General features: G+C 39.2%; 1 protein-coding gene across 1 annotated transcript; it reads left to right on the top strand.

Annotated features, from left to right (window-relative positions):
• The first annotated feature begins 13892 nt into the window (after positions 1-13892).
• On the top strand, positions 13893-44259 carry CD28 (CD28 molecule). Its single transcript, XM_081142713.1, has 4 exons — positions 13893-14087; positions 37153-37509; positions 37762-37886; positions 43434-44259. Exons 1-4 carry the CDS (start codon positions 14033-14035, stop codon positions 43560-43562), a joined length of 666 nt encoding a protein of 221 aa, XP_080998839.1. The 5' UTR covers positions 13893-14032; the 3' UTR covers positions 43563-44259.
• The last annotated feature ends 27830 nt before the right edge of the window (positions 44260-72089 follow it).

Below are 72089 nucleotides of genomic sequence, written 5' to 3'. Positions count from 1 at the left end.
AGGCATTGCATTGGTGCTGAGGTACAGAGGTGAATGAGCCAGATATGGGGATCCCTTCCCTTAGGAACTTCAGCCTCTAGCAGAAGAGATGGAAGAAAGTAGAAACATATTGTGATCATTTAAGAAAAATTACCTGGATATTGAGGTAGGGAATAAAAGAAATACCTAATTTACATAGGGTTACCAGAAATGACTGTCAGGTGGAGGAGTATGCTTTGGGAAGAGTGAAGGGAAGGGGCATTCCAGACAGAAGAAAGAGCTCATGTGAAGGACCTCACACCTAAAAGAAATTGTTGTTTTAAAGAGTAAAAAAACAGTGCTCATTTGTCTGCAGTAGAGTAAGTGATGGGGAGAGTGTTCCCTAAGTGGCAGAAGTCCTCCAAGGATATTTGGATCTACTGTCAAGGACGGAATATCAAATGGAGAGTGTGGGGTGCTTGCAGAGTCACCAGGGGGCTTGACATCATTATTCAGAGCAAGGGGTCTGAGCTTGAGTGTGGTCTTTCCACTGTATATTGTGTTTCATCTCAGCACCATATGTCCCACCCAGTTGAGTACAGTGAATGGAATGGAAAGTTGGAATTCATCTGAAATGTGGGAGCAAAACAAGTGTAGGTGGAATTGTAGAGCTTATGATTCTGGCCTACATTTCAGGCCCAGATGAGAAAACCATGGTTGGGAGTGGCCATCCACACCCAGTTGGTACTTGGAAATGAGGCTAAAGAGATGCTGATATTGAGGTGTGCAATGTTATTTGCACTTTCTGCTCCTGATCTTTCAGAATAGAAGACATCTGGGAAGTGTCCTTTATGAGTTTCATTAAGAAGCTATCAGGTTCTAGTTGAGGCTATAGGGCACTCAGTGCTTGTGTGTGTGTGTGTGTGTGTGTGTGTGTGAGATCCAGATGTAGGTAGATGGATGCTGATGACCGCCAGATGTATTGGCTTATTCAGGGATTTATAACCAGGGGTCTGACATAATCTTGGGCAGGAAAAAAATTATATCTTTATATTCCCTAACTTCTCTAACTGAAAGTAAGCATTTCAACAATATATTTAGGCAGCAAATCACAGTAATTTTAGCATCAGTAGAAATCACAGGTATTTTCATATCATATTATAGTTGTTGCAGGTATCTCAAAGTATCATTTATGCTTATCACTACTTCAAAATTATAGTAGTTATCACACCATAGCTAGATCTTGTTATTTAATGTGCTAATAAAGCACATTTATTACTGCATCATGTTTCAGAAAAGATTTGAAAACTGCATTTCAATAGTCTGGTTTGTTTGCAATCCTATGCATTTTGTCCCTTGCATTTCAAAACATGCTTGTGAGAAGGGGTTGGCAGGCTCCCAGACCACCAAACAGTTCCTTGACATAAAAAAGTTAAGAACTGCCAGACGTAATGGATGGTCTTGCCAGTTCTATGTAATAGGGGTGTTGGGGACAGACTATCCACACGTCCACTTTCATGAGGCATTTTGCATTCTGACTGAGTAGAAAAAGAGAAGAGGCAATAAGTACTTGTCAACCCCATGTTTGTGCAGAAACATACATATTTTTATCCAGTTTGTAAAGCAGTTCAGAGCCTGAATTTCTGAGAAATAAAAAGAGAGTGATAACTCAAGAGAGACAAGAGAAAAAGATCTCAGAGAATGTGCCCACAATCTTGGGTACAAAGAATGCATTTCCACAAACCTTTGCTAAGTAGAGATCTGGGAAAAGAACAAACGTAATTTATTTCTCCGAAACTCTAACCTCCAGGGTCTAGAGAAAGTCTACTCAGTCAGCCCGAGCCTTCCCCATTCCCTAGGGCTATAATCTCAGGGTCCTCAGAGAGAACATCTGTAAGCATGAGGCAAATCATTAGCCAGTCTGCCACCTCCCACAGTTTAGCCACCTGATGGATGCTATTTTTAGGAAGCCTAATTTCTGGCAGAGACATAGGAGCATAGCAAGCCCTGAGAGGTCAGCCTGGTTTCCCAAAGATCTGAGGTGGCACCCAGGGATAAGAAATGCCTTCACACCCCTCTGCTGAAAGAGATGTTTGTTAACTTTTTCAGAGATTTTAGAAATAGGATTTAAAGCTCAAGAGGCCATTCACTCCCCACCATCCTCCACTCTCCATCACACAGACTGAATAATAGCTTCTGAAGATGCCTCTCCCATCGATTCACATCGCCTAGTGGAAGCTCATTCTGAAGCAATGGTTTAATGAAACGATGGTTTAATGGCAAAGAACAAGGAGTTGGAGAAATCATCAACTTTCCCAAGATCACAGTCTCAGATCTGGAGGAAGTATGTTTTGGTCCTTTCCTGCTGCCTCATAGCTCTTCTCATCTATAAAATGGACCAATCAGAACAGCTTTTACACAGGGATTTTTAGGAGATTATGCGTAAGAATGGAGAAGTGCCTGGTCAATGCTCGTTAATCTCTAATTGCTATAACTTCTGTTTTTCTAGACAGGTGTGAAAGTCTCAAAGAGGTTACTTCCTTATTACCATTTTATAATCCTCACCCGAGGATATGCTTTTATTGATTTTAGAGGGAGAGGAAGGGGGTGAGAGAGAGAGAGAAACACTGACGTGAGAGAGAAACATCGATCAGTTGCCTCCTGTATGCACTCTGACTGGGGATTAAGCCCACAACCTAGGTATGTGCCCTGACTGGGAATCAAATCCGCAAACTTTTGGTGCACAGGATGATGCTCCAACCAACGGAGCCACCTGTCCAGGGCTGTCTCATACTTTTAAATTAATACTGAGGTATTAGCTTATGTCTAGGCCTATTTCCTGTCATCTCCTTTCTTTCCCCTAGATATTTTCTCTCTTTTATCCCTTCAGTCTTTCTCTCTATCATGCTTTCCTTGCTGGAGCATGAAAACATGCTCACTTGTCTCTCCCACTTTAAACAAACCCTCCTTTGACCTTACATGTCCCTCTGGTTCCAACTGCCTTCATCCCCACCTTTGGGATTTGTCTTCCTGCAGAGAGCCCATGTTCTGCTCTGGGCCCAGTGGTAGCTTAGTGGTGAAGACTCTACCCTTGTAGGTGGATCCTGTGTTTCTAACAATGTCTGTGATTGATGGGTAAATATGCCTAATTCTGGGATGCTTGCTGTGGCCACAAATCTTAGCCACATTCCTTGGTAGCACTCTATCAGTAATATTTGCATCTCCCTCAGCATGACTCCTTTTTCTTTCTTAGTCTCCCTTATTAGATTTAGAACTGAATTAGCAAGTAGAAGGAAGTAATCACTTGGCCTCCTCAAACCCCAACTATGGAAAAGTGCCAACATTGAAGAGACAGATGGAGGAAAAGCAGCCTGCAATCTGATCTGTGTTCATGGCTTTTTTATAATCTTGATCAGGGAGCCACAGAGAGCCATGCCTGGCCTCCCCGTTGCCCTTCCCATGCCCCCGTTGAACCAGTACGAGGCCTCAGAAATCCCATTCAGCACTGTGATTCAAGCAGCTGATATCAATCAATTGGAGTTGACGTCAGAAATTAAACCTTTTTGAAACCCTGGGTCTAACATGCTGATGCCTCCTAAATCTATAACAGCAACCCAGACCTATGCGCTGACCCATATTGTGAGGGTTCGTCATTGTTCTCAGTACAAAGAGCAAACTTCTTACCATGGCCTGATTGACCCCTGACTCCTGTCACTTCCCTTGTCTTTGCTCAGTTCCTTCTGATTCAGTCACACTGAGCTCCTCATAGTTCATTCAGTAAGTTATGCATTTTTAGGCTTTTGCAAAAGTATACACTTTGCCTGGAAGGAAAGCCCCACTCTTCCTCACTTTTGGTTGGCCAGTTTTGCTTATCCTTCAAAAAACAGCCTCCCTACCCTGAAAGCAAGTTAGGGGCAAGTTAGGGGCTTCTTTCTCAGTGTTTCTTCCAGATTTGAATTCTCTGGGGACAAGGGGGCTGCCTTAATTTCCCTAGATCCTCGGGGTGTAAAAGAGGCCTTCTCTATCGTGGGCGCTGAATGCATATTTGTTGAGTGAATTATATGCATTTTCGAGGTCACTCTATATAGACTTTTCTACTCTTGTTTGTTCCACTTTGAAGTCTGCTAAATGATTCCGGTTTTTCTAGAAGAGTCCTATGACAATTTGGCACAGCAAAGCTGGGCAAATTTCATACAATGAACAGTATGAGAAATCAGCATAGACTAGATTCCTGATGTGGATGAGGTTTCCTTGCATTTCAATGTCGATTTTGGCCCCTCAGTGAAGAGAATGATGACTTAGGTTTCAATCATCCCAAAACTGAGCAGCCTGTAATATACAGGGAGCTAAATGTGTGAGAACAAGTTTAGTCTGGAGTTTTTCTCAAGACCATGCATAAACGACATCAAGTGCACTGTGGTGTTAATGGCTATTTCTGGATGGATTCTTAGATGAATACTAGATTTGTCTGGACCTTGCCTCAGGACATAGCCTCTTTAATCTTGCTCCTTACTCTTACTATTGGGCTTCTGTAATATCTGTTACAGCTCCCTCCCTCCCCCAATATTTTGTGTGTGTGTGTGTATTAAGATGAGAAAGCATAGTGACTTAGAGAGAAAGAAAAGTACTGCATTTCCCAGAACTTAAAGAAAAACTTAAGGCTTAAAAACTTGCCATGTTTTAGGTTTGTACAATATCTGGCACATAGCAAATGCTTAATGAATTTTAGCTACAATTATTATAATAATTATTAACATTATTATTATTAGCTGTAATAGGATTCAGCACTTGAAAGCAGGCTGTTCAATCTATACCAAAGCAAGTTTGGGGAATATACTCTCCTGACTCTACATTCTCCATAGGAAATAGAGATTGTATATATTAGCTGGAGTTCACCCAAGCTACTTTTGGGACAAACAGGATCATGTGTTTGGAACAGAGGTCAACAGCTGTTACTCCTTTGTGGCATTCTGGAGATGTGGACAGATGTATTCAGATTGACCTTCCTTATTCAGTGAGTGTGGGAACTGGTGGAAAACGGTGGGGGGAGGGAGATACAGCAGTGGGAAGGGTGAGAAGGCTCCCGTGGGTCCTCAGTAACATGAGAGACCATTGAAAGCAATGTTGAAGCTAACAGTTTTATTTGCTGGAGTTTCTGTACTAAAAAACACGTTAGGGGATGAGGGCCCTTAAAATTTTTATGAAAGGATGAAAACCAGGCATGACAGTTTTCCCAAGGCTGGGACAAGATTGCCCTTCCTGAAGAGGTCAGAGGTTGCCCCGTCACCATCCAACTGATTGCACAGTAGGGAATAGAAGAGTAAAATCAGGCTCAGTACAAGATGTGGAGTGAAATACATTCTTTACCTTGCCCTTCCAACCCCAGTCGTATTTAATTAACAGCCCTATTTCTAGAAAATATCCAAATGTCTCAGTGGCTTCAAAAAATAACAAATCCAGCCTGGCACAGGGCCCTCAGTGCATTTGTACAATGCCAGCAGTAAGGCGGCAGCTGGTCTCCCACGAGCCAACAGAACATGGCTCCATGAGACCATTAGTTTTTCAGAGTCATAGGGTTTGAGAACAGCACAGTAGACTTTCCTGATAACAATGGCTTTGGGTCCTAAGACCTCTAAGTTTATATTGTCATAGTGGTTTAGCCAGAGCTTGCTTTGTAATATCTCTCTCAGTCTTTAACGATGGTGACTGATGTCTTCTGTATCTGCCACTCTCCTTCTGCTTTTTTTCAGATTACCAAGTGAATAAACCGATTGTCAAGGAACTGTCCTAAAGCTCAGATCAGCATTGCCTGGGCACATGATGGATCCTTGCTGACAGTACACACATTCCTACAGGATCTCGTCAGAGTTAATTCCTCTAGGACGATGTCGAAACTTCACCATCTTGCTTCTTTCTCTTGACACGGTTTGCATGGGTGCAGGGTCAGCCGGGAGCATTAACTGCATCCTCCCACCTGAAGGGAGATGTTGCAAGTCACCTATAGAATTGTTACTGAATTTTTATGAAGGTGGCGCTAAAGGTCAGATGTGCCTATCAAGAACATACATTCTGCCCAGTGGTTAGAGCAACCGCCCACACGCCGAAGGGTTGCGGGTTCGATGCCCATTAAGGGCACGTACCTGGGTTGTGGGTTTGATCCCTAGGCCCAGTCAGGGTGCGTGCAGGAGGCAACCAACTGATGTGTCTCTCACACATCAATGTCTCTCTGTCTCTCTCTCTTCCCCCTTCTCTACGCCTCCCTTCTACTCTCTCTAAAAATCAATGGAAAAAAATCCTCCTCTGAGGATTAACAGCAACAACAAAAAAAGAAGATACATTCCCTTTAAAAACCTTGTTCTTCAAGATGATGGCGCAGGTAACAGCTGTATCTGCCGCCTCCCGCAACCACATAAAAATTACAACTAAAATACAAACCACTATCACTCAGAACCTCCTGAAATCTGGCTGAACAGAAGCCCTACAACCAGGGAGATGAAGAAGCACCGAGACCGGTAGGAGGGGCGGAGATGTGGGCAGATCAGGGCTGCATCGGGTAGACTGGGCCACAGGCCCACACCCGGTGCCATGGTTGAAACCCAGGAGGGAATCTCAGAGGCAGAGGTTTCCTAGAGGAGTGAGGGCTCCTAGCCCAGGGTTCCAGGGGAGAGAAGTCCCCATAGCTTCGGGCTATGAAAACCAGGGGGGACTGTCTCTGAGGGACTCGGAGGCTGCGGGAGCCCCAGCAGCTCCTCTTAAAGGGCCCGCGCATGGACTCACTCGGACACGCTCCCTCTGAGCCCAATGCCGGGCAGCAGCTTGAAAGGAAACTGGAACATTCGGGGAGGAACTAACCTGCCTGAAATCCGGGCGAGAGGTGGAGGGGCAGCTTCCTCCCAGACAGAACAGCTCGCAGAGGCCATGGCTCCTTTGGCGAGCCCTCCCCGCACACAGCCAGCAGGCAGGCACCATATTTGAATTGCCAGCACCTGACTCACACCCTTGGCCCCGCCCCTCCCCACCTGCTGCTCATCCAAGCCTTTTCCAGGGGCTTTTTCCAGGGGCTTTTTTGTGCAAGTGGCCTCTCGAGCCTCATGCTTAGGACTTTCCTAAAATCTCTCAAACAAGCAGCAGCAGGCCCCATACAGCTTGATAAGTGGCCCCAGGCCTGGCACTAGTGGCAGCCTGCACTGGGTCATATCTTGGCCTCTCCTGGACAATGCCAAGCCCAGCACAAGTAGCAACCATCTACAGGTTGCTGTGTAGCTCATGCTGGGTGGCCCTGGGCAAGGCACTGGCACAGGCTGACTTTGCACCTTCTGGGAGGCCCCAGAGACAGTGCACATGGTGGTCAGACTCGACCACGCTGGATTACAACCCTTCCACATCCACGAGTGACACACTCAAGGGGCACACTTGGTGAACACCAAAGCTCCACTGAAGTAAATCCTGCTCCATAGAGGTGTCTCCAGCACAGCAGCTCTTTGGCTGTAGTTGTAGCTGGTCCTCACAGCCGATTGGCTGGGGGGTCAATTCCTCCCACTGATGCCAACAGCAACCAAGGCTCAGCTACAACAGGAGAGTGCACACAGCCCACACAGGGGAGCACCTAGAAGGCCCAGCTCAGGTGACTTGGGAGGCTGAGCCACTGGACCCTACAAGACACCTACTACACAAAGCCACTCTACAAATTCCAGGAGACATCGCAGCTCTACCTAAGACATAGAAACAAACACATGGAAGCAGCCAAAATGTGGAGGCAAAGAAACATGTCATAAAGGAAAGAACAGAAGAAATCTCTAGAAGAGGAACTAAATGAAATAGACCCAAACAAGCTAACAGATACAGAGTTCAGAATTTTGGTTATAAGGATGCTCAAGCATATTAGTAAGAGTACTACAAAAACAACTGAGATCATCGATGACATAATAAAGTACCAATTTGAAATGAAGGTTACATGAACTGAAATGAAGAATAATTTACAGGGAATCAATAGCAGAGTAGAGGACGCTGAGAATCAAACCAGCAACTTGGAACATGAGGAAACAAAAAACACCCAACCAGAAGAGCAAAAAGAAAAAAGAATCCAGAAATATGATGATAGTATAAGGAGCCTCTGGGACAACTTCAAGAGGCACAACATTTGTATTATTGGAGTTACAGGAGGGGAAGAAAGAGAGCAAGAAATTGAAAACCTATTTGAAAAAATAATGACAGAAAACTTCCCCTACCTGGGGAAAGAAATAGACTTACAAGTCCAGGAAACACAGAGGGCTCCAAACAAGAGGAACCCAAAGAGGCCCACAGCAAGACACATCATAATTAAAATGCCAAAGGTTAAAGACAGAGAGAGAATCTTAAAAGCAGCAAGGGAAAAGCAGTTAGTTACCTAAAAGGGAGCACCCATATGACTGTCAGCTGATTTCTCAAAAGAAACCTTGCAGGCCAGAAAGGAGTGGCAAAAAATATTCAAAGTGATGCAAAACAAGGAACTACAACCAAGATTGCTCTACCCAGCAAAGCTATTATTTAGAATTGAAGGTCAGATAAAGAGCTTCTCAGACAAGGAAAATCGAAAGGAGTTCATCACCACCAGACCAGCACTACAGGAAATGTTGAAGGGTCTTCTTTAGAAGAAGCTAATGAACAAAAGAATCTGACAAACTAAATAGATCCAGAGACATTGATGCATGTAACAGACGATCATATTTCAGAGGGAAGAAGGAAGGGGGGTGGAGGGTGGAAAGAGATTAACCAAAAAAGTTATATGCATATATGCATAACCCATGAACACAGACAAGGATGGGGTGAAGGCCTGGGGAGGGGTTGGAGGGGGTGAATTGGGGGGGAAAGTGGGACACCTGTAATACTTTCAACAATAAAGATAAATTTAAAAAATAAACAAATAACTTAAAATAAATAATCACCTCCCCCCCAAAACAACCCCTTGTTCTTAAGTACTGCACTATCAATCACATGTTCCAGCTGTTGATTGATCAAGATTGTATCTACTTCTGTCATGATGCTCTAATCTAGAGTTCACTTTTTGAGTCAGACCAAATCAAGTTTAAATCCCTGCCTTACTACTTACTGTGTGGTTGTGGGTCAATTACTTAACCTGTCTAAGCTTCTGTTTTCTTATCTATAAAATGGAGATATTAAAAGTACCAACCTCCTAAGGTTGTTGTGGAGGTTAAATGAGATGATGCATGCATCATGCTGAGCACAATACCTGCTAGCAGGAAGCGTCCAGGAAATATTAGCTACTGCTTTTACCACTTGGAGCTGTAGGCCTGCCTTTCTCTGTAAGCGGTCAAAAGGTTTTCAGGTAATTTTTTTAAGCTATTTTTTCATGTAATCCTTGATAAAGCCTCCTAGGCTGTTCCTGCAGGTATTTTTCTGTAATATTTATTTACTCAGTGGGATTCATTGATCAATATGGCAGTTATTTCTTGCTCTTTCATTTCTTTTAGGAGTAATATAATTTTTTTCAGGCTTTGGTCTTGTTGGTTTGTGATAATATGCATGACTTTCTTAACCATCTTTGTCTGCTTTTTGAATAAGTTTTTCATACGAACAGCTGGGGTAATACTGCAGAGCTTAAAGAGAGAAACTCAGGTCAGGCTTCATTATTTTCCTACAATCACCAGATGAGCATTTGAACCTCTGTATGACAGAGCTTTATGGAAAATTAGGAACTAAAATGAAGGCAAGTTTCTAGCTGAAATTTAGATAAAAGAAAATATCCTAGTAGGCTTGCTTAATATTAATTAGAGATAGCCAAAAGGCTTTCTGTCATTGACCAGCTTGACAAATATAATTCTTGAAGACTTTCCAATGATACTTCGTAGTTTATACTGACTGGTATGGGTTATAATGAAAGCACTGTGCACCAGAGAGAAATACTATGATAACTTCTAAAACAGAGTTCTAGTGGCACACATGCTATGAAGTAAAATTGATCCACATAAACATATCAAACATATATTCATTGATCCATTTTGGTTGATCCAACAAACATTTACTCAGCCGCTTATAGTTGTGAAATGGAGAGTCATTAAATCTTATTTCTATCTTAAAGGTGTGGAAATTCACACATTGTGTGAGATATGAACAACTTATTGCCTGAGTTATTTTCATCCCCTCTTTACACATGAGGAATTGAGGGTATGACTTTCTAAGGTTGTATGGCTATGAAATGGCCCAACTGGGATTTCACCCCTATGCCTGTGAGACTTCAAGTCCTGTGATTTTAGCCACTAGAATTCCCAAAAGTGTTTTTCCCCCCACACTGACTAATTCCCTGACACCAGTTGACTGTCCTACAGTATAATTCAGTTCTGACACTATTTAACTAGCTTTAGTGTCAGACCCACAAGTTAAGGGCTCAGTTCCACAAGATTGCCACTCCTACAAATGCCAGTTGCGAGTCCTGGGTTGTCATTTGTACTTCTGACAGACTGGCTATAAATTGTGTTCCCATGACCCCCCTTCCTCAGGTTTAATACTTTGCTAGAGTGGCTCATGGAACTCAGAAAATTACTAATTGATGCTTACTGGTTTATTATATAATAAAGGATATGCTAAAACATACAAATGAACAGCCAGATGAAGTGATATATAGGGCGAGATCGGGAGGGGTCCCAAGTGCAGGAGCTTCTGTCCCTGCGGAGTTGAGGTGCACCACCCTTGCATCCTGTGATGTGTTTACCAACCCAGAAGCTCTGGGAACCCTGTAGTTCAGGGGTTTTTATGAAGGCTTCATCATGTAGGTATGATCAATTTTAAAATCAATCTGCAGCCCCCCTTCTCTCCAAAGGATGGGGAGTGGGGCTGAAAATTCTAAGCTTCTAATCATGGCTTGGTCTTTCTGGTGACCAGCCCCATCCTGAAGCTATCCAAGAGCTCACCAAGAATCACTTTATTAGAACAAAAGATGCTTTAGAACAAAATCCAAATATGAAAAAAAAATGCTCCTAGAACCTTTATGGATTAGGAAATTACAGAGGTTTTATGACCTCTTGCCAGGAGCCAAGGGTGAAAACCACAATATTGCAATATTATATCACAATATTATATGCCCTGAGATTCTTCTTTTTCAGGGTCTTAACCCCAGGCTTAGTTCCTGTTATATTTCAAACAGCCTATAGAATTTGATCATTTGTAATATTTTTCTCTGACAAGCCACATAGTCAGAACTTCAGTATCTTTGTTGATTGATTAAGGTCATTTGTTTCATCACAATGCGCATGTCCTTGAGTTTTAAAATCATGTGTGAATTTTAAAAATCTGGAATTTCTCCAGAAGTATCCAGGTGTATTTTTATGAAACACAGTTTGATTATGTCTTCCCAGCATCTTGGGCCCCACCCCCTTTCCTCTCCACACTTGAGTCACACAGGCTGGATGTTAGATTGCAAGGGGAAGATAATGCACAGTTCTTATTCTTTTGTCCTGAAGGAATTCACAATACTGGAGAGGCTTGACAGTAAGGAGGCAGTATAGTGCTATGATTAGGGCATAGCAGTTCAAGTTAGAAAGTTCTAGATTTTAATGCTGGCTCCACTGCTTCCCAAGACTTCTCAGCTCTCTCAGAGTCATTCTTCTCATCTGTAAAATAGAGATAATAATAGCACGTTCCTTACAGGTTGTGTGAGTATTAAATGAGATCAGGCATATAAAATGCTTGGTACATAAATGCTAGCTATTTTTACCATGGGGAATGTAGTAGAGTCTTGGTATTCTGTGCATTGATGACTTAAATATCCTTTATTTCATCTCTATCATTTCCACTTCTCAGTATATGTGAATGCCACTGAATTTCAAGAGCAAATGTGAAAGGACCCTAATGAAATGATTTGCTTCTTTAGTGTGACACTTGTTTATAAAAAAGGGAGGCAAATGTCAAAGTTTATGTTTCCTTTTACTCTAAAGAATAAAAACCAAGTAAGGTTAGTCAAGTTATAAAAATCAAGTACACTTAATTATTGCTTTGTGAGTTTCTATAAATTAGCTAACCTCTCTGGGCTTCAACTTCCTCCTCTGAAAAATAGTTAGACCAGATAATTGCACTATTTCTTTCTAGTTAAGTTTGATTCAACCAAGCACTAACATATATGCAATATTAACGAGATGCTGTATAGTCATCTTTCACATGCTCGAAGACAATTGTTCATTTTCTTCTTAGTCTTTTGTTATTAATCAGAGGGAAGTCTTTGTCTCTACTGTACATATTCTTAATCTCTATGATGAACTTCAGAGCCTCTTTTTCTAGATCTGGGTGGCCTGGTCACTCCAGAATAGGGGTAACCTTTTAGAGAAGGGCACTAAGACTTCTTTAAATTGTCCCTGGAAAGACATCAGGCCTTAAGTAAGATATAGGTCCCCCTAACAGGATAGAGAATCTTCTCCAGGACTGGGGGCATAACTTCATTATTTCCCTTTAGTTCAGAAGTGTAAGTGAATCATTTTCAAGGACAAATTGCTCCAAAGGGCAGAAAAATGTGTCAGTATTGGAGGGTCACAAAGACTGTGTTGGTGAGAAAACTGAAATGTGGACAAACGGGGCCCTATCAGGAGAGGAAATACTTTTTATCTGTCATTCAGCAGATGAGGAGGGAGGAACATACAGCTAGGGCATCAAAGATGTTCACTGCAGCATTTTAAAATAGCAAAAAATTGGTAACGATACTAGGGAATGCTTAAACAATTTATGATATGATTATAGAACAAAATATTATGCATCAATTACAACTGATGTTTATAAAGAAAACTTATATGTCATGGGAAAATGTTTAAGATATAACAGATAAGAGTATATATCTTTTGAAAACTATAAATAAAACATGACATTAAGTATGTAAAAATCTTAATAGAAAAACACATGGAAGGCAATGGACTGGAAAATTAAGTGTTTATATCAGAGTGGTAGGATTATGGGTGAGTTTGACTTTAATGATTATTTTTAACATTTAAAAAGGTAAATGTATCTTCTTCTAAATTTTTTATATGAAGTATGTCTTACTTTTATAGTCAGAATAGAAAGCAATACAAATTATCTTAAAAAAAACCCTCACATATACAAACCAAAAACTAGGGTAATCATATAAAACTTAGATTTTCAGGAAAGCAGAAAAAACTACTGGAAAAGTTTTGAGAAAGCCAGCAAGGACAGGACCCTGAACCAGGTGGCAGAAGATGGAAGCAGAGTTGGCCCTATCAGTGGAATGACTCTACATGCAGAAGGCCTGGCCCTCCAGAGAGGGCTGCAGAGGTCTGGCCTTGGGGAGACTGCTCTGGAGCCTCTCTTCCTGCCTACCACTTAACATTGAATTGATTCCTTGAGGGACATAGAGAGCATGCAATACCAAAGGGCTTTTGGTCACCTACTGTCCCCCTCAGGACATACCATGTTATTTGACTCTCCTTTTGCTTAGGGTGCTTTGCTGGGCTGGGTGCTTGCAAGGAGGGTGTGTTTCTCAAAGTTCCTAGAAGTGAGCTGGGGAGGCTTCGTATGAACTAAGGAGTATGTGTTAAATGCTCCATAGGGCTACCTCTGTCCCTAATATTTATGACTCCTTTTAACACTGATATAAATTTTCCCAAATCCTCAATATAATTCTTATTGTTGTTTTTAACAATAAGTCTGTCCCCATCCTATGAAAATCTCCTCTGTGGGAGACTTTATTTATTGGTCCTTTAGAATACCTTGTTTGTCTACCCTTAAAGTCCTGCTGGATTCCGAGCACCAATTTCTCACAGTTTCTGATACCAGACTGTAGAGAGTAATTCTCATGAGCCCATCATAGAGTGGCTGACATTCTGTTTTAGTGCCAAGAAAAGGCTGCCTTTAAAAGAAAAGTCTAAAGTCATCAAAACAATGTAATATCCTGTGTGAAACAGTGCCTTGTGGTTTGAATGCATGTGGTTTGATCAGATGCCCCGAGGGAAGTTAAGTTGGAGGTGGCAGTGGATGACGGAGACTCTCAGGCCTTGGCAAGTGCGTCTTCAGCCCACCCACCTCACACTTTGGGCTCCTCGGGGAGGAGGGGCTGCAGCCCTGACCCACCATTAGCACAATGATCCTCAGGCTGCTCCTGGCTCTCAACTTCTTCCCTTCAATTCAAGTAGCAGGTAAACAACTTTGATTTCTTTCCTCCTCTGAGTTTTACTTTTGAGGTCTTATTTTGGCTTGGTTCATTTTACATTTCGAGCAATGTGTGAAATTTGGGTTTTTAAAGTATAGTTTTTCTATAAATGGCAACCTATTATTTAGAAGTTCACTGATTCTCAGATTACATTATAATATTTCAATGAACATCTTTTGGAATTAAATAAAATTTATTTAGGTATTAGTCGGAAATGTCATGTATATATAATTTTTTTTTAATTTAAAAAAACTATTATAAGCAGTTTGGTTCTGAAGGCTCTGGAATTAGACTGCCTGCATTCATATCACAGATCCATTTCTTACTAGCTAAGTGTAGGCTAGTGTTTAAACTCTCTAAGCCTCAGTTTCCTTATGTGTAAAATGGGGACCTCATCTCAAGGTCACTGTAAGGATAAAATGAAATAATCCCTGTAAAATGCTTAGTGCAGTCAGTGCTTGGTTAGCAAGGTGTTACTTGTAATTACTATAGTTACCTGAATTGAATGAGTGCCAAAATGAATTCTGGAGTCAACATATAAACGGGCACAATACAAATGCTAATAAATTAGTTTGTTTGTTTGTTTTTTACAATTGGCTGAAATTTATTTTCTTAGATTAAAATTCCTTAAATTCCCAATCATGATGACGGAGGATGATATACTTAATACTATTACAAAACCTCATTTTAGATGAAGCAACGGAGGAGTAGGAATGCTAATTTGCCCAAGGCTGTACAAGTACTAGCTGCTGGAACCAGGGTTTGATGCTAGGGCTTGTGCTCGTGACCATTGTGCTATCCTACCTAACATGATGTGGTTTGTAATTTCTTAGCTTCAGATTCATCCAAGGTTAAATCATCTTTAGAAAAATAACAGTTCCAAACAGAATGAACTTGTTGCTTTGGTGGGCTAGAATGAGGTGTTTTTCTCAGCTTGTCTCAGAGTTAGAAAAGGGTCCTGTTTGGCTCAAAAAAATGGACTGATACGGGTTGATGGAATGTTTAAATATAGTTATTTCTTTCCCTTGAAGATACATTGAAAAGTCAATCTCTTCAATTTTCTTTCTCATTTATTTTGGTTTGCAAAGACCACATTATTTGTTGTTCTTAAATATCATGTACACATGCTCCAAAGGGTATTATTTCCCAACCTGCGTAAGTACAATAGTTACATATATACCCATCTAATTCATTGTGTGATGTGTCAGCGAGAACATTTACAAATTGTGTGTATTTGTAAAAGGTGTTCATATAACGAAAGGCATGAGCTGGTGATAAGACAGGTTTTGCCCCAGTATCTAGTACCAAGCATTTAGAGCTACTAAACTCATTTAACAAGTATCTTTAAATTTATTTTTAAAAAGGCCTTTAAATGCTAGTTTTAAGGGATCTTTAAAATTTCTTCGTTTATTAGACATTAAAACAGGCAGCAAGGAAAGAGAAGCCTCACTCTGACAGAAAACTAAAATTGGCAATTGTACACAAAATACTTTGCTGATGTGCTTTGTGGACAACCATCTGTCATCAGTTCATTCACTGTCCTTTGAAGATACATTTTGTAAGACTCAAAGCTTTATATTTTTTCTTTAGAACATCTGTTAAAAGTGGGGTAGCTAAAAAGCAGATGGAGGATTCATACAAGCAAAACCTTTGTTTTCAACTTTAAAATGCATTTGCTTTTCAAACACCAAATCACCCTCCTCATAACTTTTCAGATTTGGTGCTGAGTGGTCATCTAATGAAAGAGGAAAGGGCTTGGGGTAAAGATGGCACTTTTGAAATGCTTCTTCCAATTAGAAACTTATGAGAAAACACAAGGACAACATACACAAATGTATAATCCATTCTAATCAATGGTGCAAAACCTTCCATGTGCTCTTTGTTTCTCTGTATTTACCCTCTATGAATAAATTAGAAAAATGAGATAATTCTCTGGTCAAAGTGTAATTGTCCTCCCTAGGATTGTGAGAAACTATTGGTATGTCTGTGCTGAAGTGTGTGTGTGTTTGTATGTATGTACGTTTGTATGTGTGTGCGTGTGTGAAGAATGGAAGAACGGTTCTTTTTTTCCACTAATTTAATAATCCTAAATCACTGGCTCACAGCATAGTTTAAAATACTTATTCTAGGAAGGTTAAACCTACCCTGATTCTCCATGATTTTAATGACACCCTAGAAAGATCTTTATGGCTAATTGAAAGAAGTATGACTTTGAAAGTGTGAGGAAAACTTTACTTAGACAATTCTTTTACTAAAGTTACATGTTTTCTACCAGATTTGGGTAACTGGGCAATTGAGACCCATAATAGAGGATTTTGTTGGACTTTGGAATATGAGTCCAGCTTAGAACTGCAGACCCTTGAAATGGACCTGACTTGTGATTGGTGATAGAAGGAGCATGCATATAATACATGGCATTGTTCATACATTTGCAGCCAATATTGGTTATTTTTCAGCAGGCTAGTTATTCAGTCTGAAGTCAAAATCAGGAAGACATCACTTATTTTTTTCCACAAGAGCGTTTATTTTCACTTCTCCAAACCCTAGCGAATCAACGGTCAAAATGGCCAGTTTGGGCAGGAGTGATTTCTCCAACACTGCTTCATTTCCCTTGGCATGTCTTTTTTTGAGAGAGGCACGGAAGGCAGAAAAATAATACTTAATCATTTAAATAATCGGCAAAGTCAGGTAATGAAAAACTATTTTGAGTTCAGCAAATCACCCCTCTGAGGTAGTTGTACATGAAAGGAAGTGATTTTCCTCTGATAAGAAAGTGATACTCTGAGGCTGGACTTGGGGAAAATAAGGTAAAAAGCTGAACATCAAAAATGCAGTGAAATCAGCAAATTGCTGTATCCACGTGACACTAAACACACTGTAGCCAGTTTTTCTGACTGTTAAAAAATTGATTGGGTGTTTTTGTTATTTCAAGTAAATTTGAAGGACATGTTCAAAGTATAGACCTTGCTTAAGAATTCTGTTTTACTACCATACCTACAATAAGATATTACTTTTAATGTTTTTTTAAAGGCAACCATCCAGACAGGACTTTTACAGCAAGGGCTGTATAACTAATATCAATATATCAATATCAGGAAATAGAATGAGTCATTTTCACAGATAGATTAGAGATAGGAATGACTTTGAAGCTCTCACATTCAAACATTTACTAGGGCAGGGGAGGGGATCTCACTGTCTCTCTTTAGACATAGACTGCCTTCCTTCTTAATGTCTTTATTCTATTATCATGAGTATAGAAATTCCGTATGACTATTATTCAGCTTCTATGATGTGTGAACATCTCCTCCAAGTATTTGCTGCATGCAGTGCACACTAAATTCCACTCACCCTGGCAACTGCAAGAGGTAGTGTGGGGAGCACCCCACCATCCTAACCAAGTTCCATGAGCTAAAATGTTCAGCACTCTCTACTACTTTTTTTTTTTTTTTAAGAGGGGGGAAAAGAATGCATATAAGCAGTGAATAGTGGGGTAGATTTGTTGGGTAGCCATTGCCCTTGGCCCCTAAAATTTTCCTGGCTAGTCCCAGGATCTAAGGGATGCTTCCCCAAATGCCAGCCCTCAAAGCTCACATGGCCTTCAGAAAAACAAAAACACCCATCCCAATCCAACAAACCTGCATAAAAAAGTAGAGCCTGTGGGCCCGGGAGGGAGTGATCTGTGCTAATGCATGTGCTCTACCCTTCGAGGTACCAAAGGGGTATGGTCTGCTGGGCAGGGTGGAGGCCCTGGCAGTCCTCACTAGGAGGAAAAAAAAATCAGTGGAGTCCCTTTCCCCATTGTTTTGAATTTTGGTGCATCTATGTGTGGCAAAAGCCTCATGAAATTTCACCATCAGCACCATTCTTAACTCAGATAAGCATAAATAAGGTAACTTATAATGCCTTAAGGTTTTTCCCCACTGGCTACTCCCTTGGCCCATCACCATTTTTGGTTCCTATTAATTTCGAATGCTCTCCTTTAAAGCAATAATGACAAAAAAAAAAAAAAAAAGATAATGAAAAAGACAAGACAATGATTATAAAATATTATCCACAGAGGCATAAAACAAAGCAAAAAAGTGAAGGAGAGCAAAAATAATAGACAAAGAATACCCCATACCAGGGCAGGGATGATGGAGGTTATTTTTAGGATGACTAGGGCACACTGTCACCAAGGCTTCCCCTGAGTGTTGGCTGAGGACCTAACACAGGGGTGTCAGAGCATGGAGAGGGGAGGCATGAGAAATGGGGAGAGACAGGATGTGGAACTTGTGATTGGGTCTGTGAGAAGAAAAAACCTAAAAAAGACCCAAGGAAGTTGAGGAACCTAAGTCTTGTCATCTTCACTCCAGCTGGTGGCGCTGGGTGTGGATGGGTGGGCCTGGAGCAGGAGGCGGAGGGACTCCATCCTGCAGGTGATGGCAGCTGCTGCTGCTGCAGCAGGAATGCATGCCCTTAGGAAATGTGAGGATAACTGGAGGCCCTAGGATGTCCCCCTCATTGGCAGCATACCAGGAGGGTGGATGTTGGCTGCAATGGTGGGAATCCTGGACCTGGCATGGGCTGCCGGGACATCAGAATCTGGACCTAGGGCTGACCTGGCTGGAGTGGGTAGGGCAGTGCTATCTGGTGCTGCATCAGAGGGTAGGAAGAAGGCTGCCGCTGAGGCATCATGCCGGGGTGCCCTGCTGCTCCCAGGGGTGGCAGGCCAGGCCCTCCCATATGCTGGTGCCCCTGTGGAGGGTTCTGCCCATGCTGTAGGCGGACTCGCAATTCTGCGTCTTTCAGGCTCTCCACGTGGTGGTTCTGGAGTTCAGTAAGCAAGCGCTGCCTCTGTTGTTCTAAAGCCTCTTTCTGTCCATGGTCATTTCCAGCTCCTCAAAATGCTGAAATTTGATTTCCGGTTTCTTTATCCGTGTCTCAACTGGGAGAGCGACCAGAGGCTTGCTCTTTCTCTGTTCCAGGCAGCCAGGTGCTTGGCTTTGATTGCAGCTGAGGCCAGAGCAGCTGCGGCTGTGACTGCATTTCCTTCAGAAAGTTTATGCTCTACTTTTTTGTTCTCAACGTCGCTTTGTCTTTCTTTACAACTATCAGTGAGCTCCTGGCTCTCCTCCGTCTCCTGTTCCTCTGATTTGGTGTCCCCGCTAATTTCACTGTCCTTTTCCTTCCTGATATTTGTTCATTGTCTCAGTCTTGTGCTTTATCACCTTCATCAGTTTAATTTTCCTCTTTGTTTCTGCCTTTCCAGGCTGCTGACCATCAGTATCTGTTTCCATTTTTCCCTCTGCAGCTCTTTCAAGCTTTCCTGGCTCTTCAGGCCCAGGCCTGTGATGCCGCTGCCCTCAAGCCTGTAGGTGGGATCCACTTTCTCAGAGGCTGGGGCTGCTTCTTGCACTTTCTTGACATGAGCTTCAACTAAATCCACTGGAACCTCCTTCAAGACTCAAGAAAACTCCAAAGTGTCTTTTGCTGTAGCAGATGCTACATAAGGGTCCACCAAGGATGCCAAAAAGGTAACAGGCTGGTAGGCTAGAGGCTCAAGGGAGGCATTTGAATTCTCAAGGTATGGGCTCTCGATGAAAAGCCTCAAAAACTGGAGAATGCATTCATCCTGAGTCTGATTTCCAACATGTTCTGACATTTTGTTCCAGGCATCCTTGTACCTCCCCAGGGCCTCCAGGACTAGCAGGGTCTCCTGCTCAGTCCATTCTCTTCCAGCACTGGCACCTTTACTCTTTGCTAAGGTTTTCTTGGAGTAAATATCAGTATAGAGACCAAAGCTCTGCAAATCAATTGGTTTACCCTTGTTCTTCTCAGGAAAATTTAACATCTGCTGAGCAGCAGGGACCTGAGGTGATCAAAAATGTAGAGGCACAAGCCCAGAGAGGGTATCACACAATACATTGAAATGAGGAGTAGGAGGAAGTCCCATTGCCATGGGTTCACTTTCTGGATCCATTTGGTAATTAACAAGCCCCCACTGCTCTAAAAAGGCACAAACCCTCATCACAGTACACACATCTCCAGTCAAGTTCCCCTGACAAGCAGTGCTGGTCAAATATTCTTGGAGGTTTAGGTGGTATGTGTCAATCATAAAATTTTGATATGCCAAATATATCTCTGGAGTCTTGTTTTTTCCATTGAAAAACTTGGGAAAAGCACAGCTTTCAATCACGTGAATACAGTTATAATCAAACCATGATGCATAGCTTGGAAAAATAATGGGACTGGTCTGCTTTGTGATATTATCTTCACCGGGGTGAACTGACTGACTGATCACTTTTGAAGGGAGCTTCATCTTCCTTTCCTCCTGTTGTGACTGTTTCTTCATTCCACTCAACTAGGTCAGCTACAGTTTCTCTTTAACAGGTGTATTTTCACTATCTTTCTTTGGATTTACATTTTTGGGAAGTACCCCGTCCTCTGTGTTGGGTACAGGTATCGGGCCTTCCATATTCTTGAAAGACCTTCCTGCTCTTCTTCCTCTTTCTGACTTCTGCACGTCCCATAAAGACGAGCTTGGCCCTTCTTCCCACACTTCTTATGTGATTCTGGGGGTGTGGGGGGCAGAGAGGAAGGCATTAGCTGATGCTTTTCTATTTTTTCTCTCTGGAATTCTGGCTGAGTCTTCATTCTTTGTTGAAGTTTGCTGTTGAAAACTCATGGGCTTCCTGTTCTTGTCCACCTTGTAATCCTCCTCATTCATCAGCATCCAAAACCCATTTTGCATGAAACTTCCATGGTTTTTCTGGAATTGGTAGATCTTCAATTTCCACATCAACATCATTACTATGGATCCAAGTTTTGTAGCTGTCCAGGTAAAGCCCCTAATGTACTAACACCTGCTTGTCTTATCATGGATCGCAACCACTCTTCATTTCTAGAAGGATACACTTCACTGAGGAAGGATACAGATAAATGTGATGGAAGCCTTTGACTTCTCATCAATAAATGTCCCCTGAGGTCCTTTGGTGATACCTTTCAATTTGTTAGCCAACTTCAGATCAATGTCTGGAATGAGGTAGATGTTGGCTCTGGTCAGATAATTGCTCTGCACCAATGTTTTTTTCAATGTTCATAAACATCTCAACATTACTATTCATTAGGGTTGGATTCTGTAGATCAAACCTTTGCTATCCATGTTCATTTTTATGCTTGTAAGCAGTCTCAAGAATGTGACACAAGGTGCCTCCAGTTTTGAAATCCATGAAACATTTTGCAGGGAGTTTGGTGAAGGCCGAGTTGGTTACATGCTTCCCAAAGGCACCTGGAAGTGGAGAAACTGCACCACCAGCCCAGCCAGCGGATTATTGGTAGTTGCATCTGCATGAACATATTTTTTGTAGTGCTTGCCCAGCCAGACCTGCACCCAGTCCACCCAATCCGCACTGTCTCTAGACTCCCAAAACTTGCTAGCCTGGGGGGCCTGGTCCTTCTGTCATTAAATGGCCAGGCCCACAGCCATAGCCATGCCTCCTGCACCCAATGCGCCCTGTGCCACTACCTAGACCATTGTCTCCATCCATTGTCCCCACCACCTCGCCTGCCCCGGCCCTCCTGGCATTCCTGTTCACACCAGCACCTGCACGTGGCCATCAGTGTATGTCTCTTTTATGGTGATTTATTTGACTCTTTTTGGTCAATGACATGGTGTTGTCATAAAAAATTGTACCCAGAGCTTTCAGTCTGAGAATTGTGGCATGAGAATTGATTTCTGAAGCTGGAGAGAAGGTAACCCAGGCCCAGTTGAGAAGTGGTTGGAAAGTAGGTGTCTAACTGCTTGCCCCTTACTCTCATTTTGATGACTAGAAGAGAGGTGTCCTGTATGGGATCAGTTACTACTCAGTTGCTCCTTACACAATGTAAAAAAGAGATTTGAGACTTCTTTGGCCTTGGTATTTCAGTGCTAATTTCATAGGCATTTTAATTTAGTCTGTGTGCTTCACCATGCAAGTTACGTGTGCTTATGTTTTCATTGCTGGAAGAAAGCCTGAATCATGGTGGAGAACTTCTTACTTAACTTTGAGCTGCAACTTTATCTCTGCATCACCATGACTGTCATCTTTTTCATTCGTCATCATCTTCCTTATCTTGGGGACTCTGGCTGCCAAGGTAACCAGGTTAATGGTTCTTGATGGTGTCATCAGAGTTACCCATTAACTGTTCACTCTTACCTCTGATCTGATAGTGAGTCCCTTTCTGCAGTACCCTTGTCACTTTGTTGGCTCACAATCCAAAATGTAATGTATGGGTTACAGCAGTAACTCTTATTAGTCACCCACTCATTCTCACAAGAATCTGAATTCTTGAAATGTCTTACATTTTAACAGTGACATAGATGTCCTCATTAAGAGCTTAGGTGTGTGTTTGACTTCTTTTTTCCCCCACTTGCTGAGAAGGTAACAGGTTGTACTTTTCATTGCTGAAGGATACTTGACACGTGATGAAGTGTCAGAACATCACTGTGGCTATATGTGCAACTTCCATGTGACCTGATAACTTTCCTTGATATTGAACATGACTAATAATCAGGGTACATAGTTTAAGATCAGCTTAGGAATGCTGATTCTGGGGGGTTCCATTTCTGAGCCACAGACTATCCCATAGAAGGTGGGTAAGAATGGACGCACATGAGAAGACTGTTTCCTTCAACTCTGAGGCTCCTTTGGGAACTAAATAGGGTGTTAGTAAGTGATAGGTCTTGAAAGTATTGGATTCCTGTTTTCCAAAGTGCTTGCTTCTTCTGATGCTTTGGTAAGACAGGTCTTCATTCATGTGCTCATTCAGGTATTTATGAACATCTTCTATGTGCTATTCTAGGTTCTGTGACAGATACAAAAACTCATTTTGAGCTTCAAGGAAGTAAAAATGAGAATTGTGAAATTTTCCTGGAAAATTTTTTCCATCAAGCACTTCTATAATGATACTCTTTTTACATTTACTTATTTTGTGGAAACAGTTATAAGCAGAACAATCCATTGAATTGTTCAATTTAACCATAGACATTTAGAGATGGGAGGAAACTTAGACATCTCTCAATGTCTGGAAAAGGAAGTTGTGTTGATGCTTCCTAGAAGGTGCTTATAGAAAGATGACATTGCAATGTTTCCTGGCATTTTTGGATGCTTTTAGGCTGGGCCCATATTACTTATCTAATATATATCTCCTTTCATACTCTAATATCCCCAACTCCAATACTGCAGCCTTCTTCACTGTCTCATACAACTACACTGAAGCTGAAGATATGGGAAGTGGGTAAGAAGAAAAATAGTTCTGATTAGGAGTCAGCTGAGGGAATGATGGGCTAGTGAAGGAGACAGAGAATGTGTTTGGAGAAGTAAGGGGAAGAAGGCTAATGAAGTATCATTAAAGTCAAAGGAGGGGACAATTTAAAAACCCACAACACAATGGTTAATAGCATGAATTGGATAAGGGAAGGGGAAATGAATAATAACTTGGTAAGGCCACTGGTTTGGTTAAAAGGAGGCCAATTGGGACTTTTGAGTTTAGGTAGAGTTGTGGGGAAGGGAGATAAGACTTTAAAGGGTTAAAAAAGGGGCAGGAAATTACTAAAGTGAAAACAATTAGGACCATTTATCACCTATAATGTTTACCATGGTATTTTGTACATAGCAGGTATGTAATAAATGTTTGCAAACTAAGTGACTTTATTATGTTTAACATGTGGAAGGAACCAAATGCTGGTCTTGAGAGAGAGAAAGAGAGAGAGAGAGTGTGCGTGTGTGTGTGTGATGTGTACTGTTGTAGGTTAGAGGGGAAAGAGAACTATTAGGGAAGAAAGGAGGAGGCAGAAGGAAAAATGGAAGATGGAGGCCGTTCTCTCCAGAAGATGAGGGGGAGATGATTTGGAGCATGGGAGATTAGTGAGGGGACAACCAATATCTAAGAAAAATGGGGAGGAAGAAAGGAGATTTATAGGGGCAGAGTTGTGTTAGGATGAAGCTAGGGGAGATGAGCAATTTTGTGCTGGTAAACCTAATGTTAAAGATTATGTATAGATATATAATTCAGAACAGATCGCTGTGCTAACCATATCAACAAGGGCCACAGGGATGTTACATACCTTGACTTTGAAGCGCACGCGTACTTTAAATCTGCTTGAGCCTTCAAAAATGCACACTATGGCTGGGCGTGGCCTCAGCTCAGGGCTGAGATAACACACAAGGTTCAGGACCAGCCCTCCCGAACATCAGGGGCAGGGCTCCCTTTTCCAGTCAGGAAACTTAATCTCAGCATCTCCCTATAGTTTTTGGAACAAAGATGTGGCTGCTTGCCCTTGGCTTTGGAAAGGTCATTTATTCTTTTTACATTTCTTTTTTGTCAAACTCAAAAGCTAAAGCTACTGATTTTTCAAGGTAAGGGGATGTGACTAGGGGATTTAGTCTGTTACACCGTGGCACAGCTTTTCTATGCCTTCGTTTTCTCATCTGATATATGAAGGGATTGGACATGAAGACATTTCAGGTATATTTCTGGCTTAAAAATGCTTCTTTAGTGGAATAAAAACCTCTGGCTTTTATCAGCTCTAAAAAGGAAACTTAACCACCTTTCCCCCTTTGTAGAAGCTCTTATGATCTCATAGAGAAAATACAAAGAATTGCAAGCCAGCCATCTCTGAAATCGTCTGGAGGGAGTGCAAACCAGGGTCTTAGATACTAATATGCTTTGAAATGACTGCAGAAGTTTAAGGGACAGTATTGTCTTTGTTCTCTCTCATTTTCCTATGTAATGCTAAGATTCGACATAGCAATTATTTTCAAACTTCCAGGCCATGACACTTACCTAGAAGATTCTGTATGTGCCAAGGTGGTCCTGAGCAGGCTCTTTGGAAGTAGAAGATTTAGGGAGAATGGAACAGAATAAATATTCTCTCATCTTTTCTACAGAGTTGTTTTGAATGAGGGCTCAGAATCATGGTGACTCAAGAGGAAAATATGGTTCCTAAATTTGGTTACTGGATTAAAATAAACATTTAGAAAATCATATAGGAAGCCTTTTGATACTTGTGGGATTTCTTTCTATCTGTTAGCTGAATTACTACCATGATATTTTTGTAGAAAGCTATAAAACCCTGGTTACTTACTATTTGGACTACAGGCATCCTTCTAGGGTAATACAATTTGATTTTTTGGAAGTAGTTTGGTGGCTTTGGGTATGGTACCTCTTTCGTATAAGTTAAGGTGCTCTGCCATGGTGTCCTCTTGGACTGTCTACCATTAGGAGCTGAGAGGATACTTGCAGACCTTTGAATGGTAGAGGTTGGGTCACATTGCACCCAAGATTACATTGCTTTAGCTTCAGGAAGTGTCAGTTCTAGATTCCTCCTACCCTGCATTGCTGGGCAGTGTCTCTGAGTGGTAGGGATGGATTACAGTGTAGGTAATGGTTTTTAGCAGGTTTGATATTAACTGTCATCCTAATACAGATGACATCCCAACATACAAATCTATCTCTGACTTTCTTGAACTCTAGTTTGACATATCTAACTCCTGGACCTTTCCTCCAGGGTGCCTTGCCCACCAGTCAAACCCAATATATCTAAAACTGAACCCAACAGCTTTTTTCCCAAACAAATTTCCTCTCCTCACTTATCTAATTTTGTCAACAAGCACCTCCCCGTTTGCTCTCACCCAGCCCATGACCTCTGTGTCATTTCTGATTCCTATCCGCCATCACAGAACATAACTGTGCACAAATGACTTGTTCATCCTTTCCATCCCAGCTGCCATCTCCACAGCTCAGATCCTATGAGCTCACATCAACACTATTGCAACAGCCTCCAATGGTCTCTGCCTCTGCTCTAGCTTGGCTCCAAGTCATTGCATTCTGCACTGACTATCGGTTACATCAAAGCTGATGTGCTAACATCCCAAGTGGTACTTACCACCCCATTCTTAACTCAGATTTCTTCAGTTTCCCATTGCCTTTCTAGTAAAATCCATGTGCCTTTTCTTGGCATTAAAGGCTCTCCATGATTGGTACCAGCCATCTTTACCTACTTCCCTGTTAAGTAAGTGAGATGCTCTCCTAGCCTCCAGTAAACCCTTACACTAAAAGTCCTTTCCTTCATTTTGACCTGTCTTAAATTTGCCCAGACTTCATGTCCCAGCTTAAGGCCAGCCTACACAAAAGCCTCCAGAATCATGTTGCCTGGCAACAAGGCCTCTTTCATGTGACTGTCAGTGAATGTTTATAGGGCTAAGATGCCATACATGGCCTTGGAGTACAGCTAATTTTGTACCTGCCTTAAGATTTCCCTTAGAAGGAAAAGTACTTATTGATTATTTTGATCATGTTTTTCTCTTAAGAATTAATGACTTAGGTCTAGGTGCTCAGATAGGACTTTTTGCTGCCAAACTATTTGATCTTTGAGTTACTTTCTGACAGTTTCATGTAGCACAAAAATTTTTTAAAAATTATAGTTTGACATACACTATATTAGTTTCAGGTGTACAGCATAATGATTGGACACAAATCAGGGTAAAATGTGGAGCTTAGTGCTGACCAACAGCAGCTTGTTTAGTAAATTGATTAATTAGGCTTCAATTTCTATTGTTACTTGTTATTATTTGTTACTTGTTTGGACTAAGATCTCTTTAGATTTTGTTTAAAATTCACACTTTTTGTTGGTAAGAATGAATGAATGTGCTTTGATGTAACTGATAGTTGTACATACACAATCTTGGGAGGTGGGGTTGGGTTGGCTAGTTGCCTGACTGTTTCTCTCTATAGAAGTCATTGCTTCTGTCATGGCCTTCTCTACACAATCCTCTTTCCATCTGCTTCTGGTTAACTTCACTCTCCCCTTGCCCCCTTATATATAAGGGTGGTCATAACTCTGCTGCTATGAGCTACAGCTTCTAGCACTACCCCTTATGGTTCCATGCCTTTGCAAATAGTCCTTTTATAAATAAAACCCTCCTACTACTACCTAATTTTGAGTGTGCCATCTGTTTTCTTCTGGGATCCTGAATGAGACAACATATATGTATATATACCATGATTTTTTCAAAGTCTCTTTTTTTGAGAGGCTTTCCTTAAATCTCTATTCCTTGTGAAAATGGGGAGAATTGCAAGATGACAGTCAATAGAAAACTAGAGGAAATGACCAGAGTTATTTTGAAAATGTAATCGGTATTACCTTTTTTTTTTTCATTTTAACATGAATTTTAGAGCGTCTGGAGCCATTCAAGGTATGAATCATTCATAGCTCTGTTTTTATCTTCCTAGTAGCTCAAAGAAGATGGTGAAAGATGCTGTAGTCTGATGTGTTTTATACTCCTCTTTCTCACAACCGTAAGAGGCCAAGCCACCAGCTAGAGCTACCACAGCCAGAGAAGGCTGAGACTCCCTTTCCTCCCAGAAAGCACAGTTTGTCTGACAGCTTCCTGAGTAACCCTGGGTTGGCCTGTGGGGCAGCCAGCTTGTTACAGAGACTGAGAAGGAGAAAGTGGTCAGATGGCCACATGTTGAAGGGTATCCTGGGCCTGAGCAGGAAATATACTCAGAGGGAAGTTACGGTAATTTACCAGCTCTGTGGTCAGGAGGGAGGTGTTCTGTGCCAGGGAAACCAGTGTCATCTTCACAAAATGTTCACAAACATCATAGGGCAAGATGGTTGAAAATAAAAAGCTTTCATTTTCTTTGGTTGCTGCCTAACATGTTAAATCCTGTTCAGTCAGAACTTAAAAAAGGAAAAAAAAAGGTGATCAGGATTTTCCAACCTGATCTTTAAACTGCAAAAGAAACTCTGGTTGGGATGTACAGAAAAGGAACCCGATAAAGTTCTTAAGAGGTTCTGAAGGGAAGCCACACTGCTAAATAAATATCTACTATATATTTTCTACTGCTTTTTTAACTTCCCAATGCAGATTTCAGCATTGAGTGCTGCCTACTTTACTCTCTGGTTTACCAGCATCTATGTGGCATTTTATTTCTCTATGGCGTTATGATAAAGAAAAGGAAATATGAAATAGGGTAAATTAAACATGACGAATAAATACAATTCAAAAAGACTGTGAAGTTAAGGATTTTCCCAAATGAAGTTTAGACTGGAAAGTGACTTTATGTATTGACTAATATTCATGTTCAAACCTCTTTGTACACTTGGGCAAGCTGAAATGGAAGAGCTGCCATGGGATAATTATTGCTTGTGGATCTGAAATAATTTATAAGAGGCATTTCATGTGACCATATTATCTGTAGGCCTTATCTGGGATCCATCTATGACCTTCAGGAAGTCTTTGCAATGGTAAGCAAAATGTTTTGTGTATGTGCACTAGAGGCACAGACCTTTTGGAGACACACTTTTTCTAAATATGACCATGAAATCAAGTCAGTTTTGCTGAATTCACAAAGTTGGTTATCCATTCATGGTTTAAAACATTGCTCCTAGAATCATAAATAAAGATATACATAAATAAATAAAACCTTAACTCTTCCAGTGTTTGTGTGAAATTGCTCAAAAAGTTATTTACTTCATTTGTTTTCAATTGTCTCTCCTATAAAACAAGGGATTGGCTTAGATCATCTCCAGCTTTCCTTAAAGCTGAGTACTTTTTGCAGCATGGGACTCCAGCAGAATGGTGGAGAAAATGGAATTTATCTTGGTCCTGTCTTTCCCACTCCATTTACTCTCTTGCTCAATGGTATTTTCCTCCATAACTCTCAATTCACACATGTACTACCATCCAATTATCAAGCCTAGCTTTGAGAGGATCTAAAATCAGTCATTGAAAGTGTGTTGAAATTTTGATGCAACCTGCCAGAGAGAAAACACAGTAGATTAGAAGTCATGAGGCATGAGCCAAGTCTTAAGGGTCACTTACTTGTCCTGTAACATTGGGCAAGTCATTGGCTTCATTGACCTCAGTTTTCCCACCTATAAAATGGCCATAAAGATGAATACCTTGCGTATTTGCTTCTCATGTTAATATGGAGTTCATATGAGATAAAATAGGAGAAAACACTTTGTAGCCCTATGTATGTAGACTATAATTATTAATTTAAATCAACATATTTCCCACATTACATTTTGGGCTTCATCTTGTTTTGAAATCTAAGCATTAAAGAGCTAGGGGAAAAGATTCTTTCAGGGTCGAGGTTCCTTTTCTGGTACTTGGAGCCACACCTTACAGATGTTTATCCATTCCACCTGTGCAGAGAATTGACTTGGTTATTGATATAGTAACTGACCCATTTCCAATAGGGAGAAAGGGAAAGCTTTTGTTGTAACCAAGCTTCCTCCCCCACTCCATTCTCATGGAAGCACAAGCAACTCTCAATTTTCCAGAAGTCAACTATAGCACAAGATTCACAGATTATCTGTGGGAAATCTTTTAGCTCTCACTGCCTTGCTCATAAGCAACAGATAAGTACCTTCTCACCTCCAATCTTACTCTTCATGTTGTCTGTTGTCAAGGAGTAGTTGTGAGGGAAAGAGGTTTGAGGTTACTGCTTCCTGTCTCCACACCTTTAGCTGGTTTAGCTGCTAGGAAGGCTTTGAAAAGCAGAACACTAAATTCATCATCAAAACAACTTGTCAATTCAGTTATAAAAGTGTCAGTCAAGACAATTTTTTGATACCTAAGCAAATACAGTAGATGGGTTGAAAATGTTTCCCTTTTAACCTAATACGTTTGAACTAGGTAGACTTTGCCTAACTACTCACAAGAGGGAAAACCAAATATTTATGGAAAAAGGCTAGGTCTACTGAGACCAAATTAGCCTGAGAAGGGTGCTTCCCACTCCTAGCATGAACTGGAAAGAAAAAGGAGTCAAACAGAAGTTAAATATGAGGAAGCTAAATATTCATCTACGATCTTCTGAGTCTAGATATATCCTTAAATTATTTGAAGTACTGTGGATTCCCTGAAACTCAGAGGACCAAAATACATATCAAGGCCAAATATCATTTCATGTTTTGGTTATTGGTTGCTTTGACTTATTTATGTCATTATTCCACTCCCATTGAACAAGTGGTGTGCATTTTCACACATGCTCCATTTTAAGAAAAAATAAGGAATCAGAATTATTATGTCTACTGAAAGTCATAATCATCATGATATATTTAATATCACTTAGAGCAACTGGTTATCTTTTTCCACTGCCAAAAGTGAATTTCCTTCCTTGAGTTTCTCTCTAACACAGAAGTAGATTTTGGATCCTATGAGATTGTTTCTCCCACAGGTTTCTCTGAATAATTGACATGAACTCAGGCCAAGGCAGAACTAAGTGCTATAAGCATATAAATGTTGAAAAACAAGAGACTCCATAGGCCAATCCTAAACTCAGGTTGAACCCTAATCTAGGAAGCTGTTAGCCATACACTAGCACATATTAAGCAAACTACTTCAAGCATAGTATTTGTACGATTTATTCTAGGGATGCAAGGTTGGTATAATATCCCCAAGTCAATAAAAGTGATACATCACGTAAACAAAATGAAAGATAAAAACCACACGATCATATCAATAAATGCAGAAAAAGCATTGGATAAAATCCATCACCCACTTATGATAAAAACTCTCAGCAAAGTGGGAATAGAGGGAACCTACCTCAACATCATAAAGGCCATATATGACAAACCCACAGCCACCATCATACTCAATGGGCAAATACTAAAAGCATTTCCCTTAGGTTTGGGAACAAGATAGGGATGTCTGCTTAACATAGTGCTGGATGTCCTCGCTACAGCGATCAGACGAAGAGAAATAAAAGGCGTCCGAATTGGAAAGGAGGAAGTAAAACTGTCATTATTTGCAGATGACATGATACCGTATATAGAGAACCCCAAAGATTCCACCAAAAAACTGCTAGAACTGATAAATGAATTCAGTAAAGTAGCAGAATACAAAATAAATATTCAGAAATCAGTGACATATTTATACACCAATAATGAATTTTCAGAAAGAGAAACTAAGAAAACAATCCCGTTTACAATTGTATAAAAAGAATACCTAGTAAAAATTTAACCAGGGATGTAAAAAATCTGTACAAGACAAATGGGTGGAAGTGAAGAAGACACAAACAGGTGGAAGCATACGGATAGGGAGAATTGACATAATCAAAATATCCATGCTACCCAAAGCTATCTATAGATTCAATGAAATTTCTATCAAAATACCAATGGTGTATTTCACAGAAGTAGAACAAATATTCCAAAAATATATGGAACCACAAAAGACCTCATATAACCACAGTAATCATGAGAAACAACATAGTTGGAGGAATCATGCTACCTGATATCAAACTATACTACAAGGCCATAGTAATCAAAACAGCCTGGTATTGGCATAAAATCAGACATATAAATCAATGGAACAGACTAGAAAGCTGAGAAATAAACCCATGCCTTTATGGTAAATGAATATTTGACAAAGGAGGCAAGAACATACAGTGGGGTGAAGGTAGTCTAGTCAATTTATGGTGTTGGGAAAATTGGACAGATATGTGCAAAAAAAAAAAAAAAAAAAAAGAAACTAGACCACCTTCCTTTTTACACGAAATACAAGAATAAACTCAAAATGGGTTAAAAACTTAAATGTTACACTTGAAACCATAAAACTCCTAGAAGAATAGGCAGTAAAATCTCAGACATTTCTCATAGCAATACTTTTTTCTGATATATCTACTCAGGCAAGGGAAACAAAAGAAAAAATAAACAAATTGGACTACTGGACTACATAACTAAAAACTTTTTGCACAACAAAGGAAACCATCAAGAAAGTGAAAAAACAACCCACTGAATGGGAGAACATATTCACCAATGATACATTTGATAAGGGGTTAATATCTAAAATTTATAAATAACTTGTAAAACTCAACACCAAAAGGCAAACATTGCAATTAAAAAAAAATGGCAAAGGACCTGAATAGACACTTCTCCAAAGAAGACATACAGATGGCCAATAGGAAAAGATGCTCAATATCACTAATTATCAGAGAAATGCAAATTAAAACCACAATGAGATCACCTCACTTTTGTCAGAATAGCTACCATCAATAATTCAACCAACAAGTGTTGGCGAGGCTATGGAGAAAAGGTAACCCTCGTGCACTGTTGGTGGGAATGCAGATTGGTGCAGCCACTGTGGAAAGCAGTACAGAGTTACCTCAAAAAATTAAAAATGGCACTGCCATATGACCCAGCTATTCCATTTCTGGGAATAGATCCATATAAACCTGAAACACTAATTTGAAAGAATCTATGCACCCCTATGCTCATTGTAGTGTTATTTATAATAGCCAAGATTTGGAAGCAACCCAAGTGCCTTTCGGTATATGAGTGGATAAAAAAACTGTGGTACATTTACACAATGGAATACTACTCAGCCACAAAAAAGGGGAAACCTGGCTGGTGTTGCTCAGTGGTTGACTGTCCACCTATGAACCAGGAGGTCAAGGTTTTATTCCTAGTCAGGGCACATGCCTGGTTGCGGGCTCAATCCCTAGTAGGGGGTGTGCAGGAGGCAGCTGATCAATGACTCTCTCATCATTGATGTTTCTATCTCTCTTCTCTCTCTGAAATCAATTAAAAAACACACATATTTTTTAAAAAAAAGAAGGAAATTTTACCTTTTGTGACAGCATGAATGGACCTAGAGAATATTATGCTAAGTGAGATAAGCTAATTGACAAGCACCATATGATTTCACTTATATGTGGAATCTAATGAACAAAATAAACTAACAAACAAAAATAGAAATGGACTCATAGATACAGAGAACAGACTGACAGCTCTCAGAGAGGAGGCAGGTTGGGGGGCTGGGTGAAAAAGGTGAAGGGATTAAGCAAAAAAACACAACAAAAACAACTCATAGACAATAGTATGGTGACTATCAGAGGGAAAGATGGGTGGGTCAGGTATAAGAGAGTAAAAGGGGCATAAATGGTGATGGGAGGAGATTCGACTTGGGGTGGTGAACACACAATACAATATACAGATGATGTGTTATAGAATTGTATACCTGAAACCTATATAATTTTTTTACCAATGTAACCCCAATAAATTCAATAAAAAAAGAAATAAACATTCCACAACTATTCAATATTTTTTTTAAAAAAGACTTTTCCTTCCCTTGCTCAGTTGTTGGATATGCTGTCAACCAGAGAAAACTGAATGTGTAACAGCCAGCCTAGACGCTGGGATCTTGGATTGCTCTTCCCTGAGAAATTTCTCAACTTGTACAACTGAACTAGAATGGGCTCAGGAGAAATCTGATTCAGTCTTAACAATGCTCAGGTTTGAATTTGGAGGCTCTATGATGAACAGAAGGAAAATCTATCTATCTTTTAGTTGTCTCACTGTATTATGCTTTGTGAAGGAAAAAAATAGTTTTAAAGAGAAAGATCCCTGCTTTTCCCTTGTGAAAAACAGCAAACACTGCACTAAGCTCCAGGGAGTCAACTGTATTCCCAGGAATCTTTGAGGTAATTCGTATTTTTTTTTTGCAATGATCCCTTAGGCTGGAAGAACATCTTCTTTATATCCCAGATGTCCAAACTTCACCTCAGGTTTTGAACTGCCTATTCTGGTTAGGTAATGAACAAAGAAGAGATGCAGGTGAAAGGAAAACAATATTATTCACTGGTTGGTCTGTGTGGCCTGAGGACAGTCACTGGTAACTCCTCCTTCTCCCTATCTCACCACATCTAAGCCAATGTGGTGTTCTGCCAACTTTAGCCTGTAAATATTTCTTGAATTTATTCACTTTTTTAAAACTGTGGTTCTTTCTAACCTTATCACCTCTTGCCTAGACTAATACAATTTTATCCTAACTAGTCTCCATCTTCTCACTCTTGTACCCTTCGAATTTACTTTTCACATTTTTGCTAAAGTGATCTGTATAAAATGAAAAGTTGTACATATTACTTTTCTGCTAAAAATCCTTTAATAGATCCTCATAACATACAGGAGAGATCCCAAACTATGAACTATGCTTGCTTTGTCAATCTTGTCTTTTATAATTTATGGTCCAGCAAAATCGAAGTAGCTGTAATTCCCGACCCCAGTCACGCTCTTTCTCTCCTCTTCTTGTCTGCCTAGACTGTTCTTTTTCTCTTTTTGTTTTATCTTCCCCAAAGTCCTCTATTTCCCCCCCTACCCCAACACACACACTCTCTTACCTCACCCAACCTTTTAATACAAAGGCTCATCTTAGTAAAAACTTGTCAGTGTATGCATAATCTTTCAAGACTCAGGTAGCAGTCACCCCCTCCAGAAATCCTTAGCTGGTGCCCCAACTGCCCCCAGAAGCACCGTGAGTATCACTGTGCCACTATTTTTTAAGTAACTTCCTGTTTATCTTTTTTCCCCCACCAGGCTGTGAACTGCCCAAGGACAGAAACTGAACTCTGTTCATCTTTAGGAAATCATTGTTTTTCTCCTACATGCATCTTGGGAAGGTGTCACACTCTGAGCTACACAGGACATATAAAGCAAACTACCGGAGTATAGATGCTATGGAGTACAGTAACATGGTTTCCCTTCCCTTCCTCTCCCTTCAGTTCCTCCTCCTCGCTGTGGGTGCCAGGAGAAGGAAACCAAAGTGGGCAACCATCAGGGCTGGTTTCTCTCCAGCCTTACTCACTTTCCCCGCCCAAGTTCCTCGCCACCTTTTTTTTTTTTTTTTTAATTTCAGCAAATAAATTCTAGTCTCATCTTTTTTCTTATATCAGCTCTCAAAGGCAGATCAGGAAGAATCTGAATGCCCATTACAACAGAATACATGTAATTATAGAAACACAATTCCTGAGGGCTCAGTAAGCAGAAATACGAATACCTAACTTGAACTCACTGTAAAGAAGGAGAGATGCTGGCATTTCTTGCTGGCGCTAAGTCTCCCAGCCAGGTCCTGCCCAATGATTTCTTCTAAGTACACAAAGAAAAAGGCCAAGCAAAACAAAACCACACAAAAAACAAGTTGGATTTTCCTATCAAGACAGGAACTTTTGATTCTTTTTGATTCTTTTCATGTTTACTTTTTAGTGCTTTTAGGGAGTATTTGTTGAGTGAATAATAAATGCAGCTAAAGTCATTGTTGAGACTCAAATTTTGCATAAGGATTTAATAAGATGGTAGTTAGGCTTCGCTGCTAAGAATGATAGTCAGAAGGCCACCTTTCACTTATTGATTATTTAATGAGATCCTATTATTTGCACAGAATTATACAAAAAAATGTAACATGTGGTCATTGCTTTCAAGATACTTGAAAACTAGGGGTCTAGAGGAAATACAAAGCAAAAACTGAACAAATGGAAGCATATAAAACAGGGTATTTAAAATGTAGAACTTGCTGTATTTTGAAAGTATAAAATAAACATAAATGAAAAGATTGAAGGTTGATGGCTAATTGAGCACATTTATTTACCCTAAGAGATATTATTATCTGCAATTTAAAAACTAGCAAACACATAAGCTGGAATTAAATAATTTTGTGGCACTATCAGGAATGAGTATTTAGAATTAAATTGGTCTCATTGCCATTATATTAATGGCCATTATCTTAGCACAGCTTGTCCAAATACAGTTAATTTATAAAAAAATTTCTTGGAAGGCAATTAATTCCTGGAAATTTTCAGCTCAATTTAACAGATGTGATACTTTCAACTAAGCAGAATTCTCAGATAGTTGTAGTTTAACTGATCTTGGTAATATATAAAGTGGAAAATAACATTCTAGTATTTTTAAGATGGTGTTTTAAAATATACAATTAACCCTTGAACAACATGGGCTTGAACTACGTAGGTCCACTTATTTGCTGTTCATATGCTGAGTTTTAAATAAATACTGTCAAAGTGTGTTCCCCTTCCTTATGATTTTTTTAATAACATTTTCTTTTCTCTAGCTTACTTTATTGTAAGAATATAGTATAAAATACATATAATAAATAAAATATATGTTAATTCACTGTGGGGTGTTGCTTCAAATAACCTTTTTTAAAATGCAAGTAGGTAGACAATTTTTAGCTTACCTCCATATGATAGCAAAAAATGTACCAAAATTAGAATCAAAGACACAAATCAATTTATTGTTTTAGAGAAATTTTGAAGAGTCTTGGTTACAAAGTTGGTTCTCAATGCTTTTAAGTTGTCTATTTCTTAGGTGGTTGTAGTTGGCTTGAATTTTAGTCCTAGCTTTGTTTACCATCTGCCCATTGATTTTAGGCCTCATACAGCTCATTAAAAAAATAAAAGAAATATATTGTCATGTGCCAGGCAATGACACATATATATTTCCCACATATGTAGTGGGAAATCAGATAGAACAGATGTGTTCTCTTCCTTCATGCAGTTTATGACCTAACTTTAGGTTCTTTGCTTAAAAAGTGAAGAGATTGAACTAAAAGGTCTCTAGATTCTTTGATCTTTTACTAGGCTAGCACAAAGGTAGCAGATAGACCGGAGAGAGAATTCTTGTGGGCTTCTTCTACCTTCTGAGATTTAAAGGAACAAATATGCAAATTTCTTGAGAAGGCTCTTCTTAAAATTTGCTATGGAAGATATATTAAACTCTTTGGATTATTGCTTCTCTTACCTCTTTATCTTACCCTTGGAATGGCTAATAAAAAGTCAAAATGTTTCAAAACATTTAAACTCCTTCACAAAAGCTTGTACCACAACTTTAAAACAAATCTATTTGTGTATCTATATCAGGTATTAAGCACCTCTTCCAAGTGTGCCATTCAATCAGGAAATTAACACAATCAAGCATGATTAACATTTTAGGAATCTCAGTAGAGATTTAAGAATCCAAATGCATAACTGTGATGCTCAATGCCAACAGAAAACCATATTCTACCTTCCAAGTGAAAACATGCTCCATTGTCCTATTCAAAGGAGATGAAAACAACATCAAACCCTAAACTTTTATACTCTTGGTTTAATTATCTCCCAAAGAGCTCCTGAGTCTTTGTCTGCCAAGAGAAAGCCTTTACTGGAGATCTGTTTATTTTGTTAATTACTATACTTTGATTTCAGGAACAAGTCTTTATACCCTTGTTCTAAGCAGGTGATTTTTTCTCTTCCAGAAGACAAGATTTTGGTGAAGCAGTCCCCCATGCTTGTAGTGCACAACAATGCTGTCAACCTTAGCTGCAATTATACCTACAACCTCTTTTCAAAGGAGTTCCGGGCATCCCTTTATAAGGGAGCAGACAGTGCTGTGGAAGTCTGTGTTGTGAATGGAAATTACTCCCATCAGCTTCAGTTTCGCTCAAAAACAGGATTCAACTGTGATGGGAAATTGGGCAACGAAACAGTGACATTCTACCTCTGGAATTTGTTTGTTAACCAAACGGATATTTACTTCTGCAAAATAGAGGTCATGTACCCTCCTCCATACATAGACAATGAGAAGAGCAATGGAACCATTATCCATGTGAAAGGTAACATGCGACTCTGTTAATGGACTGCTCTAAAGTAATGGTTTTCAACTGTAGCCTTGAAAACTAGGTCATGATTAGTGGTATTGGATAAGTTCCAAAGAGGAAAGACCAAAGGGAAAGTCTGCACATTCTAAGCTAGTGGTAATTTGCATATTTTGGTCCCTCTCACATTCTTCCATAATGTTCAGAAGGAAGGAAATGTACTCAAGTGCCACTCTCAAATCATTTAATCCACTCTATTCTGTTTTTCAGAGAATCAGCTTTGTCCAGCTCACCGAACTCCGGAGTCTTCTAAGCCATTTTGGGCACTGGTGGTTGTTGGTGGAGTCTTGACTCTGTATAGCATGCTAGTAACAGTGGCTCTTTTTACTTACTGGGTAAGAGAAGCAGCACTGCTTTTATGTCAACTTTTCTACCACACATGTGATCTGATCATATTCAAGAATTTTGCCTATGTAGTTTATTTTCTGTTTAACAGAAATTTTATTATTGCCTTTTTCCTTGCTAGGTTTAAGTAGGTTCTCTTTTAGCCTGTCCAACTTTATCTGAGATAAAAATCTGATGGGTGTTCTGTTTTCCAGAAGGCACTGGTTAGGTGGCCAAAAAGAATAAAAAGCTAAATGCTTAAATTAGGGTAGGGGTATCATTATGATATATAAAATAGTTTTAATGTGTACATAAGTATAAAAATCTAAGCAACTTGGGAATCTAGACAACTAAAGTCAATGAACAACTTTGGTTCAGGGTCAAAAATCATGAGAAATTTGGCTTCTGAAATTAAGTATTCAAACCTAGCAAGGAAACTAGGTCTGTTTATCTGAGTCATATTTTTATCTCCTCAGAAGCAGTTGAATTTTGTGAGGCCAAGTATGGTACTGTCATTATGAAACTATAATGAGAATTAGACTTTTCTGAGCTCTCATCACTGAATTGGAGTTCACCAACTTTTGCAAATACTCAGGCAATAAACTTGGTATATATATTTTTTACCTTCCTCAGCACTGAATGAGATTTGAGGACATCATGATGATCATGTCTACTGTTAAGAAGGGAACCTCCTTATCAAGGACCGTTCCCTTACTCAGAGACTTCCTGTTCTTATATACACATTGGGGCACAGAATAATCATGTATTAACTCCATTTTGTCTTTGAAATGTTTTTTATAAGTTAGATGCATGTATGAGTCATTCCTTCAACAAGAAATGCATGCTCTTTAAGGATAAAGGACTATTTCTTTTTATATTCACCATCTACCTAATATTAAGTATATTTAATGCTTAATGAATGCTTAAACTCATAACCTCCATGGAGGCAAAACTGAGGACTTAAATAAACATGCCTGAAGTATAACACCCATCTTCAAGGCATACTCCACTCATTTAACTAATTCATACATGGGTTAGAGATTTCTGGAAGCCATGCCATGTGAAGCCATCCTATTTACAATAGTCTTGGTGCTGGGAGGGGCTGGGCAGCCATGGATTCACAGTCATGCCAATGATAGATACAACGTGGGACGATGTTAATCTCTTGTCGGCCTGTTGCCAAAGTTTGCCTCTCTTTTGTTCTGTTCCCGACATACTTCTCCTTTTCAGAAGACACTTGGGGTATTCTGGGCACTGGTCATGCTGCCTGTTGCCTAATCTCTACCTTCTGCCGGGTAGGGAACAAAGTGGCCGCTTGTTCCTGGAAATGCTTTATACTAGATATCACCTTGAGAATTTGCCTGCCTTGCCTTCTTCAAGTTTCCTAAGCCTCCTGGGGGCTTTTTATGTAGTGAAATATTGTCTAAGTTCTACCTCTAATGTTAGCTGAGTCCCTTTATCTTTCTGGATCTTGGTGTCTTCATCCAAATCTTTTCCAGCTTTAAACCACTGTGGTGTTTGCTAATGATTTTAGAATTTAGACTCTTAATTTTTTTTTCTTTTTCTTTTTTTTTTTTCCTGATCCCATTGGGAATCTCAACTTCTTAACTTTATTTAAAAGCCATGTGCAGTTGCCCTAGCCGATTTGGCTCAGTGGTTAGAGCGTCAGCCCTCAGACTGAAGGGTCTCTGGTTTGTTTCCAGTCAAGGGCACATACCTGGGCTGTGGGTTCACTCCCCACCCCTGGTCAGGGTCAAGGTGCGTGTAGGAGGCAATCAGTCAATGTGTCTCTCTCACATTGATGCTTCTCTTTCTCTCTTTCCCCTTCCACTCTCCCTGAAAGCAATGGAAAAAATATCCTCAGATGAGGATTAAACAAAAAAAGCGAGGTGCACCTGGGTACCCTTCCAGGGTAGGTGCTCCCCTGTAATATGCTGACGTAGGTCAATGTAATTTACTAGCTTTGCAGGAAGTAGTTTGGGGAACTGCTTTAACTTTCAGTGGCAAAAGGGTGCTGATCATCATTTAAAATTTATTGTAAATATGCAATAGAATATCAGTTACTATAATCAGACACTAATTTGCCAAGTGACTCAAATTAACCAAAGGGACAAAAGTAGCTTCTCATTTTCAAGGAGTTTTAACAGTTTACTTTCAACTCGGAAACAACATAGACACTATGGGTTTCTCTTTGGCAGTACTACTAATTCCCAGTGGGGTTCATCTTGTTTTGTTTTGAAAAAACTTATTTTACTTATTTTACTCTTATTCTGTCCCACAGGATCCCTATAAACTGGGAAGTTCCAGTGCTTCGTTATATCTTACCATCTGTGGCCTCTTATAGTCAATTTGGTTACCCCATAACTATCCTTTATTTGCAATCAGACCTAGCTAGGTCTTTGTATTCTTTGACCAAAAGAGTGTGAAATAAACATATACCTATATTTCATAGACTAATTCAGCATTTTTACCCTGGGATGATCTTTTCTTGCTGCTGTCACTGTTTAAGCAGCTAGCACCTTGCTGAGATAGGCAACTAGGCCATTAGGGATCCCTACAGTTTAGCCATTTCCTAGGTACTTTTATGGGATCCTATTTTTGGCTGGTCTGCACTGTGCCTTGGTATAAGTTGCTGTTTTCCGGAACTTCCTGAGGGCTTGTGACGTGCTACCGTAGGCAGTTCTAGGCTGAGTGGGTTTCTGGGAGCAGCTGCAGATTCTATCTCAGTTCTTGACCTATTGCTGACATTTGAATAAATAAAGAGCTCCCCTTGGCGAGGCTGCCACAGGCCAGCACCTGTTACTCTCACTCTCAATTCTCTATTCACTAAATTGCCTTGTGTATGCCTTGTGTCTTGCTGCTGCTTCCAGGAAACAAGTGGGTAAGGGCTGCACTGAAGGGAAGGGCAAGGGAGGTGGGTCCTGAAATGATACACCTTTCACAGACATTTAATGGTGAAGGGGCAGAGTAGGTGACCTAGTCACATAGACACATGAGGTGAGTACTCTGCAAACATATATGCATATGCTGGATGCACATGGACACTGTGAATTCTGTATAGTGTTTCCGGTCATGCATGTGTCATTTCCATCTTACTGTTGTGTTTAGAGTTAGGGTGATGATGACTAAATCCACCGTCTGATAACACAGTGAGAATAAGCATGGGAATTGATTGCAGCAGATCTTTCATAGTTTTTGCGTGCAACCTGGAGAACCCAGAAACATCTTCATTATTGGGCCCTCCCTACCCGCTATAGTTTTATTTTGGTGTCTGGAGACAAAGACTGTCATTTGGGAATCTGGCAAGGGGAGTCTTCAGGGTTGGAATAAGTACTAAAATGCTTGGCAGGGTATCATCAGCAACTTTCCACACTGATTTGGAGGCAGACATTTCCATGTCCTTATTCCTGTCCTCTGTGCCCAAGAGAACTCCTATGTTTCATTTACAGAAAAGATATAGAATCAAGATGTTTGAAGAGCAACTTCCTTCATGCACTTGGTTTCCATGACTACCTTTCCCTGAATGAATTTTCCAATTATGTGTGTTTAATGCTATCCTCTTCTTAGTTCCAGCTAGATAACCCATCCATCATCTCAAGTCCCAAATGACTAAAGCAGAATTTATAACCTCCTTCAAATACACTTCTCCTACTGCTTTATATCTATCTATGGATGAAACACTATCCTTCAAGTCACCCGGGATCAAGTCATCAGTCATCTTTGGGTATGAGCAAGAAGGAGGAGTCAAGCAGTCTGACAATACTCATGTTAATTTGATGATACATTTTGTATCCATTGCTTCCTTTTCATTCCTTTTTTTTTTTTTTTTTTCCATAACCAGACTCTAGATTAGAATGTCTCAGTCTTGGCACTATTGACATTTGGGGCTGGATGATTCTTTGTTATTGGGGGCTGCCCTATGCAATGTAGAATATTTAGCAGCATCTCTGGCCTCTACCCACTAGATGCCAGTAGCATTCCTCCCAGATGTGACAACCCAAAATGTCTTCAGACATTGTCAAATGTCCCATAGGACAGGAAATAAGGGAGCTGGAGGTAGCAAGAATGAGGCTTGGGAGGTGTGGTTTGGACAACTGTATACATGTAGTGTCACTCATTGAGATGAGAAACCCTGGGAGAGATCCAGAGTTTAGGCAAAGATCTTAAATTTTGTTTTAGATGTATTGAGTTTAAAATGACTTTGAAGTCTAGTCCAGAGATATTAATGTGGGTGAACAGGTGATAATTGAAGCTGTGAATGTTGATATTGCCTAGGGAGAGTGAAGATGGAGTGAATAGAGGAGAGGCCTAAAACAAAGCTGTGAGAAACTCTAACAGTGAATGGCTAGTTAGTGAAGGATGAGCTTGCAAAGGAGGCCAGAAAGCATGGTCAGAGAGGCACAATCAAATCCTGGATGGTACCATCTCATAGAACACAAAGTGGAAGAGTGTTTCAAAAGGGAGAGAAAAATCAAGAATAAAGAATGCTGCTGAGAGTCAAGAAAATGAGGGCTGAAAACACATTAGTCATATTTAGTAATGTGGAGGTTAGTGTTTCTCCAACCTTTCTTTAACACTTACACAGGCTCCTTTGACAAGGAAGGTGTGAAACGCTCAGGTAGAAGTGCATGGAAATAAGGCCAGGGCTGAAGTCATCTGCCTACTTATTTACGCAGGTGTTCATATCATTCATGTCCAGCAGATTTACTTATGCATTAGGCTTATGTGCCAGGAAATAGGCATTTTTTTTTTTCCATAATAGAGAAGTCTGAATCCAGAAATCTGGATGGCTTTCTATTTTTAGAATTTTATGGGTCTTTTATCAAATATATAAATTTTTAGCATCATATTGATCCAAAGAAGATGCTCCTTAATCCAAACTTTGCTAAGATTCATGGAAGCATCATTCTTGCTCTAGGTTAAGTATTGTCCTACTTTTCTCACCCCTTGCAGAAATTCATTCAGAGGGAGCTGAGCCTGAAGATTAAAAATGAGTGGTTCTTTTGTCTTTATGGAAATGTAAATATATGTAAAGGAATAGAAATGTAACTAGTTGCCTAGAACAATCTTCCCATTAATTTGGAATCCACTGCTATGAATTTATGATTACTCCAGACTCTGAAGGGCTGAAGGTCCTCTTTGGTTAATTATGGAAAAATAGCTTGTTGAGCAAATGACTAAAGTAAGAAGATTTCAGCTGGGATGCTTAACCTTTGCATAGGAGGAAGGGCCTTCGAGAGTACTTATATATCAACAGCAGGTATGTTAATGGGATATGCTTTTGACATTTAGGTTAAATGACTTCTTTGAGAGTAACAGGGGTGCATTTCTCTAAAATACTTTCTTTGGTTCATATTTTTCAAGTCAATTTAGAAGAGTCCAAAGTAGTTAGGTTTAATTAGTCATGATCCAAGTCTAAGGTGTTTAATGAATTCTGCTGTTCAGCTTCACTTGACAGTCCATGGCCTGAATAGTTGCCCCCAAAGTCTTAGAACTCATCCCACAACATCTCCCTCCATGTCCCTGGCCTTTCACAGTGACGCTTCTCTTTTCTGCAGATGAAGAATAAGAGAAACAGGATCCTTCACAGCGACTACCTCAACATGACCCCCCGGAGGCAGGGGCCCACCCGACAGCACTACTATCCCTATGTTCCATCTCGAGACTTTGCTGCATACCGCTCCTGACACGGACACCTATCCAGATGCCAGCCGGCTGACATCTCTTCACCTGCTCAACACCACTGCTCTGGATAGGAAATGATTGCCTCATCTTCAGCCGGCGACCTCAGGCCCTCCATTAGGCCACAAATACCAATTTTTCTTGACCGACTAGACCAAATAACATCATTTTGAGACTCAAATGAAGTTAAATATTATTACTATAGCAAGCTAAATCTGGTAGTGCCATGATCAAAATTCAAACTTGTTATGTGTTTATTGACTTGATTGAGAGGTTAGGGTAGAAAATAAAAAGTGAGTGAATGCTGTTAGTCTTAAAATCTGCTTACAATTTTACTCCCTTCTTACCCCCCTGCACATGGTGGTCAAGTGAAGTGTGATATTGAAGGACTTTTTAGATGAGAAGAAAGGTTAGAAAATCATTCCCTTTGATTAAATGGGGGTTTAGGGTAGGGATAGGTTAGGGTGGGGGAGGATAGGGAGATTTAAACATTATGAAAACACTCACTCATGAAATGAGCCACTTAGTTCCTATTTAATGTTTTCTTTTTAGTTTAGAAAGAGGTAGACATTGTCTTTGATAAATTCTGGTCATATTTAGTCATTTTGACCAATGGAATATCTTCAAAGCAATGCAAGGCAAACTGACTTGCTTTCCTCGCTCCCTGTGATGGAAATTCAATACAGTCTTCACAATATGATTAAAAAAAAAAAAAAAAGTAGTGTTCCCACCAAGAAAGAATATGTTTGGAAATAAGGCCACTTAATGTTAAAATTATTTAAATACTATGAAAGGTTATTTGTTTGGCAACACATTCCAGTCAGGGGGACTTTTCTGCTCCATATATTTCAGGGTTGCACAGCTGGTCTCATTATCGTCTGCGTGGAGATCTGAAGTGAAATGCTGAATGTACATCCGTAGGAGAAGTGACAATACTGTGAAAAAGGGATGCTAGCATTCATTAGTGTGTGTGGGATGAGTCCCAAGAAACTTGTTCTGAGGAGGGAGAATAGAAGAAAATGATTTGATTTTTGGCATGTGCTGAGGGATTGGCTGATGGAAATTTTCCAGAAGATGGCAGGCAGAAGAGCCCTGATGAAAGCTTCTTTATAGGAACTTCAGTGTTTTAAGGGCTCAGAGCTCCAGAACTTTGTTCAGGTGCCTGTTTACCCTGGAGGTCCATCGACATGGAAAAGTATTTTGGAGTGTGTCTTTTGAGACAGCATCAAAGTTCTCAAGATACCTTGTAAAGCCTGACCCTGGAATGACCATGGACATTTTTCTACCTCCAGTTTGGGTCAACTGGAGTATGCCTGGGGACCTTGAAGAATGGCTCTACTGCTGCCATTTGTTCAGTGCTTCTATTTATTCAGATGTTAGAGGAGTCTAGGTTTTAGAGGCAGACACACCTAGTTTAAGTCCTGTTGCTAGTTGGTCTGAGGCAAGTCACTGTCTCTTTAAGACTCTGGTTCTTCAACGATAAAATGGAGATAATGATCACAAATGTCTGTCCCTCAACTGTGATTTCCTTGAGGACATGGCCCTAGTTTGTCTCTTTTTTCTACTTGTCCCTGATACTTAGTACCATGCCTGACATAAAATGTTAGCTATCATTATTATTGCCATGTAGATCAATTATGTGTACAAATTAAACTGGGCCATGACCTGAGAAAGGAAAGAATAATATTGTACCCACCATCCAGGGATGAGGTGCTATAAAATTTGGATTATTGTAATAAAATATACACCATTCCACCTCCCACTTTTATGTATATAAAGAGGTTTTCTTTAATTTTTTGTAATGTGGGGAGAGGTAAGAATATTATGATTTCAGACAGAAAATATTGTACTTCGGTTGATTTTTTAGTGATTTTTTAGATCAGTTAAATCCATTCCATGAGTTTAATTGATCTAAAGAAGGCCAAACTCAGCAATATTTGAGTGACAAAGAACGATTGGATTTAAACTGGCACAGGAGCCACAGTGCTGGTTCCTTGGCACACAGAGTTCTGTAATCCAAGTTATCAGATTGGATTTGAAAGTGATAAAGCTGTAGAAATTGTAGAAGGGGAAATGGCAATAAATAAATAAATAAATGAATAAATGAATAAATAAATAAATAAATAAATAAAATGGAAAGATTTGATCTTTGGCAGTAACTGGTTTTATTTTCTGATGGGAAAAATAGGTTTACTAAAGATGAATCACACTTGAGATTTTTCTTACTCACTTTGAACAGAACCAAAGTGGAAATGTGAACAGGGAAGTCCTTTTTCACTATTAGTATGAACCAAGAAATGGTTTGAGGCTGTGGTTGGAGCCATGTTCCTATAATTTCGGGTGTGGTAATTATGAAGAAAACAATGTCCCTGGCTGCTTTTATTCTAAGAATTTTATACTTACCATTTCTATACATTTTTATTGTGAGCTTGCTTGTTTTAGTCTGAGTATGCCAATTCAAAGAGACCAAGTGTACATCATATTCTGTGTATTTAGTGATAAAATTACTAAACTACCATGTGCCTGTTTTTAAATTTGTGCTTTAATATTGTCTTTCAGAGCAGAGAGTCTTCGCTTTTGGCAATGAAACGAGAGAAAACTTGCTATGTTTTAAAAATTGGGGGATAAATCCTTTTCATAAATTGCCAATTTTAACCTTTAAAAAAAAATCTAGACTTTCAAATATTTTCACCGCAAGCAAGGCACACTTCTGGCTTGGCTTTAGTCACAATTTCTCATCAAAACAATGGTTTACCTCTCTGAGATGTCAGGCTGGGCTTACCTGCGCATTCTGTGTGATGCAAATCTCTCTCCTGTAGGTAAATGCATACTTTCTGACATATGCTCCTCAGCATCACAGGCATGTTCCCACTCCTGGGCCTTTACACATATATTTTTTTCTAGAATGTTCTCCAGATATCTACCTGGCTTGTTCTCTCATTTCTTTCAGGTCCCTTTTCAAGCATCACCTTCTTCTATCATAGTTAAATTCCCCTAAACTCTATCTGCTTTCCTTGCTTATTTTTTCCCCCCACAGCATTTCACCATCTCTTAAATTTTTTTTACTTATTTATTTATTGTTTCCCAAACTAGAATGTAAGTTCCATGAGGGGCAGGACTTTGCTTTGTTTATTGCCATGTCCCCAGTGCCTAGAACAGTGCCTGGCATGCAATAAATATTTATTGACTGACTGAATCTCACATGCCCTAATGAATTAATGGTTAATCTAAATGCACTAATCTCACTCAGAGAAGGAGAGAGCCAGTTCTGCTTTTCACTTTCCTATTAATCCGTTCAAAAATCCATTTGTTTTAGTGAAACAGGAGGTAAAAATATACACAGTTAAACCTGGTGAAAGAAAACTTAATGGATATAAGTTAATTTATATTTTAGAAATTTTTGTGCAGTGAGTAAAAACAATACTGTTAAAAAGAATCATCTTAAAAAGCCATGCTAAATAAGCCACAATAAGGAGTTAAGTTGATTTCCCATTGAAGCCCCTTCATCCCCTCTTAATGGAGTATTGACAATGTTTTAAACATGACTTTGCCTAAGACTTCTAAAAATGTTGCCTTTGTAATTAAAATTCCATACTACTACTGAACTGCTGCTCTTTTCTATGGAGTAATTTTTGTCTCAACAAATTCTATAAATGCCTTGCCTGGCTGTGATTCAAAAGGAGCTGAAAGACGGGAAAGCTGGGGACAGACAATTTCAGCTTCTTCATCTGTTATGCTCATGTCATAACTGAACACTCTAATGGCTTGCAATAGTTTAAAAATAAAAGAAAAACAACAAACAAAACTGTGGCCCTTGGAACAAGCTGAACATTCAAATCAGACATATTAATCATCACACACACACACACACACACACACACACACACACACACACACTGCTATGATCTTGTGGGTAGGGGAAGGCCCTTGAACAAGAGACATAAGGGCTGGTCTGATAATTCATGTAGCAGCTCCCACTTACTTCATACAGATTGTGCTTTGAGGATGGCCTAAAGTCAAATATGTGTGCAATGAGTTCATCTCCACACTTACTCTTTTCTTTGTTGAAATGGAGCTCATTAAACTTAATAATGAGTCCCATTATTAAGTAACTAAAACTTGAAAAAGGTAAGCCTATATGTTTCCTACTCCAAGAAAGACTGAACTTAGCTAATCACTCAAGGGTTCAATAGGACAGATCTAATCAACCGAAAAGGGACAACCTTGGTAAAAATCAGTCATTAAATGAATCTGCTCAATAAGCACTCCTTTATTGGGATAATAAAAATAATACAAACTGCTTCTGTGAAAAGGTTCTAGGACCTTGAAACTCAAGTTCAAAATGAAATAAAATGCAAACTTCAAGACTTTACCTAACAGACCTCCTACTATGTTCTAGCTACATAACTATGTAAATATGTAATTGTCTGCAGTCCTGAATTCACTTTTCCCCCCTTCAGACTGATAAAACAGATTGATTGCTTTTAAAGCAGTACCTTTTCTCCTCTCTCATCCTGTGTGGAACAGAGATAATGGATAAATGAGAAAAATCAAAGAAACTTCTGGATCCATCATAATGGCAGCCTGACCACCACACTAAGCAGCAGCAAATGGGATAGTCTTGGAAACATACCAGGCCTTGTTTGGTAGCTTATTGTGTCTCCAAAACTGAGAGGCACTGCATAACTCCTGACTTTTCAACAGTGGTGCTCAGAAGAAGTTCAGTTCTTCAGGAAGAAGTTCAGTTCTTCAGGAGAGGCACTGCATAACTCCTGACTTTTCAACAGTGGTGCTCAGAAGAAGTTCAGTTCTTCAGGAAGTTCAGTTCTTCAAGAAGTTCAGTTCTTCAGTGGTGCTCAGAAGAAGTTCAGTTCTTCAGGGAAGTTCAGGGTGGACCTCTGAACTTTCTCCAATTTGGCATCCCAAAGGAATTAGTGTTTTCCCTTCAAGGACTCATGGGCTCTCAATACTTACCACTGTCCAGAGCAGAATGTGGCCCACTTTCTCAGTGTGCCTTTTGTTCATTTGAGGGTGTGGACACTGGTCTTTACACTTGAAAAACTCTTGGGATGAAATATGAGTGATCCAAGAATATTTCACCTTTTCCAAGCTGACCTCATTATTGAGGCCACTCTAAGGCCAGAATGTGTGCTCCTCAAGCCCTGCTCCCTGTCCTAGTCACCTGCTTCAACTCTATGAAAGGTTTTTGGGTACTGGGAATTTGAGGGGACAAAAAGTTGCCAAAAGGTGAATTTATCTCAGAATAGGGGTGGGTTGGAGTCTACTTATACATCACCTGGCAGAGCTATCTCAATGGCAGCTTTAAACACTCCTCTGGCTCCAAAGAACAAACTGTGAGAGCTGGGTGGAAATGTCAGTTGAGACAGAAGAGCAGCAAACAGCTTTGTTTTCCTATAGTTGTGGTTTTACATGATGATGATGACACACGAAGATGAAAATGTGCAGCACGAACTCCAGTTGTTATCTGAGTGAGCATCTCTGCCAACACTGAAGGATATGTGTGGGTGTCACCTGCAAGCAAAGAGAGAGAGAGAGAGAAAGAAAAAGAGGCCCTGTTTCCGAAAGAAGAGCCAGTTAATCAAAGATCAACAGTGACAAGGGGTGTTGTTTATTTCATGAGCTCTATATTTAATTTCCTTCCCCTCGCTAATCTCCAAGTCTGAATTAACTCTCTGGACTAAATATATATGTGTTTGGTGGCTGAGAAAGGGGGTGGAAAAGATGGTCTTCAATGAGCAGTATTGCAGTTACCATAGTTATTTTTAGTCATTTCTTTCGTCTCCTGGGTGCACACTTAGCATTTGCTATGTTAGCTTCCAAAGTGTGAATTTTTGCTAATTTTTGGGAACTCATGACATTTACACAAGGGTAGACAAGCTTGAGGTAGTTATTGGGGACCCTCTTTCACTGCCAACCCTGTGCATCTTTTATTTAAGTTGTTTTATATTTCTTCCCTCTGCCTTCCCCCTCACTCATTCAATAACTATCTGACGAGCACTTGCCCAGCTCTAAGAAGTGGGCCAGCTACTGGAGATGTGACAGTGAGCAACATGAACATTATTATCTCCACACTTACCAAGTGTAGAGTGTAGACTTTGTATACCTCCCCACCTCCTGCTTTATTTAATATCCTGTTTCTCAGGGTAACCACTTAGTCTTAATTATGGGCTTAGACCTTAATGTGGCTATTTGATAGCCTTCGCCTTGATTTGCCTGAAATTTATTTCATTGAGATGTTCTTATTTGACATCTCTAACTTGTTTAATGTCTTGGATCAGGGACTGATAAGTTTTTTCTGGAAAGGGACGGAGAGTAAATATTTTAGGCTTTGTGCCATATAGTCTCTTGCAGCTATGCAACTCTGCCATTGCAGTATAAAAAGAGCCAGAGATGATAATCCAACAAAGGAGCATGTTGTGTTCCAATAAACCTTGACTTGTTGATATTTTAACTTCATATAATCTTCACATCACATAGCCTTAATATTCTTTTGACTTTTTTCTGATCATTTACTCATGTAAAATCCATTGTTAGTTTATGGGCTGTTCAAAGGCAAGCGGTGGGCTGGATTTGGCCTGCAGGCTGCGAAGTGTTGACCCTTAACTTAGACCCAAGGCCACAGTTTCAGCTGCAAGCTTGTCTTTGAGGTCTAGCCACCATCTACCTTTGTAAGGCTAGAAGGACACCGTTGGATGTGTGTAAAGGCCTATTGGAGGTGCTAAATGTTAATTAAGTATCTGTTTGAAAGAAAGACATGGATCAACAGAAAGGAAGGAAGAAGAAACTTCATCTGAGGGAAAGTCATCTTAGGCAAAAGAAACAGGAAATTATAAGAAAAGAGGAGAAGAAGCTGATTCAGGATGATAGAGTCCCCTGTATATTGTTGCTGAAAGTCTAAAGATCTTGTGAATTATGGTTACTCTTCTCATAAGCCCTGTTTGCCCTTTCTGCTCTTTTCTAGGCATCAAATGCTTTTAATCTCAAAGGACACAAAATAAACGTCAAGTCAGAGCAGGCAGGGGACAAAAAATGGCCTGTCTTTCCCTGCAAAGTCTTCCCTACACAGCACACTCAAATCCACCCTGGGGCTGGTGCAGCAGAGATCAGGAGCAGCTCTCTCAGAACTGGCCTCCCATTTTCTGTCAGTCACACTCTTTCCATCTGCACTTGGCTGCTTTTTTATGGATGACCAAGAGTGAACTCCTCTTACCTCTAACTTCAGCTAAGGCTCAGCATTTCACAGGTGACTGGTGAAATCAGTTTTACTGACCTGACATTTGTCATCCCTTCACCTCCATTCTCCACTCCTGTCCACAGCTGCTGGTCACACCCAAGGTACAAATTGTCCCTGGAAGCAGCCCAGTGTATGTGGGCACCATGACTACACACCCATTCACACCATCTGGGCAATTTAAAAATAGGGCTGAATGTAGTAACATTTAGCCTGATCTGCCCAGCTAAGATCAGGAAATTGCCTCTAAAAGGTCAGATGATTAATATTACTGTGCCAATGTCTCGGGTGTCAGTGATGAAAAATGTTTCTGGCAGAATGGATTTATCCTGACTTTGTACATGGCATTCAAGTTCTGGATCTGGGAAAATGGTCTCAGGAATTCCAAGATTTTTTTTCAGCATGCAAGGTCACTCTGTGCATTTATGCATGGTACACCCTGCATAGGGACTTCTCGTCAAAAGAATGGAAGGGGCTGAAATCCACTCAGGGTCCCCTTACTAAGTTATGCGCCTGCAAGAGCTACATCTACCTGGAGAGGGCACCTTTCTTTAATGTTCAGTATGTTTGGTATTGAGACTCTGACAGAATGCTTGCCTTTTTGCCACTTGGTTACTGGGCTCTTCATATAATAAATTAGATCACCATTCTCCAAACAGAAATTAGCTCGGAAGAACAAAAAGTTAAAATAAAACCAAAAAAGTGGCATGGTTCTTATGCCATGAAATGTCTTTCCTGGGTTCCTTCTTTAGCCATTTCTTCCCCTCGATTCTTTACACTTTAATTCAGTTTGTCAGGTTTTTCCTCACATACATCTGGTGGGTTTGTCTTTTAAGAGTAATGTGAGAAGAAACTTGCTGGTTTGGATCTCAGAGGAAATATAAGCTCGATTTTGTGACCTGGAGAATACTGGATTTTGAGTTAGTTTTTGGGATGTCCCTGGAACATCTTAGTTAGTGACAGAGTCTACTCTTGTTTCCTAGTTATCAATACACGAGAGGGTAGATTAAATGCTCTCAAGTCTAGTTCCTATAATAGTTGTCATAATCCTTATAACTGCCCCAGAATAATTTTTCCAAAATAAATGGCATTGTTTTGGGTTTTATAACAAAAAACCCAAATCATCTCATGCTTAAATTTTACAGGTAACCATATTTTATGTTTGATATTTGTCAATCAGGATTATTTGACTAAGTCTACTATTTCCTATAACTCTTAAATTAAGTAATTTATCAAAATTGTTTTTAGCAATTTCTCATAAGAAAATAATAAATTTTATTTATAAGTTTAGGTTAGAAATCTTATAAATTTCTTGGAACTTATGGATTTAATTTGAAAAGCACCTATGCATTATAGGCTAAGAAACTATTACATCATTTCTAAAGTTTGACATTTTCCAAATAATAAACTTCTTGATAACATAAACTTTACATTATGGAGCCTTCCAGAGTAAACCATACCTTGAATATGATTGGTGCTCAGAACACCTGAATTGAATGAATAAATGGACAGATGAATGAAAGACTATCTTTTATTTGAATACTTGCAAGCTGTTTTTTGGTCTTTAACAGATTAGATGAACTAGGTACTAGAAAAGATGGGAAAATTGAGGACTACTGATAAAGATTTACAGTTTTTTAAATTGTTAAATGTATCTTATTAATATGTATTTTAAGACATTCTTCAGACATTTAGAAGCAAAAACTATTTACCCTTCCTTGGCAAAAAACAGAACTCTTGTGTTCAGGTATCTACCCTCCATGTGCTTCTGGGACATGCCAAGGTGTGCATAAGGATTGGTTGAAGCCAGAATAGTGGTCCTGTTTTTATCATCAGTCAATGTTTTAGGCATGCACCCGTGACGAAATTCTGACCAATAGCTATGGCCAGTGTGTTCTGAGGGGCCTCTGGGAAAGTTTCTCTTTGCTCTAAAAAAGATATTTGGAAATATAATATCTTTCTTCTATAGATTTTGTGTTTGAAAGTGGCATCTGGAACAGCTATTTCAGTACCATGAGGAGAGTAAGCCTGAGAAGAACATGCTGAGGTAAGCAGATTGATCACACTGTTGAGCTACAGATCGAACCACCACTGAAACTATTCTTCCTTCAACTTCTTGTCATATGAGACAGTTTTACTATTTAAGCCAGTTTGAGTTGGATTTTTTATTGTAGAAAGCTTAAAGCATTCTAACTGGTAACTCCTTCATGTTTATTGATGTGTATTTATATTAATAGATTATATTACTTAAGGATTCAAAGAACTTGACTCAGTAGTATCTTGTCCTATTGACATGTTCAATTATTAGTCTCTGTTAACTCTCAGTAACTAAATGTTGTTACTGGACCCAGGACAGTGTCCATAAAATTGGACACATAAAATTTGGGCAACTTGCCTCGTTGAACACGTTGTCTATTGGGGATGTAACAGATCACAGAATAGCAGAAGACGGAAGGCCTCCACAAGAGAGCATTAGGACTTTTTCCATCTCTTCCTTCTGTTATATGAATTAATGAGAAGGAACACTTCCTGGAGGGAGCCTGGGGAATTTATTGTCATATTTTGAATTAAAATGGGAACATTGGCTTACTTCCTTACAGTATGGGATAGCATGCACTAGTAAATTCTTTCAAGATTCTTTAGCTGAATTCTACCCCTGTGTTCCTTAATGCTATCCTACTCCAGGGGCCAATAAGAAAGATAACTCTTAGTAGGTATAAAACAATAAATACTTAAACAATGTATTAAAAATAAAACTTTAAAATGTACATATATTTAAAAATATAAAACTAAAAAATTAACATTGTTGATTTAGATCAGTTGCTTAGTTTTTTTAAAGTGGTAAAACCCTCCCCCATTTTTCTTTTAATGAAATCTTATCAGAAGGTCAAAATATGTGTACTGGGCCTGGACCCTCATCCTTTCAATCTCTTTCAGCTTTTGGCAGTGGCTCCTCAGGCAACACTGATCTTCCTTGGGGTCCCTGGGATGACATATGAACTTCTAGAGAGGCTTTGGGATTTCCCAGAGGAAGACTTGGGTCCTGTGAAAGGGACAAAAGTTGAGCACAAAACGTGTTTGATATAGCTGTGGATGCTTAGAAAGACAGAAAGATATTTAAGATATAGTCCTGACCTCACATATTTACAATCTGGTTGGGTAAAAAATTGGTCATAAAGGCAGTACATGCTGAGTTCCAATTAAGCGATATACAACTGAAGTTCAGAGGTGAAAGATTATTGTGGACTGGAATTCCAGATCTAAATGGTATTGTATATACACCTCGTCAAATTGTGTGAAGTAGAGCTGCCCTGAGAAGGAGTATTTGCATTTTTAATTTTTAGAAATATTGTCATTTTGCTTTGCAAAGAGGTTATACTGATGTATACTCCCACCAGTGATGTACAAGGGAGCCAATTGCCTTTAGTCTCAATAACACAGTATTATCAACACTTGATCTTTGACAATTTGATAATTTAAAATGGTATCTCATCACTGAGTTAATTTGCATTTCATTTTTTAATGAATTAGATTCACTATCTTTTTATATGGTTAAGAACTATTTTCATCTCTTTTTCCGTGAACTGTCTATTCTTATTCTTTGACCATTTCTTTTTCTCAGTTGTACTGTTGGCTTTTTAATCTAGGACCTCTTGAAAGAAAGTTGCCCTTTGCTTTTAAAGCCTTCCTTTTAGGAATGAGCAGATGTAAACTTACTGTTTCATTGTTTATGTATGTATCAGCATTTAGTAAGCACCTATCAAGTACCAGGCACTGAACTTGGCATGGGTGTTAGATATAGCCCCTGTCTTCAGGAAACTTCCAGGCTATGGGAGATACGGTAGTTTTCCCATGTTTTTGTTTTGTTTTGTTTTTTATCTGTTATAAAGCTATGCATAGGGAGTTGTTGGGGCTCAAAGGTCTTCTGTTAATGAGCTGAGATGATTGGATGAACATTACAATTGAGGCAAATATAATGTTCTGTTTCTTATACTGGGTGCTGATTATTATTCACTCTAAAAATTCACTGAGCTGTCAAAGTATGATTTCTGCTCTTTTCTGTATTGTTATACTTTAGCAAAAAGTTTTAAAAATGTACTATATACTTCTGCCATAAAATTTATTTTCTTGCTTTTATTTTAGCACAAATTGTGTTATAATCGAGATTTTTACATAATTTGTGTATTGTTGGCTGTAATATTAAATGAAATAACTTATCTATGTTCATTACAGTTTTTAGTCTCAACTGAGATTGTGCCGTGATCTCAAATGGCCAAAAAGTAGTCTTTAGAGAAATTGGTTTTAGTATTAGTTACAAAAAAAGCTTCTTCACATTTTTGCAAACAATTCTTTTGTTTTGTTTTGTTTTAATTGTTTTATAGATTATTAAAATTTTACTTTTGTTGCATTTTTGCATGTAGTTTCACTTGGAAAAATAATTTACTCTAACATAAAAATACTTTAAATTTCTTTTAAAGCCTAAACATCTACATTTATATCTGTTTCTTTTTAAAATAAATAACAAGTAATAGTTCATACCAAATATCTATAGCCAGAAAAAATACAGAAGAACTTTAATTTTCTAACGAAGATCATAATTTGTTTCTTTTCTTTTTTTTTTTTTTTGAGAATCCTCTGTCGTTTTACTTAATTCTTCTAATATATTCTCTATCTTGTCTATGTCAAGTCTAATTGCTTTAATAGCATTTATTTGGCATTCCCATCATATATTCAAAAGCAGTTGTAAGGTCAAATTTGCTATGTATGTGTTTCATTAAGATTTTTATCTTTTGGCAGATCCATAAAATATTGTGTATAATCTTTGAATTTTTCCAAAGAATGTCATCACTCTCAGCACACATGAAGTCATAGTCTCCTGGTGCCAAAAACAAATAATGAGTCATATGTGACTTCTGTATTTTTGACTAAAATTCTGGCTTGCATGCATTTTTTTCCAGTCATTTTAGTGTCATTCTCATAGACTTCCCTTTGACAATTGAAAACCCCCCACATTAAAATAAAATTAAAATTGTTTCCTTTAATTTTTAAAGACTTAAAAAAAATGGTATTAATATTTTTATAAATATTGCAGAATTTGCAATTCTACCATGTAATGTCCATTTAGTTGCCCATGTAAATGTGATAATCACTAAGATGTGCCATCCTGACCCCCTGCAGGTCCAAGTCCTCATTTCTGCAGCTGTTGGAGTGTTTGTTTCTGATGGTTCCCTCTCTAGGAATTGCCATTTGCTGAAGGGAGCTGCCCCACCCAAGGATAAGCCTCCTCTCTGGCAAGAGCCTTCGTTCAATGGTGGATCAATTTGGAGGTAACACCATTGGGACAATTCTGAAGGGCTGAATCCCTGCTCCAGAGCTTCTAACGATATTGTCTGAGGCTTCTATTTTAACTGCAGCTGCATCACAGTTCAATTTCTTTCTGTGCCCAATCCTGGTTCTCTCACTGTCCCTCCCCAATGAGTGATGTTTTTCTTGTAAAAACTCAGAATAAATTTAGAGTCTCAGAGTTTGGTTTCAGGAAACCTAACTTAGGATAGTAAAGAACCAGTAGCAACCTGCGTGCATGCTGTCTAGGCTTACAGATAAATTCCAGTCATTTAAATTGTTTAATATTGTAAAATGTTCCAAAATATGTGGAACTGTTGCAAATACTGTGCTAATTTGTGAACACTTCTGGAACCATAAATTGGAACTCAAAAAGAAGCAAGGCAAAGGGTGTTTAGCAGTCATGGGAAGTGAAATCTTATTGCATAAGAATCTAAAGCATTCATGCTATCTGAAAGGAAGAATTTAAAAGGTTAATTTTTCTTTTCCTTAGATGAAAAATTTCTGGCACTCAATTCTCCCCAAACTTGGAAGCAGTATCTGCATCCAACACTGGCAGAGGTGCAACTTACAACCTCTATGGCATGTGAAGATAGTCGCTTAGGTTTTTGAGGTCATAGGACAAGAGATGTGGAAGAGCATTTCCAGAAGCCTGATATGTAGGATCCTCAGGACAGCAGCCTTTTTCCTGTGGGGTTTTCAGCATGGGAAGAAAACACAAGACCCTGGAGAACACCAACAGCTAAGAAAAAAACTGAGGCCCAGCCAGGTGTGGCTCAGCATTTGGGCATTGGCCTGGAATACAGGAGGTCGAGGTTCGATTCTTGGTCCGGGAACATGCCCGGGTTGCGGGCTCAGTCCCCAGTTGGGGGCGTGCAGGAGGCAGCTGATCAATGATGACTCTCTCATCATTGATATTTCTGTCTCTCTCTCTCCCTCTCCCTTCCCCTTTCTGAAATCAATAAAGATATATTAAAAAAGAAAAGAAAAGAACTGAGGAAGGTAAACCTGGGGAGACCTAGAAGGAGCTGCCAGAGAGGAAGAGAATAGGAGAGCTGTTAAGTTCTACTAAGTGAAATTGCTGAGATTTGACCTTTAAAAAAAAAGATTAATGGACAATTTTTAGAGAGCAGTTTTAGGTTCGTTGCAGAATTGAGTGAGAAGTACAGAGAATTCCCATACACTCCCCCTCTCCTCTCTGCCTCAAATAACCTCCCCCACTATTAAGACCTCCCATCAGAGTGGTACATTTATTACAATTATTGAACCTCCAATGACACATTATTACAAGCCAAATTCGTAGTTCACACTGGGGTTCACTCTTGGTGTTGTACATTCCATGGGTTTTGACAAATGTACAGTGACATGTGCTCATCATTGTAATATCATACAGAATAGTTTACTGCCTTAAAAATTCCTTATGTTCCACCTACTCATCCTTTCTTCCCCCAAATTCCTGGTTATTTTACTACTTTTGATTTATAAAAACTATTATTTCATGTGGTTCAATGCAAAGAAGAGACAGGATCACATTTACTCTCAAAGATAAGAAAAGTCTAAGTCTGAGAGGGTGGTCAACAGTGTTTATAAGTCAGATGGTGGGTGAAATCAGCTCTTTGGATTTAGCATCTAGGGCTTTGGTAAAACTAGTTGCAGTGGGATGATGGGGCTGGAAGTAAGGTTCTAGCAGGGAAAATTGTGATCAGAGTGAAGAACAGAACGTCAAGAAAGCAGAACTTAGGGCAAGAATTTCCCTGTGAAGAGAAGCTTCTTGGCACATGTGTTCTGTTTTTAGCCTGGGAGTTCCTTGACAGTATCTCCAAAGTCCAGCAAACTATGAAGCAACTGAGCCATGATAGGCTATCAAACATTTGTTGACTGGAGAGTAAGAGGAAGACAGTAAGATATAGGAAAGGTGTGTTTTTGTTAGAAGGCAAAGATTTAACCTGCTTAAGGAAAGAGGACCTCTAGTAGAAAGGGAGAAATGAAAGCTGAAGAAATAAGAGAAAATAATAGATGATGAAAGATCCTTGAGCAATGAGATTGGGTAGTAGGGTTGAGGAAGGTGAGAGAGTGGAGGGTTGGGAAGGGGGATCTAGGGTTAGGGGAAGCAGTGAATCTTGGCTTGAAGAGGAATACTAGTCTCTTCACACATACACACGTGTACAGAGTGCACTGAGCACCTCTTATTTGTAGAGTGTGGGGAAAGGCTATTTCAATCATCTACTGAACTTTTTGCTGCACTATGCACTGATGGACTACTAGGGACTTCTTTTCTGCAAAGCAAGCACTTCTATTTTTTTCTTGGTGCAAAATGCACAGAATGCGTTGATATCATCAGAGCTTGCACTATATTCCTTTTATGTGTGGACAGAGCTGTTGACCCTTCCCCACATGGGATCAGTTGGTTCTGTGAAGGTTGTTGCCTACACCTAAAAATAGTACCCAAAGGTGTAAGTGCTCTTTTCTCTCTCTGCACCCCTGTTCCCGATCTGTTATTTGCTGATATGTAACAAACCATTCCAAAGTTAATAGCAGGGTGGGAAAGTGATGATTCCTTGATTTAATTCACATTAGTTTCCTCCCATCCACAAGGCAAGGCAAGAGAGTGAACTCCTCGTAGAGTGAAATCCTAGTTGAGTGAACTCCAAGTAGAGTTGGCACTCCCTTCTTCATACCATGATGAAGTAATTATCCTTGTCGTGGCTATCAGAGTTGACTATATGGATTAAACATCTCTCTCTCTCTTTTTAAAATATATCTTTATTGATTTCAGAGAGGAAGGGAAAGAGAGATAGAAACATCAATGATGAGAGAGAGTCATTGACTGGATGCCTCCTGCACGCCCCATACCGGGGATTGAGCCTGCGACCTGGGCATGTGCCCTGACCAGGAATTGAACCTCGACCTCCTGGATCCTAGGTGGATGCTCAACTGCTGAGCCATGCTCAGCCAGGCTGGATTAAATATCTCTTATGTATCACTTCAAATCTTCTCAACATTGCCTGTCTCTTTTCCCCCTCTTCTGTTGAGTCAACCAACTTCATGCAGTTTCAACCTGACAGTACCTCATCTCATATGACCTCTAGGTGCATCTCATTTGCTCTGGGGCTTCTGTGCACCAGTGTAGGCTCCTCAGGAATACACTTAGCACCCACATAGGCTTGGTAGATTAGATTATGGCTCCCAATCTTTACTACCTCCCTGTAAAGAATTAATATGCTGAAACTCATAGGCAAGTGGTTTTATTTTTAGTGCTTCCCAGTAAAATAGATAGATATTTTATCTCTATTGATTTTTCAGTTTTGCCATGTAACTTGCTTTAGCCAATGGAATGTGAATGCATGGGATGCAGGCAGAAGCTTTAAAAGTGCTTATGTGATTTGACTTTTCTCATGTTTCTGCTGTTCCCCGTGAGAGAACATGTACCAGGAAGTCTATGGTTCAAGAGAGACATGCGAATCAGACTGGAACCCAGACCACTCATAGCCTGAAACAAAGCATGGCCATGAGTGGTCTGGGTTCAAGTTTGATTCTCACATTCATAAGAAAAAGAAATCTTTTTTTTTTTTTTGGTAAGCCACTGAAATTTGGAGTTGTTTGTTATGCAGCATTGTTGCAGCAATAGTTAGCTAATATCTATGGGCAACCTGGAAATGTGTGGTGTCAATGTCCTGTAGGATGAACTTTGAAACAGTGGAAATTGGGAGTCAATGGTTAAATGTTTCTCCCTTTCTACTCCCAGATTGCATGTGGTGTTCCATATAGTCCTATGGGATGGAGAAACCAGTCACACATAGTGGTGACTAATTTAATACTTTATCTTTGAATTGGCTGTTCCCCTTTCCTGGCTTTAAGTCATGTTGCCACCACTCCTGCTTCCTGGGTTCCACTCTCCCATAAAGGATTCATATAGAAGTCTTTGCTTCATGCTCTTCTTTCTGAGGAACCCAAACTAAGACACTATACATTTTCTTCTAATTTTCATTGGTTACAAGTTTATATGCACTGTTTAGATATAGGAAGTTCCAAAGTGCTCACCACCCTCACCCCTTCACACTTTTGCTAGCAACTAGACAGTCAAATTCTTTCGACCTTCTTTGAACAAGCTTAGGGGGCTTGAGGGCAGGGTATGTGTGTGTAGGAGGGCTAGTGAGCACATGTTGACTTGACTGGGCCTGAACTTTTATTTTCTCTACCTTTCCATCTGATTCCACAGCCTCTTCTGTTAATCATTAATATAGCCCTTGCTATCACCTACCCCTAGCTTCTTCCTCCTTGGGCAGTTGGCAATCCCCACAGTAAGGACACACTTGGTAACTCTCAGAGGACTTTTAAAAGATGAAATGGCCTGACTAGAGAGGCAATGAGTTTCTCATCACTGAAGAGGAGTTAGTTGGATGATCATTTGTTAATTTTGTAGGAATTAAATAAGTAAGTAAATGAATAAGATTACAGCTACCATTTGTTTGGCACTAGGCACAATCTTAAGCATCTTAAATAGGTTACCTCATATTTTCATAATAACCCTGCGCATTGTCCATTTTCTTCATTTTTCAGTTCAGTAAATTGGGACTCGTGTTAAGTAACTTGTTTAAGGCCATGTGACTTTGGAAGTAGTAAAGCCAAACATTTTGTCCAACTTCAAAGCCTATGCTCTTTTTTACTGGTTTGCATGCCAATGTCATTACGGTCTAGGTGCTTAAACCATCTTGACCTTAAGATACCTTCCAAATGAGAGTTCTACAAGTTTATGAACTTTTGTTTTAAGGCATAGTAGCAAAAGGCAATGATGTATGAGGTTTCCTTCTCACTTGTTTTTCTTTCCTTCATTTTTTTTTTAAGGGGGGAGGGGAGAAATTGAAATGATTAACACATCTATATAACTCTTGTAAAAAACAAGTGAATACAGTGGTTTTCACACTCAAATCTAACCCAAGGTTGTTTTTTGACTCCAGATGGGCCTTTGCAGAATCTAGTCATTTGTAAATTAGGTGAAGCTTGTGCCTGGCTGCCCCAACGGGAGTGGAGAGAATGAGCCATGGAGGTATGTGGGAGTATGGGGGCCATGCTGGGGGAGGTGTAGGTGATGTTTAGAGACAACTACCACAGTCAGAGATATCTCATACCTGTGTGGCCTCTGGGTGTTTGGGAAGAATTGCAAGTACTAAATATAACGCAAAAGGAAAAAAAAAAGGGGCAGGGGAGTTAGGTTTGGTCCTAGAACTTATGATCTGACTCACAGAAAACATTTGAGAGAAGTCATGAAAACATTTAAGAGAAAGGGAAAAGGTGTGTAGTTTAGGCAGATATGAGTGCACATAAATAAAACAGCAAATTTGTGATTTTGAGAATGTGCTGGAACTTTTTCATGCCCCAAATGAAGAAATGAGTGCCACTTAGGCTATGCTATGGGAAGGCCTAAAATGTGCTAAATGAAAAAACTTCCTATGCATTCTGCTTCTATCTTAGCATGCAACCAATGCCTGTTGAACCCCATGTCATAGAGTACAGGCACCTAAAACTACCATGTAATTTGAAACTACCATCTAATTAGAAAACTGAGATGTTGGGTCTTGAAAATCTATATAGTAAAGGGACCCATGATTAGGACTTCATATCATAGTGTTATTTCATAAGAAAGAATAATTAAATATAAATTATGATGAATAATTAACTACCTTAATGAAAACCTGCTTTGTAAGTCAGGAATGGGTAAGTATTGCTTCAGTATACTTTGTGTTTTTGTTGTTTTGGGTTCCTGTTACTATTTTATTCCCTTGAGTTCCTATAGACTATATTTTATTACACAGAGTGGACTTAGCCATGTAGTTTTTTTCTCTAATAAATCATTGTTTTGGAAAATCTGTTGCTCCCTGCCTGTTCACAGAAATCCAATATAACAAAAATTAGAGAGAGTGCTATAAGAATTAGGAAACAAAAATAGAAGTGCAGAAATGAAAAGGAGTGGGCAAAAGATAAAGTTATACTTTGTAAAAAGAAAACAGATGGAGGTCAAAAGTTGGGGAATACTACAAAGGATATTCCTTTTATAGAGTCACAGGGTATATTAGCATATTGAAGGTTCTGAGAAGCCCTGTTATAAAAAAGTAATTTATCTTTTAAACAAATGTTTCCAAACTAATTTTTATCTTTCAATTTTTTAAAGCACACAATATCTATTAATAACTCATAGAATTAGTGTTCTGCACCACATTTGGGATGTTGGTCTAGGACTCTTGTTGGTTCTACACTTGACCTCTACAGAGGTTGCTAATACTTGTCTTAACCAGTTTGAAGCTGAAAATTAAAATAATAATAATAGTAATAATAATAAACAACTTAAAATTGTACAGTATTTTTCATATATATCATACATATAAAAAAGCCTGAGTAATGTACATATAGTATGTGTGTGAATACACACATACATGTGGTTGAAAGTAAAATATTATAATAAAACCTATGTACACCTGCCTTAGAATAAGAAATAGAAGGTAATCAATATCTTGGAAGCTTCCTGTATCACTCTCCTATTCCATCTCCTTCTTTTCTTACCGAAGAAAAATAATAGTTTGTGTTTTGTCATTTTCTTGCTTTGCTTTAATTTTGCCATATGTGTATGCATCTTTCAGCAACATTTATTTTTACTTCTGCATGTCTTTGACCTTTATGTAAAGAGTCATAATGCATGTTTTCTTCTGTGATTTGTTTTTTTGCTTACTATTAGATTTGAGATATTGGTCCATTTTGATGCTATTCATTTTCATTGAATTATGGTTTATTGTTTGACTATATGTCAGGTCCATTCTCCAAGTTAAGTTGTTTTCTGTTTATTTTTTCTCCCTATGTTAAGGAATGAGGCTATTATCAACTCATGCATGCATAGAAGATTTTCTTTAAAAAATAGATACCTAGGAAAGGAATTGCTGTCATAGGTTATGTTAATTTTCAACTTCTCTAGATAACAGCAAATTGTTTCCAGTTATTGTTTCCAGTTCTTTTGCACCAGCAGTGTTTTAGATTTTTGTTTCTCCACATCAGAGCCAATACCACTGGCATTTAATTTTTGCTAGTTTGATGGGTGTATAGTAGTACCTCAATGTATTTTACTTTGTATTTTTTAGATTTCAAATGAGTATATTTTCTTCAAATTTTTGTTTGCAAAATGTCTATACAAGTTGATTCATTTTTCTATTATAGTTTTTTTGGGGGGGCTGATTTCTTATTTAAGGAGTTCTTCATATTTTCTGAGTTCTAGTTCTCTGTTATTTGAATGTATTACAAATATATTCTCCCATTTGTGGCTTGCCTTTACCTGATCTTTATGGTGTCTTCAATAACCTTGGCTAAGATAAAATTGATAATTTCTGTGTATAAGTCTTTCCCTTTGGTTTTGTGTATTTTGTGTTTCATTTAAAAAAAACCCTTCTCCCCCTGAGATTATAAATATATTTTCTTTTAAAGATTTTTAAGTTTGCTTTTTACATTTAAGTCTACAATCAGTTTGAAATTGATTTTTGAATATAGTGTGAGGTTGGGATACAGTTTTATTTTTTCCATTTATAGATCCATTTATAGACAAATAAATGCCCATTTGTGCCACTATTGCACTGATATTCAAGGTCACCTTTTCATGAAGCTTCCATGTGGGTATGGGTCTGTTTCTGGGCTCCTATTTTGTTCAGTTGTGTAGTTGTCTACTTCACTAAGCTACTTCCTTAACTACAGTAGCTTTATAACCTCGCTTTCTGGCTTTTTTCATTAGGAGGGCTATTTCGTCTTCTATATATATTTTAAGTTGTCAAGATCCATGAAAAATTCTGTTGGGATTTGCATTGAAGTTTCAATGAATTGGTCAATTTGGGGAGAATTTACATATTTATAATGTTTCCCCATCTAAATATATGGTATATCATTGCGTGTATTTAGTCTTCTAAAAATACACCATTTAAAAAGTAATAAAAATATGGTATCTAAGAATAAATCTAGAAAATACATGTAATAACTTAAAGGAGAAAATAAGCTTTATTGAAGATATATTTTCTAATGTTTGTTACTGGTATACATTGATTTGTACATTGATGTTGTAGCCAACAACTTTGCCAAACCCTCTTTTTAATTCTAATAATTTTCCTGGCTATCCTTTTCTGTTATATGTGTTTATATATTATATATTCACATATGAATAATGATGGCTTCCTTTTTCTTTCCAATCCTAATGACTTTTATTTCTTTTTTCTGCTTTTTGTTGTAGCCAAGAGCTTCAATACAATGTTGAATCACAGTGGCGAGAGCAGGTATTCCTACATTGGTCTTCAATAAAAGGGAATTATTTTACCATGCACCATTAAATTTGAAATTTGGGCTAATTTTTTTTAGTGCTCTTTACCAGTTAAATATGTTCACTTCTAGTCCTATTTGCTAAGGATTCTTTTAAAATCAAAAATAGACTCAAAATAAAACAAGTATTTTTCCTATATAGTTTAAAACTAATCTTATAGCTTTTCTAGTCTTAATCTAGCAATGTGGTATAATGTTCATGAAAATATGTCAGGATTCCTGCTGAAGGGAGCAGAATTGACTGTGGTCCTACCTGCACCCTCCACTGGCCCCCCATCCAACACGGTGTTCATTCTGAGGCCCAAGTTTCCTGTGGGCTGCTCCCAGCCAATGGCTAAACAGGGTAAGAATACTAATGCAGCTATTTCCACAAAATGTGGGACTTCCTGATGAATTACTGTGGCTTGAGAACTCCACATTGATGTGTTTATTATGCTGATGTTTATTACTAGGTATATATGAATTTTATTTGTATGCATAGAATAGCACCATTAAACTTTGGCTGGAAGTCTCAATTTCCTAAAAGAAAAATTGATATATATTTTCTTTTTTTAAACATGGCTTACTGGTGACCCAATCCTTCAGGATACAAAAGATGAAATAAGAACCATGACTCTGGAATAATTGATTAGAATTTAGTTAAAATCAGAAATAGTTACAATGAAAGTTACGCCAACATTGGGGAAAAAAGTGATTATACTCCATTTTAGAGCTCATAAAGCTGTCAGTGGGAACAATATTGAATTTAATCTGTTTGACAAAAATTGATTTCAAAATGTTTTGGAGGTTTTTCTCATCGCCAGAGACTTTAACAGGGAAGATAATTCAAAGTGGATGGGCCTCTCTTAAAATAAAATATTGACAGTGTGATATAAAATGACTATAGAAAGAAAAAATAAAAACAACCAACCAAATCAATGAAGTTGCAGGAGGGTTTGCCGGTGAGCTCAGCATTTAAAAGGCCACATCTAAAAGACAGAAGGTGTGAAAGTAGCCAAGTGTCACTGGGTCATATTTTGAGATACCAATTCTTAAGTTTCTTTTTTTGTCCCTGTGTTCTCTCCTTCCGCCCTCCTTTCTTCTCTTTCTTCAAGTAAGAAACTGACTCTTAACTGCGTTGTCTCAGAAGAGATTTGTGGTTAAGGTGGAACATCTAAAAGACTTTCTAGCTTTTGTTTCCAAGAATTTAAGCCCTTAGGAGTCCTTAAGCAAAAAGGAGAAGAGCTTTCTCGAGCTGGGCAGAGTGTCTAGGAAAGATGGGATTTTCCCAGGTTAGAAAGAGATTGTCCTTAAGAGGGTAGGAAGCAGAGTGATTTGTAGGTGCTTTGAGTAGAGGTGACTTGTGCACTGCTATTTGGTCATATCCTGTGATTCTCTAGCACAGAGTTCATTACAAGGCAAAGGCTCTTAAATATTTGTTAAATGTATGTCAGTCTAAAACCCAGAACGAAATGACTTGTGAGGAATTCTAAGGGTAATAAAAAGAACTTCTGAAGAGCTTCCTGACAGAAAGGAGAAAAAGGAAGGAAGATCCTACTTACTATTTGTCCAGGACTGGTATATCAAATGACACTAAGACAACAGAATTACTAAACTCTTATTTCATTTCCTTGTTTTCTAGAATGGAAAATTATCTTTCAACTGAGATACGTAAAATAAAGGTGGTTAAGATAATTTCTCAGGGTAGATGTGCTGGCTAGTCTCCATCTCTGTCCTTTCCTGCCCTGCTCCAGGTCCTGGGAGGCAGCCCCAAATGGGTCCTATCACACGGGCTCCTTTGCTAACTGGCTTCTAGTTGGGTGTGGACAATGGGAGGCAGTGGTGAGAAGTTTAGAGCTGGATAAGAAAGAGAGGGAGAGTGTTTCTTCCCTGCACCCTCTCCTACTTTGGTGTCTCATCCCTTCACATCTACAGCTTTCCACCAGATGACCCCTCCTTCTGTTCCAGTTCTAGTGTGCAGAGGGCTCCAGTACCATTTCCTCCTCTTGTCCCTTTGGGCCAAAGGTGCGGTGGTGGCTATTCTTTCCCCTTCTGGTTCTACTTATCCCCATCCTCTATTTTGCTCTGTACCTAGGTGGCTACCATGTATGGGCATCGTCGAAGGGCTCCTTTTCCTCAGGCTTCCAGGGGGGTTCAGCCAATGCGTGGCTTCAACAGGGTTTCAGAGTGTGGGGCTGGGGAGAAAGAGGTTGAAGTTTTTATTCTCCTGTCCCTCTATCCCTCTCCATCTTCCTTCCCCCTGCCATGCTGGGTTGGCTGTGGACTGTAGGCAGTGGGCCTGTACCAAAGGCCACACACAGCTCCTGCCAGGGCTATCCTATAGCAACATCTCTGTGGACCCTAGCAACAGCTCCCTCCACTTACTCATTCAGGTGTAGGGGATACTCGCCTCCCCTGCTCTTACAAGCTCCAGGGTACCATCACTTTTTGCTCATCCTAAACACTGCCCACGGCTTTGCAAGTGGTCCCTCCCTTCAATTACTCAGTTTCAGTGTGTCATCTATTTCTTACTGGTACCCTGGTTGATTCAGGATTTTACCAGTTTCCCATCATCTCTGGTGTTTCACCATCCTTGTTTGTTTCTTTAACTCTGCCCACATTCTTGTAAGTATTCCTTTTATTGAGGCTTCTTCATGCTATCCCTCTGGGGGTAAGGAGGGAATTCTGTGTCCTGCCAGGACCCTCACTTATACACTAAGTGAGGCTCTAGTGAAACATTTCCTTGTTGCTTTAAGGGCAGTTGCATTCTCAGGCACAGACAGATGGTAACCCAGGGAACTGAAATCACTTGCAACAGTGCTCTAGGAATTATTGTCAATAATTTCTAAAAATTGGTGGAGGATAGGAGGCATGACAGAAAACTAGAGATGAACAGATTGTGGTCCTTGAAGTTCCAAACAAAAGAGGGAAAAGTGGCTTCCAGAAGATTCTTATCCATTAAGACATAAGCTTTTGGGAAAATGTCAGAATAAAATATTAAATAGTTATTTTATGATTACTTACAAAGGGAAGTGGTCACCACTAAGAAGCTAGCATAAGTTCACTAAGAGAAAGAAGTAAATAAAAGTTTTACATTTTACATAGGCTCTTTAGTCTAAAGAGAATTATTGGTCCATAGCGCATATGAATTTCAAGTAAAATTTGACAAAATATCTTGTGATATTCTAGTGAAGAAATGGATGCTGGATGAGAAATAGGTGGATCAAGAGATAGTTGAACACTTGACTCCAAAGAGTACTAATTAATAATTAGTTTCAACTTGGTCTTTCTCTATGCTTTTGTCTTAGCCTTTTCTTGTTTAAAAGTTTGTTTTGGGCCCAGCAGGCATGACTCGGTGGTTGAGCATCAACCTATGATCCAGGAGATCATGATTCAGTTCCTGGTCAGGGCACATGCAGGGTTGTGAGCTCGATCCTTAGTAGGGGACGCGCAGGAGGTAGACAATCAATGACTCTCTCATCATTGATGTTTCTCTCTCTCTCTCCCTCTCCCTTCTTCTCTCTGAAATCAATAAAGATATATTTTAAAAAACAAATTTTGTGTTGGGCACTGATTTGAATAGCACATAGAATATATGTTTATCACTCACAAATTTGATAAATTTTGAGGAAATAGATGATCTTCTGGGTTATAAAATCATGATTTGAAATTACCAGAACCAGTTGGAATTTTGGACTTAAAACTAAAAGAAAAAATGCAATCGAGCTGAGCATAAGGACTGATCCTCCCCTGGGTCATCTGCTTAAGGAGGCCAACAAGTGAAAGAGAGCAGGAGGAAATCACAAGGCCTATGGCTTGGCATGGAGGTGGCACACATTCCTTTTGCACTCATTTTATTGGCCAGAACCTAGTTCTAGGACCTAAACCTACATTGGAAAATGGGGTGTTCAGTAAGTGCAAGAAGAGAAAATGGGATTGGTAAGCATCTAACCAGCTTGGCAAAATGGTGATGGATTCAAAGGTATGAGGAAAATAGTTGAAAGACCTAGAGAATCAAACTGGAAAAATGATAGCTGCCCACAAATATATGAAAAGAGGCACATGAGAGCTTCCTCAAATATTTAAAATACTGTATTGTAGAAGAAAGAATATACTGGCTTCTGAAGGCAGAAATAGCAAGAAAGAACTTGCTATCAATAGACCTGTTCAACCCAGAACAGATACTTTGTGAATGCTAATAATAAAAATTTGTTAAGTGCCTACTATGTGCTAAATTCTATTTTTGAGATATAATTGATATATAATATTGTGTAAGTTTAAGGTGTACAATGTGTTGATTTGATACATTTATATCTTCCAAAATGATTACCACCATAGTATTAGCTAACACCACTGTCACATCATAGAATTACCATTTCCTTATTGTGGTGAGAATATTTAAGATCTACCCTCTTCGCAACTTTTAAGTGTATAATACAGTATTATCAACTATAACCACCATGCTGTACATTAGTGCCACAGAATTTATTTTTGTCTAACCAGAAGTTTGTATTCTTTGACCAACATCTCCCCTATGTGCCAAATTCTTAAATCATTTAATCATAACAACCACGCTTGAGGTAATACTGTTATAAATATCCTTACTTTGCAGATGAGGAAACCAAGTCTGAGAGAGCTTAAGTAACTTGCCCAATGACACACAAATGGTATATACAGGGCAAAGCCAAGATATGTATCCTGGTCTTTTTCAACCCAAAGTCTATGCATTTAAACCCTATGCCACACCACCCTTAGCAAATTTTGTATCAGGTAGTGTGGATAGCAGTTCTGAAGGGATCTTTCAAACAGGATATTTTTGTTGTGTCTGAATTGGACAAACATGGAAGGTGTTTCATGACAGGAATGTGTAAAAGAAAATTTCTGGGAACATTGAGACCCCCTGTTAAGTAATTAGTGCCTTTGTGTTAGATGGTGCCGAGGAAGCCAAGGAACCATATATGGAAGTACAGTTAAACAAAATCCATTGCTGGTCCAACCCAAACTTTGCCATAAGTGTGTGGTTGCCATATGTGATGAATAATAGCATTAGGAGGTTTGGGGAATGAAAATGACCCATGATACTATTTCCTATACATGAGCGTTTGGCCAGCACCCAAGCAAACATTGATGTAGCCACTACCAGGTATGTTGCTGGGCTTTCATTGGATGCTCAATATCTCCCTCTACAGGGCTTCAAGGTGCAAATTCTCTGTGTTAGGTTGGCTGTAGTAATTTGTTTGGTTTACACTGAGCCACATAGAAGCAGGCTCTGGCAGCCTTAGTACTTTGTCAGGTAGCCATGGAGACGCTGTGTTGTTTCAGAAATTCATAGCATACAAAGGGAGATAGATTCTGAAAGCAATGGAAATGCATCATAACTCCATGTCTCTGGCTTGTATTCATAAAAATAGATGTGTAAAACAAATACAGCTGGACCCTAGTATCCAATCCAACAAAGAGACTCAACTGGACAGAATATAGTACTACTAGTCCTGCATCTTATAACAAACAGGCGTTTAATCTTGATTCAAGTGACCATTCAGGAATTGCTGCAAGCCAAGTATTAAATACTGAAAATAAATGTATGCTCTCTGCTTTGTAAAAATTTATAGCCTGCTTAATGTGGTTCAGAGGTCACCACAGACCACAACAGTACAATATGTCACTTAAATACAAAACAAAACAAAGTTCACAGACAAGGAGGTCTAAATACATTTAGACCCCAGAGCAGAACAGATTGCCACACTTGAGCAAGAAATTTGCTGCAAGATTTCTAGTAGCTAAAGCTACAAAAGAAACACAGAATTATATATTTTTCATTTTCTGACAACAGGAAGCAAATAAATCCATAAGCAAATAAATCCTCCCTTGCCCTCGCTGCCCTGCAACTAAATAAAATCACAAATGAATGGCATGGGGTCCTTCAGTGAAACACAGAGATGCATGGAGTGAACAGAATCTTAACTTCAGTTGTATAAAAGATGCTGGAAGAAACCTCAGATGGCTCTTGAATCAGCCACCCAATAAAGACAGAAGACATGGCTTTAGGAAGTAAAAATAAAGTCATTTTTGCAATAAACTCTGTTGATACAGAGCAAAAATTCTTTTTCCAGGGTCTATGTTAACAGAGGGATAGAATTGTGATGCTCTCTGTCAGGGACTTTTTCCAGTCCCTGTGAAACACCTTGGGAGCTTGATAAAAAGGTGGATTCTTAGGGCCTTTTCCCAGAGATTAAATTCACTAGGGCTATGACAGGACCCAGAAATCTGCATGGAGATGAAGATTGTCTATGGATCCAATTTTGAGAAACACAGATGGGGTGACATTAGTGGATTTGGGGCAGGTGTTGGATCAAGATCTGTTTACAGGGGGTGGGAAGTGAACTGGAGGCATTTCACAGCCTCTGTGGAGTTGAAGTTCATCCGATCCTCTTAAAGAACCATGGAGCTGCAGGAATTATTTCTCTTCACAACACTTTAGATTAAATATCTCTTTAAAGTATCTGTCATGAATTGCTTAGAGCTAAAAGCCTACTATATCATTCTAGTTACAGAATTATGTAAGCGTGGTGTTATGTCCAAAGTCCCAAGAATGTTAAGTGTATCCTTAAATGGTTCCATTTTTTCTATTGCTCACTGTTAAGAAACACAGTAATTTATAGGCTGTGTCCCCATGAAAAGAATTCATGCTTTGAAGTTCTTTCTACATCTGAGAAATCTACACATGCCAGTGGTCATCATGAACTCACCCTGTGGGCTTGGAGGGGCACATGGGTGATGGGCAGGGAAGTTGGGGGCAAGGTCAGGGAGTTCCTTCAGCTTTTCCCATTGCTGCCACCACAGTTTTTTGGGCTTGGTGTTGATGCACATCCCTAATCATGATGAGTGCAGGTCGGAGAGCATGCTTGGGAAAGGGAAACATCCATGCTTGCTTCGGGGATTCTAATCTACATCCCAGCAATTGTGGTACAACATGAAACCTTTGAAGGTTCGAGTAAGAGACTTCCAAGTCATGAAATCTTATATTTAAAAAGATCATCACATCAGAGCACAGGACATCAATCTTGGGACAATGTTATGGAAAATAAGAAAGAATCTAGTCTTTTGGATTCAGCCCAAACACTAGACAATGGCAACGTATACACTGTACTACCCTTCCTATACAAATTGAAGGTTAAAAATCTTATCAGACATTTGTTTTGTTTTTACAACAGAAAACAATTAATTGGACCAGTCCCCCCCCCCCTTTACTAAATGGCTGATTAAACAGCTGTTTTAGCTCCACACTCTGATTTTCATTATTTATTGTTTAACATTTTGCTCTGATAATATTATCAATTCTAAGTGCTAAGAATATGTTTAAATCAGCTAAAATATTTTTGTTATGCTTCATATAGGGGATTTTTTCACTGCTTGTCTTTTAACCTCCTAAAAGCAGGCAGCCAACTTATTAGTTCATCTTTTTTGGCACAATGAAACGATGAATGACTTTAAAAGCTTGGAAAACGTAAAACTGCAGAGAAGTCACAATAACATCCAGCTTTTAATGCTGTTTATGTACTTTCTATGGGCTGTATACTTCATCCTGTGGAAGGATTTCCTTCATTCTGAATCC

This window comes from Miniopterus schreibersii, assembly GCF_964146895.1.
Source record: "Miniopterus schreibersii genome assembly, chromosome: 7".
Lineage (NCBI taxonomy): Eukaryota > Metazoa > Chordata > Mammalia > Chiroptera > Miniopteridae > Miniopterus > Miniopterus schreibersii.
This window is presented reverse-complemented; position numbering and strand designations above follow the sequence as displayed.

What these genes read in the sequence shown, in the direction of transcription:
- CD28 (XM_081142713.1), top strand. Translation starts at nt 14,033, where the DNA reads ATGATCCTCAGGCTGCTCCTGGCTCTCAACTTCTTCCCTTCAATTCAA. An exon ending in CCCTTCAATTCAAGTAGCAG is followed by an intron (nt 14,088 to 37,152) that starts GTAAACAACTTT and finishes TTTCTCTTCCAG; the next exon opens with AAGACAAGATTTTGGTGAAG. An exon ending in TGGCTCTTTTTACTTACTGG is followed by an intron (nt 37,887 to 43,433) that starts GTAAGAGAAGCA and finishes TCTTTTCTGCAG; the next exon opens with ATGAAGAATAAGAGAAACAG.